Source organism: Drosophila tropicalis, unplaced genomic scaffold (genome assembly GCF_018151085.1).
Source record: "Drosophila tropicalis isolate 14030-0801.00 unplaced genomic scaffold, ASM1815108v1 contig_3, whole genome shotgun sequence".
Classification (NCBI taxonomy): Eukaryota; Metazoa; Arthropoda; class Insecta; order Diptera; family Drosophilidae; genus Drosophila; species Drosophila tropicalis.
The window spans coordinates 3,856-75,944 of record NW_027172753.1 but is presented as its reverse complement, the minus strand read 5'-3'; the positions used below and the strand labels follow the sequence as shown (position 1 = coordinate 75,944).

At 37.4% G+C, this 72,089-nt stretch overlaps 2 protein-coding genes and 1 pseudogene across 4 annotated transcripts; 1 reads left to right on the top strand and 2 right to left on the bottom strand.

Moving 5' to 3' along the window:
- Window positions 1-26,991: 26,991 nt before the first annotated feature.
- On the top strand, window positions 26,992-31,323 carry LOC137572339 (uncharacterized; annotated as a pseudogene).
- Window positions 31,324-55,183: 23,860 nt separating this feature from the next.
- Window positions 55,184-59,209, bottom strand: LOC137572324 (uncharacterized). Of its 3 annotated transcripts, XM_068284073.1 has the most exons (8): window positions 58,278-58,383; window positions 57,534-58,218; window positions 57,014-57,482; window positions 56,630-56,958; window positions 55,951-56,474; window positions 55,629-55,898; window positions 55,415-55,564; window positions 55,184-55,358 (listed from the first exon to the last, which is right to left on the bottom strand). In XM_068284073.1, exons 1-3 carry the CDS (start codon window positions 58,350-58,352, stop codon window positions 57,211-57,213), a joined length of 1,032 nt encoding a protein of 343 aa, XP_068140174.1. In that variant the 5' UTR covers window positions 58,353-58,383; the 3' UTR covers window positions 55,184-55,358; window positions 55,415-55,564; window positions 55,629-55,898; window positions 55,951-56,474; window positions 56,630-56,958; window positions 57,014-57,210. The 3 variants fall into 3 exon arrangements, with proteins under 3 accessions (XP_068140174.1, XP_068140172.1, XP_068140173.1); XM_068284071.1 differs by having other exon boundaries at window positions 57,534-59,209; XM_068284072.1 differs by having other exon boundaries at window positions 55,629-55,885; window positions 57,534-59,209.
- On the bottom strand, window positions 55,230-56,943 carry LOC137572338 (uncharacterized). The gene is made up of 6 exons (XM_068284085.1): window positions 56,630-56,943; window positions 56,391-56,474; window positions 55,951-56,311; window positions 55,629-55,898; window positions 55,415-55,564; window positions 55,230-55,358 (listed from the first exon to the last, which is right to left on the bottom strand). Exons 1-6 carry the CDS (start codon window positions 56,941-56,943, stop codon window positions 55,230-55,232), a joined length of 1,308 nt encoding a protein of 435 aa, XP_068140186.1.
- Window positions 59,210-72,089: the final 12,880 nt, after the last annotated feature.

Below are 72,089 nucleotides of genomic sequence, written 5' to 3'. Positions count from 1 at the left end.
GTTTTCTCCATTTTCCCCATTGATAGACATTGCCGAAAGAAGAGATTGGAGATTGAGCCAAAGCAAAAAAAAATATAAGGGAACTTGGCGCCATTTTGTATGCCAAGCACACATATGAGAATATATGTATGTACGTATGTATGTGTGTGTGTCTGTGTGTGTGTGTAGTAAAGTGACGATAAAACATTTGCCTCGATTGCTTAAGTATGCCGGGAGAATGGTGAGTGCGGAGCATAAGTAGGGAGTGACGAGTGAAAGAAGCCTGAAGTGGAAGGAGATGAAGCCAACGGGAGACAGCATTCCACTTATTCCTATACCCTAGCGAGTAGGGTAAAATGGTGTCATTATGTAATATTAGACTTTTTGTTGTAAAAGAAGAAAAAACACTATGAATTGAAAACGCTGAATATATAATTGAAACTACTGATAAATGACTAAACATAAGCTGTAACAAAAAATGCTTTAAAAAGATAAAAGTTTTGGAACTCAAAGAAAATTGAAAAGTTAGCTGAAGTCATATAGTCAGTTGGATAATTAAAAGAAAACCGAATCTAGAAATGAACTGGATTAAATGACAGCTGTGAAAAAACTGAAGCTTTAAAATGTTTATTGACCATAATAAAAAATATATTGTTTAGAAGTTGACCTGATTCAAATACATATGGTTTGTTGTGGTCTTTCTGTTTCAGACAGTTGTATTGTGGAATATAAAACAGAAAACACTTTCAATTTGCCAAGAGCATTTAAATGTCGTCCTTGGCTTGTTTGTATTTTATTTGCTTGTACGAGCATTTCATTGATTTTCTGTCTCATCTCTTTTAGCCAGGCGATTTGCGTTTTTCAATATGCAAGCGGCTTATGCTGCACACACACACATACCCGAACTCAGTCACACACACACACTGAAAGAGATTCGCATGAAAGTTAATGACTTGCCGTTAGTTTGGGTATACCAAAAAATCGAAGGCAAGCTGTTGTATGTCTCGATGTGTTGTGTTAATTTAAGTAAAAAGCATTTTAGCTGATGTGTTTATTTGCCAAGCTCTCTCTCTCACATACACACACACACACTCTGACAACCCCCACAGACTTATACATACACATTTACCCGTTGGTAGCCATCGCAAGCAATACATACTAGGCCTCTCCTGAACAGAGGCAGCGGCAGCTTCAATATTAGTGATAATTTAGTTGGTCCCTTGTGCTAAGGCAGCATACATTTATTGTTTGCTATATAGCAATGGTTCTATATACTACCAAAACACATATCTACTTATATATATGTGTACACACACATACATATGTATGTATTAGTTTGTATGTGTGGTTCTGTGTGTGAACATGTGCGCTCATTTTTGGCCTTTTGCCAGCCCGACACATTGGCGTCCTTTTATGCGAAAATGAGTTGAGGCAATGTGTTGGGTTTTTGCGATTTTTTCTCATCTCGGTTTTTTTTTTCGTTTTTTCTCCATTATGAAATGCTTGAATGGGTTTTTATGTACATATACATAAATACATAAATACATGTACTACATACATATATGGTATGACCCGCGCTTGGTGCTGGCTAATATATGCCGATTGGTTTACAGCTTCAATAAAATAAATATTTAATAGTTGCTGTCCAAAAACTTAAATGTTTTATTGAGCTTACAGTGATAAATCAAAGTTTATGAGGAAATTTCAATTATTCTCTAATACTGAAATGAAAAGTCAATGTACTCATTTGTCTTTGTATCTATGCGGCTGTTTCTGTGTGTGCAAATGTGTGTGTTCAACAATTATGCAAATAGATGCTGAAAGTAAATAAAACAAATTCTGCGAACGCTTTTAAGAAATGAAATATGTAAAAACAAATCAACAAGCAAATAACAAATTATTTGCAACATTGGTGACATAAATTATGCCAAAGCATGCGCCAGGCAGCCATGAGTAAACAATCAACACCAAATGGAAAGAGAAAGAGTAGCTACGGTGTTAGGTATAGATACGTACATACTTACACGTAGGAGAGCTGTGCCTTGGCTGACCTACAAACTTTCCATAGCATACTTTTTTGGCGCACGCCCACACACAAATTGCTGGCCATTAATTAGCTGCAACAAAGACGCGTCGACCGCTCGTTGTGTCCTTTTAATGTAATTTAAAATCCATTCGTCGCTTTAAGAATTTGTTCACATGGCTTAAATTGTCACACCAATTTCCCACCACAGATTTAACAGCAACAAATACAGCATCAGCCAACAACAAAGTGCTCTTAATAATAAATATACGAGTATTGTTCATATATAAACGAGTTTGTACGTATGTATATGTGTATATATATAATTGACCAAGTGTTTGGGCATTCATATTTCATAAAGGGAATGTCATTGTTGCTGCTGCTGCTTCTGCTGCTGCTGCTGCTGTTGCTGTGGTTTCTCGCCTTTTGTGAGGGGAATTCGAATTCAATTTGATTCTTTCATGTGGCCATTGTTAAGCCACCAGCAAATGATAAATGGGAGAGCTTGTTCGGGACTTTGCTCAGCTATAAATGAACATATACATTTTCAATTATGAAAATAAATTTGTTCGATTTTTGATTGCGACTGACCAAGGAGATATGCCCGAAGTAATAAATTTACATTTGGGTAATTCAATATTAAGTAATCAATTTATTTAATCTGCCATGCTCCAGTGAATGCCAATTAGAAGTTTAGTTATTATGTGGCTTCAGGGTCAAATCAATGGATTAACTCAACTTTTCTTTTGTTTTATAAACGAATTCAAAACCTGGCAACTGAAAATTCAATTTAAATGTGAAATATGATAACGCCGTATAATAACTATGTTTCAAATGTATGGAATCAAAACTGAAAGTTACTTTTAATGGGAACAGTAGAAAGAAGGAGATCAGAGGAGAAACGCAATGTCTGTCAAGGATCCCTCTAAGGCGTTTAGTGAATTTACTAAAAGTGTCTACTTTTACTTTTCCCTTTAATTCAAATCTGCAAACACAAAATTGATCTACATTTCGCAGAGTGGCACAGGTGCAAAAACCTAAACCCAAAATGTTGAAAATCGACGAACAAAAAAGTTCTACCTTTATTTAAGCTAGCCTGAACCAGACTGTTACTCCTACCATTTCACTTACATAACTCAACCAAATCCAAAACCCTACCAAGCCGCATTTGGCTTCCACTTTGGCTTCCCCCATCTAAATGGCCACCCAACCAACCAGCCAACCAACCTCATAACCTGACATTTAATCAAGGCACAGCGTAAAGGTAAACAAACGGAAATAAGCGAAACTTCCTGTTGCTGTCACCGCCTGTTGTTGCTGTTGTTTTGTGTGTTTGTTTGTTGCCTTTTGCCGCATACGAAACGGAAATACAATCAAAATTGTGTAATGTTTGCTTACAGAGTGCCAGCACCAGCTGAAGGACAGGGTTTTCGGTTCAAAGAAGGGAAGGTCGGTTGCACGTGGCACATGGCGGTTGAGGATTTTAGTTTTTGGAGGTTTTTGAGGTTTTGCATGTTGACAGATTGCGTTGAAAACAGGCATACCCACACCCACACCCACACACCCCACACCCCACAAAAACACACCGTACACATACGGTTCAGATACGCACACACGCATAAAGATTGCTTTGCTAATGAATTTTGCATTCAATAAATGATTAGAAGGCAACATTATTTTGTTGTTCCTTTTGAATATTTAACATGCCACATTTATTGCTTATAAATTCAATATGCATGAAGAAATTGAATAGAGGAGGAGTACGAAGAAAGGGGGGTGAGACCCGTCTTCAACAAGAAAGTTACATTTGGGCTTTATTGGCCATGTTATTGTAAATGCAAATGTGATTGGGGCGGGGAAACTTTGGCTGTCAGTCAGTTATAATTGATATCTTGACAAGTCAATTGTCAGCTAATTGAGAAGTGTGAAAATCAGAGAAAGAGGAAAAATGATGGGCGTGGGTCGGTACCAGAGGCGGAGGACAGTCACTGATATGTGAGGAAATAATATTAAATTAGTTTCAAATGAGGATTGACAGCATAAGCTCTGTCGCTAATTGGAAAAGATGCTTTCCATTTAAATCGTTTTTCTTTACGTTCAATTGACAAGCAATTTGATCTCACTATCTGATGAGAATTGAATTATATCTATTACATAATGATGATTTTTTGGAGCAACCCTATATTATAGTCGGCAAATAGATATTATTGAAAGTTCAGCTACTTTTAGAATAGTTTCAATTCCAACACTCTGGGCAAAGCCAAATGAACTATTGTTTCTTTCTTCTATTAGAAAATTAAATATATTTCGTTTAAATTGTTTAACCCACATAAAGATATTTTGGATTTAGTTAAACTTAAATACTATTTCTTCTCTCACAAGACTCGTAAAATCTATTTAAAGCTTGGATAATTTTTGTAAAAAGATAAAAATCACGACCAGCCCACACACATGCACTCCTTCACACACATACATGCACACACATACAGATACGCACATGGCAAATCAAATCTAATGCCAGACAAACGAAAGAAACAAACAACAAAACTCAAATTAATAGAAAACAATAACAATTCCCTTTATTATTATTACTGCAGTGAGACTTGGCTCAGACTCAGTTTTAGCCCCAGTCCATAGAGAGAACGAGAGAGGGAAACGAGAAACAGAGCTAGAGACAGAAAAAAGGAAGAGATTCGATTTGTTTGTGTGTTTTTATTTTATTCGGCTTTTTCTTCTTGACTAAGTGCCCACAAAAAAAAAAAGTTTTGTTTTGTTCTTCTGTATCTCTAGAGCGGGTGTGTGTGTGTGTGAGTGAGTTTTATTTTATTTGAATGTGTGATTTACAATAAGTGTAAGTAAAATACAAATCATGTTCGATATGGCCTTCAACGCTTACACAGGGGACTCTTTGGCCCTTCCTCTGCCTATCACCTCCAGCCTCGCTCCCACCTCATCTCGTTGCCATGCTCGGTTTGCAGGCAAAGAAATCAGGCCAAAAAATATCAAAACAACAAGAAGAAACTTTCCTGTCAGGTGTGTGTTTGCGTGTGTGGCATTACGTGCATTGCATGTCGAATGTTTTGTAAAAACAAAAAAGAAAACAACAAGAAAAATAAAACACAACTGTATAACATACCATAGGCAACTTTATCTAAAGTATAAACTTTTTGTTGCCTCTCCTTTCCCTGTGTTTTTTTTTTTTTTCAACTTTGTTACCTGCTTTAAAATTTCCCATACGTTAAAAAAGTTTCGAGTGCCGACATCTTAAATACCCACTACCAAAATGGTTATGAAAACATCGAAACTTTAGTATGATTAGTTCAATAAAAACCTTATGTACATATAATAATATCGTTCTTCTAATAAGTACATATCGGAACGGACGTTCTTCTAGGAATCAGCTGAAAACATTTCCCAACAACAAAATTTAAGCATCGTATCTCTATCAACGTTTTAATCCTTTGCAATTAGTTCTGATTCGTTTTAATTTTACTTTTAGCAAAACATTTGCTGATTTTTCATTACTTTTTTTAAATATGTTCTTATCTATTCTTATTATAATTTTTAAAAGGCTAAGGTTGTGTATTTTGTTTTGTGGCATATAGTTTAAGTTCTCAATTATTCTTGATCTTTCTTCTTCCAAGTCATTGAATAAATAAGGTAAATTCTCAACATCATTTGATTATTGATTTGAGCTGGAAATTTTCTGGTGATGGAACGACTTTAATATGTCTTTGTATCACTATTACAGGGGTTTAAATTGGCAAATGAAACAGTTGTTTTTTCTACTGCATGTTTGCTTCTCATGTTCAGCTCAGGCGCCAATGATTTTTAATGCGATTTACAGCGAAAACAGCAAAAACAACATCAAGAGCAGATTGAATGTATGTATTTATTTTTCTTAGATCCCTGTAATGTATATCGGATGGTTGTAGTATATATATTTGCCATTTGAGCGGCTTAAGATTCCAATACCAACACCAAACACGAACGCATGGCGAAACCTTTTTTAAGTGGCCAGGCCAATGAAAGGTTTTTTCTGTTGCCATTTTCCTTCTTCTTCTTTTTTTAGGCTTATGTCAGGGTATGTGCATTCATTCGTGTGTGGGTGCGTATGTGTTTGTGTGTGTGGGTGTGGGTGTGTATGGGTGACTTTATTTAATGCCATTAACGCAAATTGAAAGTTTTACGCTTCTCAGCCTTTTTCTGCCTTCTGTCCATTGCATGCGCAATTGACTTTGCCGTTGAGATTTTATGATATTTTTGTGCCCAGTGTGGAAATTAAATGAGAGCTTCAATGTGAATTGAGTTGTAAACTATTTCTTTTAATTTTCTCTTCAGAGAAACAAGAAAAGTCTAAAAAATAGTAACAAGTACACAAGTACGTGTGGTTGTAGCTTATTCCATTCACATGTTTCTGTTCTTGTGCTCTAGCTGACAACTAGAGCATTTGTCTTTAGCCACCAAGGACACCAAGGATGCGACGCCTTTATTACCAACACTTTGTCGTGCTCTTACACCAAATGAGAGACTATACAGCAGACAAAGAGAACGAGAGGGGTGTGGGAAGCCCATTACAACTACTTATGGTATGTAAATAATGCTATGTACGCGAGCGCTCAAAATAAGCCAAGGCAAATCATAAGAGCGTTGGCAGATAAGCTACCCCCACCGTGCTCACCTGCTGAGATGGTGGCACCTACCTTTCTTTTTTTACCAGTCACCTCCCCCTCCCATAGAGCATTAACATAATCGTTATGGTTATGCGGGACGTGTGCATAATGGTTAAGGTGGCAAACCCTGCCACTATGTAGAGCTAGAACATAAGGATAAACTATGTTAAGTGCGTTGACATTGTGATATATTATAGTCTTTTTCCGTTTACCCTTCTAAGCAGCGAAAAAAAAAACGTATACAACGAATATGCCATGCTTTATGCCATTATGACATGATCAATAAGTAACCTTATAATAATAATAACAATAAGTTAATCATACAAAGTGGCGAGTAATTTTAGTTAACAAATTAAATTTAAGTTTGTTTAATTGCAAACCAAAAGTTAATCGAAGGTGTCCCTTTTACGATTGTATCCACAGTTAGTGTATGCTGCTTACTTTTTTTATCTTAAGTACTTCTGTTTTATGCTTTTTATTTTCTCATTTTAGTTCGCTTCAAGTGCGTGTTGGGCTTTAAATTTTCTTTAGCACTCATTCGCTTTTGTTTTTGTTTGGCCAGGTGTGCATATTAAGTAGCCGCCGCGTATGCTTAGACTATGTAAAGAATGCTAAGAGAACAGAAAGTCAAAGTGTAGCCTGCTTTTTGGGTCATGTCCTGCACAAGGCAAAGTAGACCAGTCAGACTTAGCTATATAAATGCACGTACAAACATAATAAATTTAATACAAACACACACACACACACAGACGCACAACAACAGCAACAACAACAATAGCAGAAACAACAAACACTCAACCCGAACAACTCGAACTTGAATTCGACTTGCAGAAATCAAGTCAAAGCCAGACAGTCTGGGACAAGTTCCTTTTTCTTGCGTTGCTCCTGTGTTAGATCTTTGTTTTTCTTCTTCTAGGAGATGCTTAAAATTCCAACCGCATAACTTATAAAATAAAAATTAAAATTCCAATTGCAAACCTCAATAATAAAACACTTTTAAGTGCCGCACCGGTGCCACTTTTGATGCTGCCACTGAGAGACCTTTACATTCTTTTTCTTCTTTGGGTTGCAGGCAGAAGTTACAGTGGTTTAATATTGCAAAATATGTTCTCAAATGAAATTTCATACAAAAATGAGTTGGGTTTTAAGAAAAACAGGTGACAGATCACAGTTTATAGCTTACAAAATATTTGTCATAGATTTCTTTTTAATTTCCGACCACTGTGAATCTGAACCAAGGCCTGACAAGTCGATACCAATACTGTTCTCATTTCGGGTCGATCTACTATCCACAACATGCACACACACAAACATACCCTCACTTTGGCATACCTACATCCTCCACCCTTGCACCTATGTAAGATTATTAAAAATTTCGCCTCGGGGCATCCATCAGGTTATGGGCCACAACGACTCGCATCCGCCGTATGTGAGTGCGCGGGACTCATTTCAATGAGTCTCAGTTTCGGCCCGGTGACGCATTTTTATGCCAAAATACTGTTGGTGCCTCAAATTCAGCTCAGCTCGTTCTCTTTTTGTTTTCGGTCTCTTTCTCTGTCTCTGTTTCTGTTAGTCCCTCTGTGGCCGCCACATCATGTAATTGGCATTCCGCACACTGACCGAAATGAAAATGCTACGTGCTTTCATTTCAGGTTACGTCCGTAGTCATCAGACGTCGGGAGAGGCTGCCGGATAAGTCAGCTGAACGCTCCATTGACCAAACGCGAATGAGAAAAGAAGAAAACCAAAACCCAAGCATAAGATGTAACAAAAAAAAAAAAAAAAAAGAAAGGAAAATCTCTTGCTTATTTACCAAGCTCGAGAGCTTTTTAATTTTTTACGTTTCGGGCATATAACTCACACACACACACACACACACACACACCGACACACTCACATACAACTTAAAGTCAATCTCATCACATCACAACAGTACAACAAAGGATACTTATTCAAGATGTTGACACAAAAAACAGCACCAAAAGGGAAAAGGAAGAGGGTGCGGCTGGGTTTGAATGATTTTCCTTCTTCTTTTTTGGGGCACTCCGCGTAAATCGATAGCTACGCATATCGAACTCGTTTTTCCTATCCACTTTTCCACTTCCACAATTTTTGCATATTCAATGAAATATTTTTTCATTTTTTTTTTTGTCGTCTCTTTTTCCTTCTTTTTTATTTCATTTAATACTTTTGGTATGCCTTGGCATGTGCCTGACATTGACAGCCAGCCAAATTTCGTTGTCAGCCTTCTGCATCTTGCTTGGTATTGTTTGCCAAGCACTTTGCCGCCTTTCACATAGGTGAAAAACTGAAAATGGAAAATGGGAAATGAAGAAAATTGGCAAAAGAATCGTGAAATTTGTCTTTTTAATTGGCTTTAAATTTCTACCCATCGCGGTCCTCAATTTTGAAGTATACTTACACTTACATCAAAGTACCTACTTGGCAATTTTTACTACTACTCTTTCTGGTTTATTTGCCGAAGGACAAAACAGGAGGAAGAGCAGGACTTGATGCCTGCTTACTTTTGTTCTTGTCATCGCAATTTTTGGCACTAACTCATAAAAAATGAAATTCTGGCATACTATAAAGCAAAAATTTTAAAGGCAAGCCAACACGAGAGACAGACGAGACAAGACAACACACTTTGCATGCTAAGAAAGGGCCCACCAATGAGATTTATGTACTCTTAAAAAGCTTAACGGGTGCCATGGGCTTGGACTAGACAAAAGGTCTAAGTCGGTGCTGGTCGGGTTCGGGATCTGGATCTGGGTACGGCTTTGGTTCTGCTTCTAGATTCTGATGCTGGATTTTGTGGTAAATAAGCGAGTTGCCACCAAAAATCCAACCCCGCACTTAAGTGCTTCTGACTGCCTACACAAACATCTGCATACTTCTAGGAGGACAGAGAAGAGTGAGACTAGGACTATACGAGAGATATACTGGCTTTGTGCGAGATATGGTGGCAAGGGGTGGCTGGCTGATGCGGTAGAGTCGCGTCGTCGTAGCTATTTATTCTACTAAAAACGCAATAATATATCATCTACAGTTTATCATTGCTATGACGCCAGACTGAAATTATTATCCAACGAATTTATTGCCATACAATAAACAAACACACAAAAACTGCAATGGTATGTGGTGAGTGTGAGAGTGTGTGTGTTGTGTTTGTGTCTGTGTGTGAGTTTACGTCGTCTATGACAATACTTACTATACACTTTGGCAGAGTACCAACAACTCCTTCAGCAACAACAGTAACAGGGAACATTTCAACTGGCAAACAGCCTTCAAACGACATAAACAAAACATACAAATTCAAGATACTCGAATAAAATTTACTTCTTAACAGGAAACAACATCTATGATTCTTTTAAAGTCCTTGTAGTAGGTTCTAGTAGATATTGAACCAATGAAAACACGGATCGCTTACTAAACTTGTTAATAAACTGTTTTTGGAAAGTTTTTAAATTTCGTATATATCCTAGAGTCTAAGTACTCTTTAGTTTCTTTTTGTAAAAAGTTGACTATCCTATTTTTATTAACTTACCGATTTTTCCAAAACTTTTGCGGTTCTGTTTTCCAGATTAATAGATCATCACACTTTATAGATAATAACCTTGCAATTTCTTGTGTTTTATGTACATACTAATATTGTGCATTACCCTTTTTTCTTTCATATAAAAGTACAGATGTAATTTTACTATTCTCGATCACTTCTGTAGCCTTCCTTTATATCCTGAATGTCTTGTGACCTTAACGCATCCAATCTGTCAAACGCCTATACAGTTTACATTTGTATATTCAAATGCTTGACAAGCTTGGGTTTTTTTTTTTTTTTGTTAGTTATCTGTTAGCTTGTTTCTACCGAAACTCTACACATATTTGTATTCTCTGTACAGCATCTATCTATATAAGAGCTTATATGTATGTATATATTCATGGCAATCTCGAGAGCTGTCACAAACCAGAGCCAAAACAAAAAAAAAAAAAAAAAAAAGTTGAAGCTCGCATATTTTTTACTATTAGCCAGAAGCAGGAATTTGTCAGACAGTCAGTTGAGTCGAGTTGAGTTCAGTTTAGTTCAGTACAGTTCAGGCTGAAGGCTGAAAGGCAAAATCAAATTGCCCGTCCTGTCAACTTTCTTCCATTTCGTTTTTTTTTTTTTTTTTGCGTAACAAAATGTTCTTTTTATTTCATTTTAGCATAGCGAGATAAATAACACAAGTTTGCTAAATTGTCAGCTGCTGTTACTACATCTACCACTAGCAATTTTTCTGCTGGTGGTGGCCTCGTTTCTTGGCCCCAACAAAGCGAATATCCATGTATATCCTCCCCACTCCACATAATATATTTTTGTACCCTTTTTCTATATTTTTCCATCTTTTTACACATATTTATGACAAGCCTTCAGTCTCTGCTATATCAAGTGCTCGTCACATAGTTTCGGACGGAAGGACATGAGGGACGTGTAGGCTATTCTAGCCAAATTGCCACACATTTTGTGCATAAATGACAAATGCCTTTGATGGCATAAAATATGACTTTGTAAATTGTTTTGCAGGAAATAAAAAGAAAAAAATATGCGAAAAGGCGTTGGCATGAACGAAATAAATATTTGTGATTGCTGAATCGTTGGACCTAATACGAAATGATTTATTCAACCAAAAATTAAAGTCATTCAACTTATTTATATACAATAGGCTCGTGATTGTATCTATGTATATGCTGAGACCAAAAAATCTTTGGCTTAAGGCTCAACTTTTTCGGAATTAATTAATTGTTATTCTAAGTTGAAAGTTTTTGTTTGAAAGTTAACAAATGTTGCCTAAAGGGCGCCATATTGGGACAAAGTTGTTTGACTTTAATAGCCAAAAGCGAGATAAGGCGAAATTTAATTTCAACAGAACTTAAACAAAACAAAGTGATAATTAGATGATTTTAATAAAACAAAATTTCAAATTTAAGTTTTAAAACGTGTCATTATAACTAAGAATTAAATTGAGGCAAAGATATAATTTTGATTTTCATTTTAATTTATATTCCATTACATATCTCATTTGGATAAAATGTTTCAAATTGTGTTTCTGCTCTTGCAGCGCTTAAAGAATTTTTCAATTAATGTTCTCAGAAAAAAATAGTTGGAAAATTCTAATTGTTTTAGTCGTCAGTCCAGGAACTAAGCTAGCTTTTAATTGTAATATCCAAGGTCTTCTTAGTCACTGTTCTAACAAAGTAAATGTCACTGGACGTTAATTACCAATAAGCTAATGAAAGGTTTATCAAAATAAGTTAGTAAGGGTTTTCAATTGATATTTACTCTTTTTAAAACTTAAATGTATATGATTTAGAAACTATTTTCAATTTGAATCTTAGAAGTTGGTTGGACTGTAGCCAAATTTGTACCTGATTAGCGTCATTATCAACATTACATCTTTATCTTTACCACCTTCATCATCTGTTTCTTCCACATCATCATCATCATCAACATAGCCATTTCCATTATTGTTGAACCTTCACAACAAAACTGCCATAAGCAATCTCATAAATTCCATAGCAAATGGCCTGCTTAGGAGCTCAGCTGCTGAATGCCTGAACTCTCAGTTAGGAGAGAAAACAACTTTCAATGCCATTTCATTGCCAGAGTGCAGCAGTGCAGGAATAGGATCTAGATCTGGAGCATCTTTAGCAGCTGGATGAAAATGCTTAGCATAAACTCATTTTTGGCCTGGCCTATTTCAATAATAATAAAAGGAGAAATACTTGAAGAGAGCATCCAGCATGCAGGCCTTAGAAGCAATTGAAAAATATTTCTCATAAAATACCCGCGCTTACATAAATATTTAAACTAAAGGCAAAGGCATGAAAAGTATTTTCTCTCTTTCGTTTTGCACTTAAGACTCCTTCTTCTCCGTTGATGGAAACGAAACGAAAAATAAAAGCTCTATGCCACAGCAGCTAGCGGCGTGTATTTGCCACAGACCCATAAGAACAACGAAAAGAAAATACAAGAAGGAGAAGAAAGGAAAACGTTCATCGCTTTTTTCTTGGTCCTGGTGCATCTAGCTCAATCCATTTCTCTCTGTCTGTGCTTATTCCATGCATACATAGAGTGAGTGATGAATAAGTATGTTTGTTTGTGCGTATGTGTGAGAGAAGGATGTGGGCCAACTTAGGCTCTGGCTCTTGCTGTCCTTGCTCTAGTAAAACGCTTTTCAATAAGCAAAAAAACATGCAAAAAGCTTGTTGGCACTAGCCCAGTTTACAGCTCACTCATACTACAAATGCACACGGACATTTGTTCGAAATGCGTAAATTGTCACGAAGTGACACAAAGGAACTGATGAATTCGCAATGAATTATTTAAACATGAACTCGACCAAATTGTTACCGTTTACAGGTTTTTGGTTAAAGCAACAAAAGTATGAGAATGAAGAGAATGAAGAAAAGCAATGACAGATTAAAGAAATAAACTGTGGAAAATCCTAGCTGATGAACGTTGAGTTTCCATTGTCGCACAAGATACCTAGAGAAAAGCCTATTGTGGGTAAAAACCCTTTGGCTTAATTCTTGTTGTAGCCAACATCCTATGTCTTAATGATGAGAAACATAATCTTCCAATGCGTTTCTTGAATATCTCTTCTTTTTTTTTTTGTTCCTATATCCATGCATAAACTCATGGTACTGTCTATCATTCGGTATTTGTTTGTTTGTTCATTTTGTTGCACGCATTTTCAACGCCTTTCCAAATGAAGGAAAACAAGATGGAAAACAGAGAACGAGAGAGAGAGAGAGAGATCCATGCAACAAAAAAAAAAACATGAATTCAACCAGCTATGTAGCTATAAGCCAAGTGTCTATCTTGCATCTTGTTGCTGTCATTTCAGGCTAATGTCTTCGCTCCAGTTTCCTTTTTTGTGTTCAATGTCTATCGTCATTTCCATTTTCCTTCCTTTTTTTCTGTCTTCTCTCCCATCACTAGACATTATTGCATACATATAGAGAGTGGCTGATGTTTTTGGTGTTGGTTTACTTATTCCAACACAGTTGGCAACATTTTGTTTTGCTTTTTGTTGCTTTTTTTTTTACTTGATAGACATCATTCAAGCCTGCTTAACGTTTCCTTCTTTATTAACTTTCTTCACGATTCCTGTGAATGGTTTTTGTTTGTCCTTTTATGAAATTATCTACACAGAATTGTCATCGCAGATACAAAAAGGTGTGGGAATCAAGTTCACAGAATTCTATGTACATTTATCCTTGAATCTTTAAGCAACAAACATTTATTGATTTATGTATTTCTCATTTATTTTACAGATTTTTCCACGTAATGGATATACCAAATATTGACTTCAGCAGGTGTGTAATATAATTCCACGAATCGTTCTTCCATAAAAATACAAATTCTGGAGAAAATGAAAATGATGTGAATAAAATTTCCTTTATGCTCTTGAATTAAATTGTTTTTGCGCGGAGATTTAAAGTATTCAATAGAACAATATCTGTTCTGTGATTGCCACCTATGTATATTCCTATATTTGATAAATATTTTTATATTTCCTTTTATCATTCGCCTCTAGATGGGGTTTCGAGTTTAAAATTTCCTACAAGGCGGTAAAATTTATGTAGAAAACTGTTTTCAATTCCTCCCACAAGCCAAAGAAAGCCTTAGTCAATTTTAGGCTTGTCAGTTCAGAAAAGCCAACTTGATTAATAACCTCCCAATCAAATGGGATTCAAGAAACTGCTTAAATTACGGCCTAGTTATCCTCTATCCACTCATATGTAAGAGACAAACAGTAAGCAGCTTAGCAACGAAAAGTAGTTTATGATTTCTGAGAATTTTTTGCGTCAGAATGGAAATGCAATTAAGAGCGCTTAATTGTTTATTATTGCGCACTTCCCTCTCGAGCACAAGTCGGGCTGTTGTTGTTGGGTGTGAAAAAAGAAATTAATTAGTTGCTATTTTAAATTCGGCGCAGACAATTTAACATCACATCTGGGTAGGGGCGACGAATGGGAATAAAAATAAAACTTTAAAATTGATGGGAAAGTGCGTGAGAGTTTGCCTAATATCTGCCAGCCATAGTCTGTTCGAATCTCTTCCCCAACGGGCGATGGAATGGGCCGGGCCGCACGCCTTTGATTTATGCTGCCTGCACTTGTCCTCGGCGAAGCGACCAAAACCCAAGACCAGCCAATTTAATTGCTCGCTGGATTTTCATACTAAGTCCATGTTTCCTGCAAACAGCATAAAAATAACACACAAAACGACACAAGCAGCACAAAAAAGGGGGAGGAAAATTATGGTAAGGAGCAGCGAGAGAGTGGGGGGAAAACATGAACGGCATGTGGCGTGATGATTAATGAGACAATTTTTTATGACAAGGCACCGTGGTACACCACATTGTAGAAATATTAAGTTGAAAATTATCAAACTCTTAAATTATATAACCAATAAACAGATTGTTTTATGTCTTAAGAAAATGCATTCAAATTTTTCCTTTACTTTTTCTTTTTACTTTGTACAATAATTTTCATTATTCGCCGATAGCCACAAATATTCTTCATACAGTAACTTTTATAGTAAGTTTCCTACCAAATACTGAGGAACTAGTAAAAAGATTCACAAATACTCTTCAAGGGAAGTAAAACTATTTCAATATCCATCAAATGTTAAGCAGGCCTTGCCAGCTACTCCAAGATGAGTCTGATCGTAATAAGTCCTCAAGTGGTAGTAGACAGTTTTCCCACTATCTAGTGTCACTGTGCTTATCACATTTATATAATATGTTCATAAATATACATATATATATACTATACATGCACATATGTATGTATGTATTGTCGCCTGCATATGAATAACATGAATTGCTTTATGAAAAATGTATAGCAGACATGCTGCTTTTTGGGGGAGTTGAGGGATGGTAGTGTGAAGAAAATCTGAATCTTGGAAAAACGAAAGAAAGAATGAGTTGCAGTTGGGGTTTTGAGGGGATCTAGTGTTAGGGTTGGGACTGGGGTTGGGGTTTGGGGGCACTGCAATCATTATAGAGCTGAGCGATAAGCGACGTTGCATGCGGTGGCGGTGACAGTGACACAAACTGACGATTGCAATGATGATGAATATGAAAATTCTGTGACAGACAGAGTCAGGGGAAGACAGACAGTCGGACATGAATGCGAATTGATGTGTCACGTGCGTGCAATACGTGAATATTTACTGTTGTTGCTCTTGACTTTTGAAAGATTTATGTGTGTAGAGGATGTCATCACCAAACCAAAAATTAGCTGACACGAATGAAATCTAACATTTCATTTACTTAAAATTGCATTCAGATAGATGGAGCTATAGATATACATAGGATTCAAACTGAATTTATAAAAACCAAGTGAGCACTTCCTCTTCTAAAAGGCACTTTACCTGTCTTTTACTGACAGCAGACATGGAGTATTTTACATCTTGGCCAGGGTGGGCAATGTATTTTTCTCACCGTACATATCGGTACTGGACAAATTACTAGTCCAATTGTTAACCAAATCCACTGGCATATCATCAAGGACTTAGAAGTTCCTGGCGGACAAAGACAAAAAGTTGAATAATTCATTCACAGAAATGATCAAATTTATACAAAACTTGGATGATTTTTCGCTATTTCTCTTTCTATTCAAGTCTTCATCAGTATCTGGGTAGTCTTCAGCACTTGTCGTCCGTCTTCAAATGCTTTTTTGTGCCCTTACCAACGAGACGACAAGTTGTTCTATTGCCGTAACAAATCCATTTTACCTGTCAGCTTAAACGCGTAACCAAATGGCAAAAAATAAGAGGCGAATAGCGTGAAGGTGGAAAGACATACCAATATAAGTATCTACATTCACATTTAGCCATGTATGTATGTATTGCTGGTGTGTATGTGCGCCTATGTGTGTGTGTGTGTGTGGGCGTTTTCCCTGATATATTGCCAAGGCGCAATTAGAGCACAGACCGCAGAATGAAACTCTAGCTGCTGGGTAAACAAACCATGCGGCAAAGGCAATAGAATTGGCGGAACCTGAAAGCACACCGAACATGAGTTACTTTACTTAACAATATTATGACATCTTGATCCCAACATAATAATTGCAGAAGTTATTGACGTTTTTTGAAGTTACCGATGTTTTTTGTTAGTTTATCCATTTCCAATGTGTGTTTGAAACATGAAACTAATATCAGAAATCTTTTAAAAGTTATGCTAGTTATTAAATTAGTATTCCACAATTTAGATACATATTTAATCTAAATAATAATTTTATGAACATTTCTTTAAAAAGAAGATTCTAAGCTTTTGAATTTACTTCATCAAGTTGGGAAAAGAAATGTTTCTATTACGATTTGTTCAATTGGTTTATATGTTCTGAAAATTTTAGATGGATACTCAATTATTCTTTTGTTATTCTGATTCTAGCCAATTTTTGTGAATTTTTAATATTTTAATATGAAAACTCTTACAATATCCTGATAGTAAAGTTTTTTAGATCTATTCGAGATATTGGGAAATATGTTGTCATACCAAAAAAAGTTTTTTCGAGCATTTTTTATTAAGTTTTGGATAATCAAAACGTGTCAGAAATCAGTTAAACCCATAAAGAAGTAAAGTAGAGGAAATAAATTTTTGTGCAAACAAAATCAAGCGCACACATACACAGATGCAGAAATACATATTTATGTATGTATGGTACATAGATGTATGTATACACATTTCCGACATTCATTTTTCGGCAATCTGAATTGGCTGTCTCCCTCTTCCTTTGTCTCTCCTTCTACAATTGCAAATTACGATTTTGTATGTACAGAAAATGAAGGAACAGATAAAGTGGATGGAGAAACAAGAAGGTGGCATTAAATCAAATCAAAAGGAATGAAATGAAACATTTCTCCCGCTAAATCTCTTCAGTTCTCTCTTGTCTCTCTCTCTCTTTTTCTCGTTCTCCTTTTCTCTCATCCTCTGGGTGTGTGTACTTTGTTGTCGTTTCTCTGCAGTGTTTGCCTCTGTCTTGTTAGCGAGCAAATTCTATCAAAATCGCATAGTGTCTCTACAGTTTGACAGTTTAGCATATTGTTGACTAATTAAACGCATGTGCATTTGACCCGCATGACAAAAAGCAGGAGAACAAACGTGCTCCGGCACAGTGGAGACAGACCACTATTGGTAGTCAGTGAGAAGGAGGAGTGAAGGCTGTTTTTGCATTTTGTGCGATTTGCTTGACATAAGCACTAATTAGTCTCTGGGTCTGCCAATCCCTGGGCTCAGATCAAACGTTTGACTTTCGCGTACACTTTTTGAGTTTTCTCATATTTTGTTTTGTTTTTTTTTTTTTTTTTTATGGCTGCCTCCCTCTTTCTCTAAAGGGACGCATAATTTTTGATGACTTTGGCTGCGGCCCCTGCATACAAGTTTTCAAGTGAAATTTAAATGAAAAACACAACTTTTCATAGAGATCAAAGCGAAAAGCAGCGCCACATCTCCGAAGGGACGCGGAGTCTACACTTAAATTACAGCGAATCAAGGGAATTCTGTTGTTTTCTTGTTTGATTTAATCAATCATCATGTAGCTGCTGATCGCTCTCGAAAGACTCAAGTATTATTTTACACTAATTTAACGATATTTTATTCACTAAAAAAGCAAGACGAGATGTTTAACAACCCGTGGATAATTGGCATAACTGAGACAAATTAACTGAAACTTAAAGTCTTGAAAAGATTTTACAGCAATGTTTATGAAACGAACGTGTCCATCGACAATTTGATTTACTCACGTGCTCTCTACTTTCTCTCTGGAATAGATACTTAAGTTGGGCAAATATTGACGAAATCCTTGAAGCACTTTTCGGACACTTCAAAGGACTCAATTTGCCGCAACAAAATGTAATTTTAATCAAAAATTTCCCAAGCTTAAAAAAGAAAAAAAAAAAAAAAAGTTCAGGAAAAACGAAAGAAAGGAAAAGGTAAAAAATGGAAAAATCCCAATACATTGTGAAAATGTAAACAAGACAAGGAGCCTTGAGGAATAAATTTTTGGATTTAAAGTGGTTAGAATTCGGTGAACTGAATGAAATTGAAAGAGGGGATTAAACCTTAAAGGACAAATCAGTCTATGAGGAAAAGGCAATTAAAACTCCATACCAAAGCCCTAAATGAGGTCAAATGACATGTTTTAACACCCACACAATGCCCAAAACTCAAATATTTCCACTGGGAGAAAGATTATTTCCCCTTTCTTCTTAAGAGTTGGCAAGCATTTTCGGCATATAATCAACTTTTGTGCTTTTTGTGACAATCAAGAATAACAACAGCAGCAGGAACAAGAAGAATAATAATGCTAAATGTACGCAGACACAAGACAATTAATTTTTAATGTGCCTCTCACGGCCAGAGTAACATTGAGATCTAAAGTATAGTGGCGAGGAGGAAGGGGCAGACGGCAGCCTGGACAAGTGAACAAAACTGAACGGCATCGTTGAGAGAAAGTGGCATTGCTAATTGCACTCATTCACACGCCAAATGCGAACAACAAAGCTGGCTCCAAAGTGGATACCCAACAACAGCACCAACGCCAAGAACAGACTGATGTGGTGAGGGGGGGCAAACAAAGAGAGGAGGAAAGCAGAGCCAGTAGTAGAGGTAGACGTAAAGAGAAAAGGAAGTAACGTCTCCTTGACATACGGAAACGGAAGCGTTAGTTGCAAGGATATGTTGCAATTGCGCACAATGCAGTTGGCACATCCTTTGTACTATGGGACAAAACTGATGTAAACTACTCTAGCCATCTCTACATATCATGACGATCCTGTATCGTTCGCTGAGTCGAGTCTAAGGGTGATCCAAAATCACTGTCAATAATTTTTAAATAATTCAGTTACAATTCTCAACTGGTAATGGCATATTGGAGTTACAAGGAGTCTCTTTTCTTTTTTCTGTGACAATCATGACCGGACAACTTTGCATACATTTATTGTTCTTTTAGTCCACTGTGCATTAGAGATGCATCTCCCGCCAGTTGGTTGGAACTGCAATTACGAGCCATTGAAGTTTCATTGTCAGTGCAATACAACAACAAGATAGGAGAGAAGCAACTACAGAGTCAGAGTCCGTCTGAATGCTCTATCCACCTTTTGTCCTTACATCCGTACTTTTTGCCACCCGCAGACCACCTTCTGTTTCCGTCGTAATTGTTATGCCAATTTTTAAGGCAGTGTTCTGTTTGTATGCGAAATTAAATGAAAATCAAATAAAGAGCCAAAAACCAAGAGTAAAAAAAAGAAAGAAAAAACCGAGACCACATAAATGCGGTTAAATTTGCAGCGTTAAATGTTAACAGTCGATTTTGCAGCACACATAAAAATATCAACGCGTATTTGCGTGCTCCTTTCTTATCTACTTAAGTCCTCGTCGTTGTCGTTCTGCTTCTGCCCATTGTTCGGCTTGTCATTCTGCTTCTCGGCTTAGACTTACGGGCTTGAGGGCGCAAATTGACAATTTCTGTGAAATTGCACAAATACGACACAAGCCGCCTATCTGTGTGTGTGTGTGTGCTCCAATTTTTTATGGCAAATTACCCAGGCCACATGTGTGTGTGTGTGTGTGTGATGGCCTATAGGGGTTGGGGTAAAAATGTCATAAAAACATTTGCTAGACTGCGTTTTGGGCTGGTTTTTATTTTGGAGTATCTCCTTTTCATTTTTTATGATTGGTTTTTTGTTGTTGTTGTATTTTGAGTAGCCAAAAGGGGCAAACAGGGAAAAGGAAGAGCAAAATAAATAAAATATAAACTGCGTTATGTTTATGCGACACACAGATGAAGAGAACGTAGAAGATGGCAAAGGCCATCATACATATAATTAAACATTAGGCAAAAAGGGCAATAAAAAAGTCGGTCTATATAAATTTGAGAATTGATGTTGAGGGAAACAATTCTTTATGGTGAAAATTGGCAAATAATTTGATGATAAATGAAAATGCAGCAGCAACAAAAACCTTCATTTGTCACACACACACACACACAACACACATATGTATATGGAAATGTGTTAAAGGCAAACTCCTCGGTAATGCTCCGTTGAAAATCTCAACGCCTTCAAGGCTTCAAATCTCTGGCAAAAAACCAAACGAAACATAAGAAGGAAAATTAATGAAAGCTTCAACACGTGGCACAGCTTTTGCTTAATTTATTTTTTATTTTGTAAGCCTAAGGCTGTGGCACTTAATTTACACCCCTCCGCCCCCCCCATTATTTTCTCTTTCTTAACATCTTCGCGTATATAATGACACTTTCTTTGCGGCTGCACAATTTTATAGACTTTTGTGGTATACTTGGGTACTTGGCTCCGCAGCCAACTCTAACTAACTAAAGTGCCTTCTGCTAATACGCTTAAACTTAATTAAAAACTTATCAACAGCTGAGCCAAACAATTTGGCTGGCGTTTTATTTCTTCCCTCTCGCTCAATTCCTCTCTTATCAGTCTATGTATGTTTGTGTGTATAGTTCTCCTGTTGGCAAACAACAACCAGTAAATAACTCCAACTAGCTCTCGAAGTTAGACCACAGAAACAAGCAACAAGCCCCCACTGACTAGCTTAAACCAAGATCCGCAGACCAAAGACGAGACCACATTGCACACAGTGAACTACTTTTTCAAGCTTATTTTTTATGGCAACGAAGTGAGCTTTTTATAGCTAAAGAGAGAGTTTGATTATAGCAAGATTGTGATATATGTATGTGTAAACATAAATAGACTGCAAAGCAGCAGACAAATAACTAACGACTAGTATATTTGGTGCAAAATTGTAGGATTATTTCTTGATGTATGGGGAGTTTGAAAGTTAAGTTCTAGCAGTCCATGACACAATTCATTTGAAATCGATAAAACTGTTTTATTTAACATTACTTTTTGATAGTTTTTGCAATCGTTAAGTCATGCAAACTATTGCCAAGCTTGCCGAAGTCAGTCTATTGTCTGCTCTCTTAATATCTGTGGACATAATGTACTTTTGTTCTAATTAAGGATAGCAAAATCTTAAAGTTAAAGGATTAATTTACTTAGAACCTAAAGCTTGACCTTTAAATAAGTTAAAGAAACTAAATTGCAATGTCAAGCAGGAGTCATAGTTAACACAACATATAACTCTCGATTGGTTCTCTACTGTAGTACTAAGGTATCTACCTTTGTCGCATGATTCATGTATATAGATATGAAATAACTGGGGGAACAGGCAGGAGAGCAACAGACAAAACTTGCAAGTGGCGCTGCAAACATGTCATAACATGTGAAAATTAAAATTTACATGACAACTTAAGCGACGACTCGGCGCAGGCTTTCATTGGGTCCGGATGGGTGGTACAGTCCGCCCTATGCACCTTCTCTTTTGCTGCTCTTTTTGGCTGGCAAACCACTTAATTTGGCACATTGCCGTGGCTAAGGTACCGAGACGCCAGCCACAACAACAATTCGCTCAGGTGGAGTCACAGTGGCGACAGCAGGACTAGCAGGACCAGAAAAAAGGACAACCACGACAAGTGGCAGTCTCTTGTAGTATGCATAAATTTTTTACCGCCGAACACAGCAGAAAAAATAACCTCAGCAATGGCCATAAAACTTATACTTTCTACAACAACGAATTACGAGCCAGCAACTAGACAAAAAAAATTACACACACATACACAAAGAGAAAAACTGAAAATTAAGGGCGTGGCAGCAAATAACATTACGCATGCAATGGCAAAAAAAAAAAAAAATAAAATATGCATAAAATATAAGCTGCAGCAAAATCTGAACAAACAAACCGAGAGAGAGAGAAAAAAAAATGAAACAGCAACAGCAAAAACTATAGCATACAAAACGGCGCCATTAAAACGCAAATAAAAATGCCACGTCTTGTGTTCATTACGAGGTTATGCCTAGGCTGCATGGAATTCGCAAGATTGTAAGCTGAATATGTAAAAATTTCAACTAAAAATTGTATAAAAATTCCATAAATGGACATAAGAAATGTTTGTCAATGTATGTAGATCGATGAACAAATTATTTATTTTGACCTTGAAAAACTTGGACTCTTTTTTGTTATAAAAATATTTCACTAAACTAATACTTGCTGTCAAACCATAACATTTATTTTATTTAATAAAATAACTTTACTTAACTGAATGAAAAGTATGTATATATAAAGTCGCATGTAATACAGATCGCGAAACAAAAGATCTTACACCTTTCATCTCATTTGATTACAAACTCTCTAAAGATGGTGGCGCAGTGAAGTTTTCGAATCAAGTTGTCCTTTAAGGCCTTTTTTTCTATGTTTTTTAATTACATATTTTAGAAATTAAATTTTTCACTCGCTTTGGGAATTATTCATGGTTTCTGATTGAGCGACTTGTCCATCAGCTTATATTGGAATACGAATTGAATTTACTTGAATATGTGAATTTGCATTCACGAGAGAAATAATACTTCAAAATAAGTTTTTCTGATGAATTGCCATTAAAGCTAAAACTTGAAAAATCATATTTAACATCTTTAAGACGGTTTCATTGCAGTGTAAATTTGCCATGCAAGGTATTTATCTATGTTAATTTTGTACTCTTTTTTGATTCTTTGCCTCCACCTTAGGCTCGATCCATCTTTCTGTTGCAGTGCACCGAAACATAAATTTGAATAAGAAAATGAAAACGTATTTGAAAGCGTCAGCGGAGCAAACATTTCAGCACACATAGAGTAAACAAACGTACAAAGAAACAAAAGCAACGAATTTTTTTTCGCTGTCTTTTTACAACTTTGGCAGCTGCTGCTAAAAGCTTTAAAAAAATCAACTAATTTTCATTTTATGCAGGCTGAAAAACAAAAAATAAAAAGCAAAAATGAAATCTAAGTACAATTTTAATTCACACACACATACACACTAACAGACCCTAAAAAATTTTAATAGCTCACACATTATAAACGCAAATAAACGCCAACAGCAGCTTCTATAGCCTTATTTCCACCATCATTTTCCTTTCATTCCTTTGAGCACTTTGCTTGCTGCTTTTACTGAGCATTTATATCTATATGTGTTTGTGTATGTGTGTGTGTGTGTGATCTGCGTATGTGTGTGTTGATGTTATTATTTGCCTAGCAGCTTAAGTTGTTTGAGGCGTGTGTGCACTTAAAGGAAAGAGCAAAAAACTTTACCATAGTCCAGACCCAACATTCTGAGTCCTTTGCTCAGCTCAAACTCAACTTAAAGGCACTAAAGTTGCACAAAATTAAGCATACTTTTAGGCACTCAGCTTTATATTATGATTATCATTATGGAGTATATGGTTAGCCAGCCCATCCTTTAATGTTATTTTAGCTTCATAAGCAGCTGTTGCTTCTACTTCAAGTTTTACTTTGACTTCTTCTTTAAAACACAAAACAAGGGAAAGTTCATTTACTTTGCCACTAGCCGCAAGATGTTACACGGGGATTCTGTGAAAAAGTTTATCTGCTGCATACAAGAATCTTTATGCCAGGATTTTTCTAAAAAATATTTGCATGGTTATTGATTTTCTTTTCTATTTCGAACGTTCGAATTGAAATTGAAAACATTTTCAATGACACCCAGTTAAAGGAGACATGTCAATGTTAGCCATTGCCAGCTGGAATATGTATCTCACGGATACGAAAAAATAAGGTTTATTTATTAGAGAACATTTCTCTTGCTCTCTGTCTCTCGCTTGTCTAAAGTGACAATTTATGAAAACGTACAAATCTCTACAAGAGCCCCAGAGCTATTTTTTTTCTCTTTTTTTGGCCCTCCTCTCATCTCTTGCTGGGATCTTATTAAATCACCAAAAAATGAGGGGGAAAAAACAAAACAAAACGGAAACGAAAAACAAAAAAACACTAGAAAAACCAAGACAAGTAGAAAAATAAAGTTCTAGACATACATTTTAGAGGTTCAAATGCCTGTTGGTCTCGTCTGTCAAATCATTTTGTGATAAGGATAAGGACACAAAAGTGTCTAAGCACGCACACATCCTGAGCTCTATAAGCTCGTTTCTTCCTGCGTGTGTGTGTGTGCGAGAATTTGTGTGCATGTATGTGTGTGCTTCATAACTGACAAATGAAAATGTCAAAAAATTGTTCTCAAATGAGAATGTCTGCTGTCTCCTTTATTCTGCTGCTGTCATTGGGCAATGGGTGCAAAAGTATTTTTAGAATTTAATTAGAATTTTCGTTCTCAAACTCTACCACAATGAGAAATTGTTTTTAAATATCTTCCACAAAATAATTGAAACATTCAATTTATCAAAGACAAATCAACAATAGCATGGAAAAATGTGTATTTAAAAATGAAATAATTGTCTAAAGCAAACAAATTAAATCCATTTACCATTTGCTCGTATTTTACATTGTAATGGAAAATTTCTGTTATAAAAAAGAAAAGGCTCAAAACTCCAAGTAATTTATTTTACGATAATCAACTCGAACCAATTTACGTGTAATATTTATATTGCTTCTTTTTTTTTTTTTTTGCTGTGCATGAGCTCTTGATTTATTTTTAATAACTTTCCACTGGAAACAATCGAGCCATATCTCCACAGTAATTTATGCATAATGAATCAGCTGACTCGCTGATTCAACGGCTTTTTTCAACTTAAGAGTAAAATCAGAAGTAATGACGAGATATGCAAATAAGCCTTCGATATGGAGAATGCCAAATGGAATCCTCTTTCATTGTGTGCAATATGTAGGTACAATGTTTGTACATATATTCCGTATTTATATTTAGCCCCAATGCTGAAGTTTCTTCAGTAAGAAAGTTAAAGTAATTGAAGGCAATAATTTTCATTAACTCTCAAGCACAGCTGTTGTGTTGAGTCGAGTTCATTAAATTTTTGGAAAATAGAATTGCATTTATTTGCAAATTAATCAAAATAATTTTGGAGAAATGTAAATTGAATTTGTCAAAGAATAAATCATGCAACATATTGCCCATGACTGAAACTTGAGGTAAGTACGAAATAAATTACATGAAAATTAAGCTAAATGCAATGTCTGGTCGAAGGAAAAAACAAGGGCAATTGTGTAATAAAACAAACGAAGGCGAAAACAAAAGACGAGCTGTATTAGTCCTACCATCCACTTGGCCATTCTCATGCAAATTCTTATGTAATGGATACTTATTCTAGTCATGGGCAAACAAATTGACTTGATTTTGTTGCCATCATCCACCTGAACTCTGGGCTCCTTCTACTCTTGGTGCTCTATTCTCTGTTCGGCAGTGGGACATTATTAATAACCAAACATTAATCTTGGCCAAATGTTTTGTCTATGGGCATAATGTGAGGCGCAGCTGGCTTTTTTAGTCAAATGTTTAGTGCTTAGCTTGTAATTGTAGCTCAGATTTTGCAAGTGGTGGGAAAAGTTATGATCCTAGTTAGCTATTCTATATGTATGTATGTATTTGTATGTGTATTGGGATACCTACTAATCATTAAATTTTCTTTACTTTCTTTTATTTGCAGAATAAACTCTGAATATCACAACAAAATGTCCATCGGAAATAGCGACATCATCATCATCATCAGCATCGTTTGAGGCATCAAATGCATTATGTTATAATTTCATTAAGGACATAAGCCTTTTTTCTTTGCCATGTCTGCCAGAGAGGAGTAAGCCGCAAGAGGCGACATTAACAAAAGCATTGCCTACTTCTAGGCACTGTCAAGCAGCCGCAGCAAAAGAAAAAAAAACAAAAAAGAATCAAGCTCTTGGCATTTTTATGAAATTAATACAAAAGAACAAGAAGTGGGAGATGTGGCGCAGCCATGACAAAAACAACAACAGCAACAGCAACAATAGCACAATGATGATGAGTAACAGCAGCAGCAGCAGCAGGACTTTGATAATAATGGCTGGCCCACAACGGGCTTTATGGCCATGGGAACAGGCATTTTTATGGCCTGACACTTGACTAAAGGGAACGTGACAAGCAAGAAGAGTACCTCTCCTCTCGTCTGTGGCCGATCAACGTAAAAATAATAATAATAAGTAGCAGCGGAAGAACCCAAAACGAAGGAAAGGAAGTTGTTGTTGAAAAAGGAAAAAAATTCTATAATTTTGACATGCAAACGTGACCGAAGGCACCAGAAGAAGAGGGTCTAGGTTATCTCACAAAACAAAACAACAACAAAAAAAAAGGGGAACGATTCATTTAAAAGGCAAAAGAATATTCTTAACCATGCTGGGCTTAAAACAACTTGTTGTAGTGCTCTTACCTTTGGTATATTTGGTCTGGCCTGGCCTGGCCTGCCCCCCCAGAGGTGTGCGTTTGTAAGTGGAAGGGCGGCAAGCAGACAGTCGAGTGCGGTGGCCAGCAATTATCGACCATACCAGAGGGCATGGATCCTGGCACACAGGTTCTCAACTTTAGTGGCAATTCCTTGCAGGTTCTGCAATCGGAGAGATTTCTACGCATGGACTTACTCAATCTGCAAAAGATCCATTTGTCGCGCAATCAATTGATACGCATCCACGAGAAGGCCTTTCGAGGTCTTACAAATCTTGTGGAACTTGATCTCAGTGAAAATGCTCTGCAGCATGTGCCGAGCGAAACATTTCAGGACTACAGTTCCCTGATGCGTCTCTCGTTAAGTGGGAATCCCATCAGAGAGCTCAAAACTTCAGCATTTCGCCACTTGTCATTTCTGACTACCCTGGAGTTGTCCAATTGTCAGGTGGAGCGCATCGAGAACGAGGCATTTGTGGGAATGGATAACTTAGAGTGGTTGCGTTTGGATGGCAACCGCATTAGCTTTATCCAGGATCCAAGTCTCTGCATGGCATTAGCCTGCACAGCAATCGCTGGAATTGTGATTGTCGTTTGCTGGATGTCCATTCATGGCTAACTAATTATAATATTCCATTGGCCGAGGAGCCCAAGTGCATGGAGCCGGCGAGACTGAAGGGCCAAGTGATCAAGCAATTGCAGCGGCCCCAATTGGCCTGTCTGCCCGAGGTGAGTCCTCAGTCCAGCTACACCGAGGTGAGTGAGGGCAGAAATATGTCCATCACATGCCTGTTAGGGCCATACCAGAACCAAAGGTCCTTGGCTCTTCAATGGTCAGGTGATGAGCAATGACAGTCTGATGGATAATCTCCACATGTACTACTACATTGACGAGAGCATTGGAGGCAGTGGAGCGGAGGAGAAGCGCAGTGAGATCTTCATCTATAATGTGGGAGCCGAAGACAACGGCACCTTTTCGTGTGTGGGTCAAAACATAGCTGGAACCACATTTAGTAACTACACATTAAGGGTGATCATTAAGGAACCTCCAGTGGTCAATGAGGTGTCCTTTCCCAGAGACTACATGAATTATATTGTGGCCAGCAGTGCGGGTGGCGGCATCATCTTTGTGGTCCTCCTCTGTACTATTGTGGTCAAGTGTAAACGCACCTCAGAGCCGGCCAAGCAGGGCAAGAAATGTGATCAGGTCACAAGCATAGCTGGAGGTGGATCAGATTCCAATACAACTAGTTCACAAGACACCGGTCTGGGTATGATGAAGTGCGCTTCGATATTAAATGACAACTCCGAGAGTCTCAATGGCAATGCGGGTCTTCTGCTGGCCGACACTTTGACCCCAACCAAGGTCACTAATGGCGGTGCAGGTGGTGGAATTATACTCGGTGGACAGATGAAGCAGAATCTTCTGCTCTATGCCACACCCAATCCTGCCTCTAATCAACCACAACAACTACAATTGAATGTAAATCTCATGGGCAATGGAGGAGCTGGTTCCCCACCTTTACTAATTGGCAACGCTTCGGCATATTGCTCGCCCCCGGCCTCATTGCGAAATTACCAAGAAAAGAATCCAGATCTGGTCAATGATGCGGAAAGTGTCAAGCATAAACTAAAGACTGCTGTCTCTTTGGATGCAGCAGATGTCTATGAGACCTCGAGTGATTGCGGCCAATACGAAGGCTGCTATCAGCTGCATCCAGCTCAGCCGCATCATCCTCTCATGGGACGTTTCACTCAGGCCATGACCACATTGCCTAGGGGTATGCAGCTGAAATCGCTTGCTGCCGCCTCTGGTGCTGCCTCCCCTCATCAGGTGGATGTTCATTTGAATCCTGTGTGTTTCTTGGGTCAAGATGGCTTCGCCTATGACTATAGCAGTGCCCATTTGATACAGCAGACGCCTCAGCAGCAGCAGCAACAACAACAGCAGCAACAGCAGCACCAACAGCAGTTGCAGCAACAACAGCTGCCACCAAATACGAATTTTTATCGAACACTGCCCCACAATCGCTTGCAGAAGCATCAGCAATTCCAAGGAGCCATCCCGCCGAACTCCAGTCTACGTTATAGTCTTGAAGCGGAGTTCATCCAAAGGGCCGCACCCCCTGTGAGCTATGAGAAATATCAGTTGCCCAATGTCCGCTTCACCGCCGAGGGCTATCCCCAACAACAACAGCAACAACTTCAATTGCAACAGCAATTCCCCTCTCCACCAGAAGGTTACAAAACTAGCGATCTTCAAGCCTTGCCTGCTCCTTTCCAGCAGTGGCCCAGCTGTTTGCCAGGGTATCATGCTCAGCCCATGCGCTTTGTTCAATCACCCACCACCCAGGCAACGGCTGGCCAATCACCCACCCAGCTGACAGCTCCACCTCCACCTCCATCAACTGGCTCCAGCACCATACCCGAACTGGATGAAACAGAGGCGGCAGCAGCCAGCACTTCACCCAAGCCTAGAATCGACGAAGCGGAAGCAGCGGCAGCGACAGCTACAGCGGGATCCACCACATCTAATACCACGGACGAGCAGCATACAACTGCAAATGGTGACTCCTCCAAACTGAAGCAACTGAATGGCCCTTTGGCCGATAGTCCTGACGAGGGTTATGTGGGAGATGGCCAGGAGACTAGCGATATATGACAAGGACCTAACAACAATAGTCAGGACCAGGTTGATGCTGCCTTAGATGATTCAGTGGCTCTGTAAATTGGCTCAGCTGATGACATACTAGACTTAGATTCATTTATTGTTTGTGTGCGTACGTGTGCGTGTGTGTATGTGTGTGGGTATGTTAAAGTGAGTATTTCTTTGTTTCACTGCTCCAATAAACAAGCAAACAAACAGACTAACAAAAGGTAGACCAAAGTGAAACCCAATAATTGGTGGAAGTGGAAGATAACAAAAGAAAAAAGGGGCAACAAGATGGAACACACAACTTTATAAACAGGAAATTTTCATATATACGAATAGAAAATACTCTTGTTCAATTTAGTAACCTTTCTTCCTTCTCTAAGCACATTTCCCAGGCGGCAGTATGTCCGAATTGCCCACTAACTGATTAGAGAGTTCAATTTGCTTTAGACAAATTCTGAAATTAGTTTCACTTGGAACGCTACTTCATCAAAATAGTGATCTGGTTTCTAGTTTCCCAGTAAACATTTCAAGGCACAAATCTCAAGCTTCATTGGAAAACAATTGTACACTTTGTACGCTGTTTTGTGGGAAAGAGTAGAAGAGTGAAAAACAATAGTCGTAGCCGCCGTTGTTGTCGTCGTCGTCGTCGTCATCGGCCAGTCGTTGGGGGGGCCTAACCTAATAAAAGCCAAAAAACAAAGACGCGTCGCTAAACAAAAGGCTCTTTTCTCCTGTTTGTTGTTTCTGGTCTCTTCCCCACTGTGGGTTCTCGCACCCCCCATCTCTTCTTATGCCTTGCCCCTTTCATTTTCTAGCAGTGTTTCACATTTTTTTCCTTTCTCGAGCCTCCTAGAATGCGTGCCTCGAGTGGCAAGCTGGCAGCATTTTATTTCCGTTGATGTAATTGAAAAAGTTTTTCATTTAATATAAACTTTTCAGCGTCTTTGCTTGGGCGCAGACCATAAAAAAGGCAAGAAACAAAAAAGAAAACGAAAAAAAAAGTCTTTTTTTTCTAGAAGAAAGCTGTAAGGCAAAAAAGGAAATCTTGGGCCTATTTGTACTTGTGTGTATGCTGTGTGTGTGTGTGTGTGGGTTTTGCTAAGTATATTTTTTTTTTTGTTTGTTTGTTCGCCGATTGAGTTGCTCTCGGCGGCGTTGTTAGTTGACAATTGACTCGACCCGGCCCCAAACCTCATTCTCAGTGTCAACGCCCCCGCCTCTTCCCGCCACGCCTATGGGCCAGTGATGCTGCTCTTTAGGATTCAAGTGGCATGTGTTTTCGCCATTACGACACCTGCTCGCTGACACAAAGAACTCCTCCCAGATCTGGCCTAGTTCAAGTGGCCTTCTCCTACTAGGTTGACTCTCTCACTTGCCCAGGGCTAGTAAAGAGTTCCGCCCAAATATTGCGAGTGGCTGGGCATTCCCCCTCCTAGTTATGCGCTCCACTTTCGAACGGTTGGGGTTTTGTCTTTTGTTTCTTTACTATTTGCATTTAAATAATTTACAACAAAGACTTGAGTAAATTTTTGATTTTAATGTTATAAAAGTGAATGAAAGTAACAACGGACATTCGAGAACAAGAGTTTCCGGCTAACATACAACAACAAGTAGATATGGCAAATAACATAGATTTAGAGTATTAATTAAACTAGATACTAGCACTAATGTAAGAACAATATGTTTTAAGTTCATGTAAAATGTGTGGAGAGGAGGATCTCGTGCAGATGTAGAGAAAAACTGTTTTCATGTAAATATAAGCAATTGAAAAACTTGAAAGAAGGTGAAAAGCAAGCTAGAAGTATGTAAGAGAAATCAACAATTAGCAATAGATGGAAAAAAACTGAGTTACTGCATAGGCAGAAGCAATCATTTAAGCACTCTATGGTATATATGTAAATTGCATAAAGAAATCATTAGTTGTAAAAATCAAAAACCGAGAAAAACAAAAACCCAACACAAACAACTTAATTAAGAATTAAAATGTTTATGTTTTAATTTCACCAAGTGAGTTTGTTGGCAGAAAACAAAAAAAAAAAAAATAAAAAAAAAAAAAACAAAAACATAAAAAATAAAACAAACCAAAAACTAAAAAACATATGCACCCACACCAAAAGGCATTAAAAAATAGCAGAAATAATGAAAACAAAAACATTTTAGCATAGCAAAAGGAAAACTGTTTAACTAAAGTAATTTTAAATATTGTATCACAACAACAACAACAAAAAACAACAAATTACAACAAGAAAGAAAAACAAAACATATAAATACTTTTAGCTGTATAATATTAAAGAAAAGTTTTAGAATAAGTTAGTCCTTAGGTAAATGCAAGAAATATACCATTTATGAATACATTTAATATGAATATGAATATTAATATGAATACAAACAAAATGCTATTAAAACGGCAATAAACCATTTGAAAAAACGAAGAAACAAACACAGAGTATTACTAACAAAATGTGGGATAGAGATTGAAAGAAATGGAAGAATACGGCATCTAACTTAGTTGTAATTTATAAATTCTAAGTACAGAATAACAAAACAACAACAACAACAAAAAGAGAAAAACAAATGGAAAATGGAAATGCAGTATGATAATAAAATAATGAGAAAAACTAAAGAAGAATTGTAAAAAGAATAAGACGGAGAATGGAGAGAATTAAAACCAAATAAAACGCATTACACTGAAGAATTTAATAAAAATTAAATTATGCATTTTCATACAGATGGCTGGGAGACTTGGTGGCAAAGCACATCCCAAGGATAACAATTCAAGCGATTGAATGTTAAAGGAGAGCTAAAACATTTCTAACTTGCAGCTCCTCTCATCCTTCCAATAAACACATTTCAAATGCACTGCTCTGAGGAAAGAAAAGAAGAAATGTTAATGGTCCATGACGTCGCCGTCATCATTGTCTATGCCTTTGGGCGTGGGAGGTGCGGCGGAATCTAGAGAAATGCAAATTCTTTACTAAGTAGGCAAAGCAGTAGAACTAAGTGAGATGAGACGTAGCGATAGTTGAAATATAAGTAGGATGAGCATTGAAAAGTACTGCAATTTAGAGCGAAACTAAAGAAATGCTTAAGTAATTTAATTGGCAAACTAATGGAATGGGTTTTAAGCGGACTTGAATGTTGAACCAGTGATATATTATTTTGAGTATATCTAAAAAAAGTATCAAATAATTGGACTATAAATAAAATAAAGCATTTGTATCAATTAGCATTGGAAAAGGACAATTTTTACCAAAAGTTGTTATCTTCTTTCTAACGGATTTCGGGTTAGTTGCATGGCCTAAAAATGCTGACTGGTTTTCATTTTGTCAACGGTCCAGCGAGTAATATGGAATCTAAGAAAAAACAGTCTGTATATTATAGCTTGAGATCCGTAAGTATTACAAGCTAAGCATAAAGCTAAGCAGTTAATGTTAATGTTTTGGAATGTGTCCATTATATAATCAAATTTACTCTTAAAAGCATATCCTGACTTGCGTGATATAAGATTTCTCAATACAGGGAACAAGTTAATTATTATGCCTTTCATTTCATGATAGAGTCGGAATTTTTTTTCTTTTTAAACGAAATTTTCAATTTGGCTTTTGTTTTTGGCTTTTCTTCAATTTTATCCTCTCAGTTCATGTTCATTTCACAGGAATACAAGCTACTCCTTCGGAAGCTCACACACACACACACACAAGCTCGCCCACCTTTAGCAGATTGGAGATTACGCATACGCAGCGTGTGACGGCAAGAAAAAAGAAACGAAAGCAAGAACAGAATAATGTAGAAAGCAAAATGAAACCAAGTGCACATCAAGGCGCAAGGCCACAAATGACAGCAAACTACTTGCAGTCAACTCAAAGCAGCAGTGAGAACTTACACACAAAGACCCGGACCCGGACTGACGCATTATACGCTTCACTGCGCAATAATGTCATTAAAAGGCGCAAAGGGAAGACGAGCGCCCAATGTAGGCAAAAGCAGAGGATGCACAGCGCGGACCGACTAAGGAGGAGACGGTGACTGGTGGAAGATTGTGGCAGCCGAACTGGGTCAGTTAATGCAGCCAGTTGCTACCTCCCAGCTGACATTTATGAGCGAACAGCATCACGTAACACAAAAGAAGAGGGCAGAGAAAAAAACTTAAACGCCCAGCAATTAAAATCAAGGTTTAAATGGGAAGCCAACACCACATGAGTGTCAAAAATTTATGGAAGAGACAACAGAACGCCCTTAAACCCAAGAAAAATATGACCACGTAGCTCGAGAGTGTGTGTGTGTGTAAATGAAAGAAGAAGGAAGCCAGAGAAACCAAAGCCAACTCAGTCTATCTGGAATTGTGGTGGCAATGGCAACACCAACGCCAACGCCAACGCCACCGCACCGCCAACTTTGGCATCAAAATCAAAGACAAGCTCTAAGTTACCAGAAAAACCAACTCGCACAAGGGAAAGAGCGCGCATAATTAATGTAGGCATAAAAACAAGTGACTTGTAAATATTGCCAAGGCAATTCTCACTGCAAAGACGGAGGATATCGGAGTAAGAGTTGATACCCATGCGTGTGTGTGCGGTCCATGTGTGTATGCGCGTGTGTGCGATTGAGTGTGCCTACTTACAAAGTGGCAACTGACTGCAAGGATATCAACATTGAGGTTACTGAGCTAACTACAGTGGTAGAAGTTGGCTACATTCTGTATAATTTCTGTTCGTCTACATGCACATATTACATCCACTGAGCAATACGTAGATTTAAAGATGAAAATAAGCGCTCTCTAACAAAGAGATAGATAATCTTGAATAACGATAGAAATCATATAAAGAGACATTCTAGCAGTGACAATTGATATGAACGGACGTCTTTTACTCGCCCTTCCTAAATATATATACTTACATATACATATATACATTTCTAGCTTAAATCTATAAACAGTTTAAGTTTCTTTCCTAAAAGTTTAAAATAAAGCATCTATGTAGAAATTAGTTTTACAAAGAGAAAAAGTTTCATCGGCCTCAATCTGAACACTTTTGAAAAACAATACCAACAAAACATAGCGACTTAAGATTATGAGGTGCTAACTTCATATGCAAGTTGAAAACTTATCGAGTGTCCTTTTAATTTTGAATTCAAGTTCAATTTGAACAATTTGAAAAATGGATATGATTAGAACTTTAACAATCGATACTACAAACGAATAGGTAGAGATTCATTGAATTGAATTCTAGACTAAATACAATGTATTAAACGCTAATGCTACAGTGATATCATCCAAAATATATTCCCACTGTAATTTTGATATTTGCGGCCAATGTGGCCAAGTCTAAGTTTCACTTTGCTAATAAAGCGCGCCCAAGTGGGCCTGGCCAAGACACACACATAAGGCAAGAGACAACGAGACTGAGCCACTTAAAAGCGCACACAAAAGCCAACACCAGCCCAGCCAGGACACAATGTGTAAGTGTATGTGTGTGTATATGCATGTGAGTTGTTTATTGTATGTGGGTGCTGGAATTGAGCATGGGGTTCGTTCACTTGGACTGGGTTCGTCCAGCTGATGTTGTTTGCCTGCGTTTATATGGTCTAGTGATTGTGACATTGTAGCTACAATTACAAGCGGAAGTGACGCACATCAACGCACACACGCAGTGATGAAGGGCGTAGGGAAGGGCGGGGGATAGACAGAGGCGGCGTCGTTCAGTAGGCGTCGTTGTTGTCTATCTTTACTTTATGTATGGCTAATGCGCCACTAAAGCTGCGCACAAATTGAGCTTATCGTATGGTTATTTCAATTCTATTTGATGCGAAAACTCGGCCCAACTGTCTTTAGTCCTTCACCAACACACACACACACACACACACATACACTCTTCTCGTCATTTTCTCTCCTCCAACCCGTTGGCAGAAACATTGTGTGAAAAATGTTGAGCCAAAGTTTGTGGCATTAATGCCGCAGGATAAATCTGCGTACGTATGTATGTGTGTGTGTGTGGCTGTGTTTGCGCTGATATCTTCATATGAATGTGTGCATGTTAGGTCATGTCTTAGTCTCCCTTATAAAGTTATTAACCAAAATTAATGTTTGTTATAAAATTTGTCTATGTATTTAGGAAGTGTCTAAGCATAAGGACAAAAGAAACATTCTATGATGGAATTTATGCATAAATAAACTTTCATCTCTCGCATTAAATATTTAGTTATTGGACTGGCAAGATTTTAACTTAATTATCGAAATCTTTATAGCCACTTGACCTAAGGTCATATAAAATCATCCTGTTGTTTGTGGGTCATATTGAAAAATCAAATATGCATATACATATCTATGCATGGACGCACATTAATTTGCATAACTTATAAATGCCATCACCCTACCCCCTTTCCCTTACGAAACCCACTTCATTATCCCACAAACGAAAAAGTTTCTTCCCAAGAATATGTCAAACTAACTACAAAACTTTTGATGATGACAACAACAACAACAACAACCAACAAAAAAGAGAACTTGAACAGACAAAAAAATAGGGCCAAAAAAACGAACACACAAACAAAAAGAAAAAAAGAAGGAAATGAAACGAAATGTTTTCTCGAAATTAATTCAAACTCATAAAATATTGACTATAAAACAGACTTTTGCTTTTTATTTTGCCAGCTGCCAGCTATACAACAAAACAACCGAAAATATATATCAGACAAGTATCAACTATAAGATACCCTCTGGCAAATAAGTTTAAAACTTTCTTTGGAATTCTATTTTAGTTCTGTGACCATTAATTTCACATCATTTCGATATTTAATATATTTCGTGGTTTTATTAAGTATAGAATTGGGTAAGTCTTTCCTAACCTAGCCCCCAACATATACTAAATTAACCATAGAGATTAAAAATATATGTTTTGGGTAATAAAGTCAAAGTTGTATTCATTCTCCTGCCAAAGCATCAATCGAAATACTCAAATAAAACTATCCAAATGGTGTTCTCATGTATCACAAATTCAATATAAATACCTATACATAAATGTATATAGCGATTTAAACATTGTCTTACTAATTGATTCAATGTGCCCTTAATATCAAAGAATCTTTTGAATGTAAAGAAAGAAACCTTCTGATATCTCTTAGAAATAATTTCTAATATATACTACCAATTATGACGTCTTAGTTTTCAGATAAAATATATTTGAAAAGTAAATTCTTTTTTACAAAATTTATAGCTAAACATGTTGGAATTGTTAAATGTGTTGCCTCGAATCAAAAATATATGTTTAACTTTTTTCCCGTTCTTTTTTTTTCATAGCCTATCCAATAAGAAGCTGAAATTTGTACAAGTCATTAAACCGTTTTCTTTTAATAGGTTACATACGTTTGTTATGATCCCCTTTCTAAAGGGTATTAGGATAGTCCCAAAAAAAAAAAAAGACGTTATTGAACCAGGGGCTTGGCCTGAAGCCGGCCCAAACCTTTTGCCAACACGTGTTGTGCCAACTTCTATTTGTCTAGTTGTCAATTTTTAATGTGGCTGCTTGACAAATCAATTTGTGCTAGCCCGAACAAAGGAAAATGGAAAACTTTCCCTTCTTTGTCCCCCCCCTCTCCAAGCCACACCAAACAAGGCAACGTCTTAAGAATAATTTGATTCGAATGGCAATGTGAATGTGCCACTCCCATCATCTCCATCTCTCGCCACCTCACACACACACACACATTCACACTTAGCTACCTATTTCTACTATTTTACACAAATTAATGGAATTTTAAATTTGTTTTGCCAGTCGAAATTGTCCATTGACATGCAATTAAAATAAATTTTTAGCAGCTGCTGCTGTCAATTGGTTTAGGTCTTTGTTTTAAGTCTTCTTTGGGCACTAAAGAATAATATTTGACAGAAAGACAATTAAAAGTGATAAAGACACATTTACACATCGATTGAATGCTTTGATATTCATTACTCAAACAGGGTCGTAATTAAAAGTCTAAATCAAATGATAAAGGCTACGAAAGTAAAGAAATACATACATATACGATTTCCTTTCTAAATATAAGAACTTTTTAAACACTTTCTAACATTCCATCCTCATCAGGAGACCAATTTAATACAGTCTTCTTGCATCTATAATTTGTTATATACTTTAGAAATATCGTTGTTTCGTCGCCGTTGAATTTTGCCGGAAATGTAAAGGTATGCTCAAAGTTAAGATCAATTGTTAGAGTTTATAAAACCTCCTTTAAATTTAGGGTTAGACTTCTTTACATAGATTTAGCTTAAGTTGGTTTAACATCATTTGTACTTAAATTGTCAAATATCATTTTCTAAAACATAAAATGTGTTTCTCTAAATTTCTAAAAAGAAAATTAAATTCTTAAATTTGGCCAAACGGTCTTGTCTTTATGGTCAACCAAGGATGGGCAAAAATTTTTGTTAATTTTAACTTTCAAGGGGTTATTTCGGCTGCGGAAGGTTTCGAGCTTCTTATAATTCGGCTAACATAAGACTTCAATAGTTACTAATGGCAAATATTTGTTTTCCTCTATTTGTTTGTTTCGGGTTCTTCCTTTATGGTCATTCTAACCCATCTTTTGCCTTTGGTCATTATCTTTAAGACTATAAACAATTTACGCAGCATCTTATAGGACACAAATCACCAAACAGTTTTCTGGTCACACACTGACCATCCACACAGACAAACCACACACACACACACGACGAACTTCTCCATGCGTATTAAGTGTAATTAACTTGAAACTAAGCAGAAAGAGAATCTTGTCTTTCCTCTCTCTCTCTCTCTCTCTCTCTCTCTCTCCTTCGCTTATGTTGTATAATTTAAATGGATTTTATGGTTTATTTTAAAGATAACTATTGCACTCCTTGAGTCCTTAGTCTTCCTCACTTGAGTCCTAAACTAAGCCACTGCCTGGCTGCTTAATTTCATACAATTTCCGTTTGACCTAGTTGCAAGACAACTCCAGAAAACAAAAAAAAAAAAAATAGAATGAAATATACATATGTAAAATGAGAAGACAAGATTTACCGGCTAAACAATTTGCCACAAATATTTCTTGGCAAGTCGTAAGTTGCAAAATTATCTCTTCGAGCAAATTGATATTAATTTTTGTAAAAATGTTTCGAGTAGATAAATATTTTTGTGTTTAAAACTTTAAGTCTCAAAAATTCAAACACAAAAAAAGAGAAAAAAACAAAATAAACCATTGACAAAACTCAACACTTTTAGCTTTTTGTTGTCCCAGAAAAATCAATTTATATGTTAATTTGTAAGCAAAAATACGCAAACGCCGAGGGAAAAGTGTGTGAAAACTGCCTTGAAACAGACCAAAAACAAAACGTTCGAGGTGCCAAAACTGACAGTGTTCGAGTATGTGTATGTGTATGTGTATGTTTGTGTTGTGTTCTGTTCTGTTGTGTGTGTGCATTGTTGCGTGGGTGGCACAAGTTTTTAGCTGGCAGCTGTAAGCCATCAGTTGGCAAAACAACATGACAGCAATGAAAGGCCATCAACAGCTCCTACACACACCAAACATATCTAAACACACATGAATACCCAAACATATGCACACACACACACACACAGACACAAACTGAGGCGCACTCAATCAAGAGAAGGGCAGTAGGTCTTTGGCACTGGTTTCTAGGGCGCCTAAAATTTTATAATGGTAACTCTTGAAACTGAAATCAAAACCCTTCCATTACTTGAGAGTTGAAATATTTTTGAAGATCGTCTAAGATGGTTTTAGGAATATGATAAAGGACAACTACCAAGAAATATCTACCAACGAAACCCATTAGTTTCGCGGGCGGGGGGCTCATTCATCAGATGTTTGTAGAGTAGATATAACTTAGGCTTTTCTTTTCAAATTCTCAATTCATTTCTTGAACTGTGTTCAGGTTGACATAAATATTAGATTCTTCGTCCGGTCAAGGGAGAAAACACTTGAAGGATAATGACCTTGAATTGCATTACGAAGGTGATGTACCTTCAAAAAAAGATTTTGTCGCTGCCCTCTACAAACTCAACTAAGAACAATGAAAGAAAATTAAACAAAATACAAAAATTTAAGGTAAAACAAAGCCCAGAGAAAGCCCATATCGAGTCCGCCTAAATTGAGACGTTTGTGAGTCCAATGATAATTATCGATACTGGACAAGCTTTAAATTTTTCGTTTTATCTGTCATTAATAAAGACTTCCGCATTTGCATTTTCTTTGTTTTATTGTGAAACTAGACATGCAAACAGTCTGCATGAACAAACTTCAATTTACTTACCGACTCAAAAATTTGTTACTTAGGTTCCAACTTTAACGGTTTTTTTAATCGGTTAAGAAGAGTAAATTCAGAATTAAATAAAATGGAGTTTCAAAAGGTGATGCAATCAATATTCAATTATCAAAATGGTATAACAAATACTGAGATTTTTAGAATGGAAAAACGCTAGTCCAGTTGAAGGTTTACACAAGTTTCTTGTGCCACCTTATTGCCTCTGACATATTGTTCAGTATTATCTCTTTGTTTTTCCATCGACCGCCCCATTTGTGGCATAAGTTAAGCAGAATGGAGAAAGGAAAAAGTTTGTGAGGTAGAATATCATTTTTAAAGTATTTGTATAAAAAACAATTCACATTTGGAAAGGTCATTCAAGCGAAAAATAAAAAGGTTTCTGCTCATAAATCTAAAGCAAGGAAAAAGGAAACATCCACCTCGACACAACAGCAATTTTCGTGTATTGTTTTCTAACTTTTAACTTTTTGAAAACTGTCTGGCAGAGCGTTTAAGCCAATGTCGAGTTGGCTTTGGTCTACGGTTGGAACCAAACCAAACAACTCAAACCCGGGACCAAAGTCAAAGCCAAACCCATGCCCTTACCCAAAAATCTAAATCTAAAACCCAACCATCGGACAAGCGCACCAATTCGCACAAAGTTAAAGATTTAGATGCGTTAAGCGTTATTTATGGCCGCAAATAAATAAGGCTTAAACCATACGCAATGCCTCATTCCGGGCGTTGAAAGTACATACATATATTCCTCCATGTTCCTCTTTTGTTTCTCATTTGAACGAACGTTTATTGTATAGCCAAGGGTATGGATAGCCGCTGAGAAGATATGGAGATGGGGGTGAAGGATGTGCGGAAAGATCTACTGCTTACTAATTAGAATGTGTTTCGAATTGCCAATGTGACATGAGAGGATTATGCTCATTTGCTTATGCAAACCAAAATAAATGCCAAAATTGTGTGTGGCCTTCAATCATAAATATTACAAGTTAATGATCATTGATTAACAATGTCATTTAGAGAAGCTCTTTATATACTAAAACAAGTTAGCCTTTAAAAATCATCCCAAAGGAGTTAGAGTCATCGAAAAGAATGCATCTAGTAGAAAGTTTAATTGCTTTTATGATGCCAATACCGTACTTTCAGTTACATTCGTATTTGGAAATGCAATGTTTAAGAATTAAGTCAATATCTAAAGTACTTCAATACATCCAATTTCCAATTGTATGTGCTTCAAAGTATGATTCAAACTGATTCAAATTCAAACTAAAAAAACGTTACAAATTGTGTTTTATTAACTAAAGTTAATAGATTTTCAATGCTTTTTAAAGCAGTTTAACAACAATGCACAATTCACTTTTTTAGGTTCTTGTGGAAGTTTTCCAACTGGCCAATAGAAAGCGAATCGGCTAACACCCACATACACAGCCAACATACATAAACACAAGGAGGAAGTAAGAGAGAGAGAGAGAGAGTTCAAATCCTCTGTAGAAGTAGGTTCCAACAATTCCCTGGGGTGTATTTTGAAGTGGACTTAACCCAACCCCTTTTTTTTTTTTTTTGTTGTTGTTGCCATTCGCTTTTGTTGTTTGCTTTTGGCCCCCACTGAGTAAGCATTAAAAATTGATGAGTTCTTAATTTGTGTAGAGAACTCCGCTGCCGCTGCCATATTGAAAATAGATTAAGTTCTATTATTTGCAGTCATGATGTGGATTAACACGAACACTCTAAAGGAGATGGGCCAGGGCCCAAGTAGATATTGCCCGTTGGCAGTTCCCTTCGGTGTGCGTATATGTGTATGTGTGTGTGAGTTGCCTTTATAAACGTCATCATTAATCATGCTGACAAGGGCCGCTTTGGATTTTCATTTTACGCGCTGCCCTCGAATTTTCCATTTCCCTATTGCTACTCTTATCCTATCCTACACATATATATATGTATGTATATATATATATAATGTTAAATATATATATCCAATTCCAATAGCTGTTTGCCCTCGACCGTAACAATTTTGTTTGCCTTTTGCGTTCAGTTTGTTTGTATAATTTATGTGTCTAACTGATGCCCAGGACCAACTGTCCATAGTCTACACTCAATTTTTTTGTGTTTTTTGTTTTCGCATACCGTTTAGAATTCGGGGAAAAAAGTATTTTGGAATACATATACAGATTTGTTGTTTAAAGTTAGAAGTAAGGCAGCGCCTCCCATAACTAACAACATTCTCTGTTTTCATCATCAATGAGAGTCAATGAAATGCCAAGACAAACACTTGGTTATCAAAGTTGGGCTCCTAGATCAGCCTCAAGTCCTGGACTGATATTCCTCTCAAGTGCATCGAATCAATTATGACTCTTCGCCAAGTAGAGAGTTTAAATAGTATTTCAAGATATTTTACTAATGTTAAGCGGTGTCAACTGGTCGACTCTTCTATTTGTTGTTGCCATTTCGTTGTAAAAACCCATTTTTAAGTTATTTATGCTGAACGCAGACTCTAATTGCAATTTCCGCGAGCAGCAGTCGCAAAAATGTTATAAAATTTATGGATCCCCATATTCGCATCCTTTGGAACCAATGCCATAGAGTCGAAATTCGACAACTCAATAATATTTTCCTGTCCCAGTGTGAAGGACAGCAAACAGAAGCAGCAACAATAAGACCAACAACAACAACAACAGCAAGAACGACCAGATGAACATTTAACATGCAACATTCGACAAATTTGCGAATTGGGAACCCGAACACAAAAATTTATTTATGGTAATTTTCGTCAAAATTCGTCCAACAACGTTTTACGTTTGCCATTTTATCCATGACAAAAATGTGCACAAGGTAAATTTAACAGATTGCCTTGTGGTGCGACTATTTGGTATTCAGAATAGGATTTGGATTTAGATTTACTGGTCATAGTTAACAGCCAGCAGTTGCAGCAGTTGATTTGATTTGATTTTATGCGTTTCACGTGATAACCGAACGGAATCCCCCTCCATCGGCCTCACCCTGTATTCACTCATCGGTATTCAGTTTATACTTGACCGTATCCTGAAAATTTAATTAACAATTTTGTTTTCAATTTTTATTGACTGTCCACGTTTTGGCCCGTGGTAATTACGGAGAACTCGCGAAATTTTCGCAAGTTTATGTTTTCATTCAATAACATTTTTATAATTAGCTTGCCGCCGCATTTAATTTTCAAATTTAATTAGTTCAAACAACAATGCGGTTTATTTACGTTCTCACAATACCTAAAATGGGGAGGTCACCGAGTTTCCCTCGGCTATTATCCGACATTTTTTGTTCGTACCTCGCCAAATGCTAATTATGAGTAGCATAATGTGCCTGTCGTGACGCATATTATTGCTTTTTGTTAATGATTTATTGATTTAATGGTTGATTTTCAATTAAATAACATATTAGTTTTTATTGTCCACATGGAGGGTAAGAGGTTGCTTTGCATATTGCCGTAACCGTTTTTCGTTTCCTCCTGGCCCACAATGATTTAAATAACTAAGCAAGTGAATTAACTGACTTTGTTGTGTAAGAGAAGCAGGATTACAAATACTGTTTAAAAATTTTGAATAGAAGCAGAGAAACGAGGAACTTCTTTCTAATGGCATAAAACTACGGACTTTAGAAAACTATGCTTATGATAGAACTTGGTGGTTCTTAAAATAGCTATACAGACATAAATCATAAATTAGTAAGATTTATTGATCTCAAGCCGGTAAAAAACAAGTGTTTTTGTAAATAATAAGAGGTATTAAACATTGTTTTTATATATATTATATCTATTGCTTGTTAATGTTAATGCTTCGTCAATAGACACACAGAAATTTTCTTGGTAGAACTTACTGTGGCCTAAGTATAGAATCAAGCTATTCATTGTCCCTTAAGAATGCTTACAGCAAAATACAATTCAATGTGGTAAAATTTTCATTTCCGTGGCCACATTATCAAAGTCTCTGCCACAGATTTTTCCTAAAACTCTTTCTAATTAGCAGTTATCAACACCATTCGATTCCATTATCTGGCTTTCATGTGTATATACATACAAAGATGTCCAAATAGCATACCTTGCTCCAATTGTTTAGCTGTAATTAAAGCCCTGATGACAAGAAAAAAATGAAACCAAAGTAGAAAACTGTATCTTTCGTGATCGACCGTTGGCAGGAAAAACCCGCGAAAAGCTTCTATGTCAGGAACAAGCATAGTTGTGTCCCAAAACCAAAAGGCAAAATGACAGACACAGACTGTGCCGCACACACATTCATGCCGAAACACTCACACACACACATACAGCACACCGACTGCTGACAGAGATTGAGGCCCAACATGCTGCTAAACTAATTAACTAAGCGCAGCTGTGGCAACGATCTCATCCCCATCCCCATCCCCATTGCCATCTCATTCCTAATTCTTTCCATCGTTGTCGCAGTCCTTGTCGTCAGCAACATGGCATCGTGGCCGGCAACCGCATCCATGTCAGTTGCCAGGGGGTCCGAATTGGTTGAGTACGTTTTGGTTTTTTTTTTTTTTTTGTCGCGCTTAAGTGCGTGATGCAAGTGCCCGAGGGTAGATCAACCAAACAGTTGGGAAATGAATCTGTAGTCCGTCCGATAAGTCGGACATTTGGTTAAGCTTCAGTTTTCTGGAATAGATTTAAACTCCCAGTTTCAAATTTATAGTTTAGATGCAGGTATTTGGTATTACAGCCACAGACAGTATTAAAATTAATGCTCGTCAATTAGTTTGATGACTTTTAGTTAACATTAAACCCACACTAAAGGAGTACTACAAAGATCCTAGACGACTTGCGTTATGGATAAGAGAAAAGATTCATGTTATATGTGTTTAACCATGTTTCATATGAATAATAAATTGATAATTGAACATTTGATAAGATATAAGTTTCATTTAATCATGTAAGTTTCACATTTTGTTGTTACAAATTTAAAATGGCATTTCGACCCTCGTTGGGGCTTATATTTTTTGTCGGTTTTCCCTTTTTTTTCTCTGCTCCTGTTTTCTGTAAATGTATTTGCAGGAGATGGCATTAGGCCTCTGTCCTGTTGGGTTGATTCCATCAAAAGGGCGGCAGTTGGGGTCGACAGGGGCAATTTCCAGTTGCCAACTCTGCACTCACTTGTTTGGCAATTAATTTGCCGGCGTCTGTTATTTCTTTCCCTCGGCATGAGTGTTTGCAATCTAAATTAGCTAATTACTATTTCGCTAATTAGCAAAAAACAAGCACACAGATACACACCCGTACACACTCCGTCCGATGGGAGGAGGAAAAATGTTACATTTCCCTGTGGTTCTCTCTGTTTGTATTTCGGAGGTGCTTGGCCTCGTTGCCATTTATTGGCGCTCGTGCTACGAGATTTCCGTTCTTTTTTTTTTCGTTTTTTGTTGCTGCTTCTTCATTTTTTTTCGCACTTTGCCATAAAATTAGGTCGCCTTGTAATTAGCTGCTGTTGCTTTAATTTTAGCGCCTCGCCTTTTTTCATCGTTTTTGTTTGTTTTTCAAATTACATGCAAGAATAACAACAACAAGGGCAACAAACATTCCACATTCCACAAGAGATCACTTCGGAGCGACGAACTCTATATGCCCTTTTAGTTTTTTGACCTTTCACCCTTCACAGACTACACCAAACATTTAACTTGTCTTAAAACCAATGTGCTTGAAATTTTAAAATCTCCAATGAACTTCCAATAAGCTATACCTAACCACAATATTATTATACTCAAACAATACAGAAAGGTAGGAATGGAAAGGATTGTGAATTAATTAACAAAGCAAAGAAGTTAAGAAGTTTGATACTAATCATCGATCACTAAATCTTGACCACACTTACTTACATCTACGAATATTTAAGTAAGATCAATTTCAGTGACTTTTCGATAGTAAAAATACTAATTGGACTAAGTTTTTTATGATCTGCTTAAATTATATATACGAAATAGAAACAAATGTGACTGAAAAGCTAGTTTATATAATTAAGAAACAAATGTGGCTGAATAGCTAGCTTATATAATTAAGAAACATAAGCTTATTAGCTATTGCCTATATGTGATTAGATCAATCTGTTCTACCTAGGAAACATTCGTCTAGCAGCGATAAGATATAGATACATATGTACTTACCTACATAAATAATAGTTGTAGTTGCTTAAACAAACATTGAACGTACGATTAAAACGCTTATTTATGAAATGGTTTTCATTTCTTGATTCACCTATTTTACTTTTATTGGAATGAAGATATTTGTGCACTCCATTTGGTTGAATAAATATTCATTTTTATGTTACAAATATTATCTGCATTTGACAATGCTTTCGTCTGTGTACTACAAAACTAGTAATAAAATTAAAGTAAGGAATTTTTAAATGAAATCTACTCTTGCAGCAACAAAAAAAAAAAAAAAAACACAACCATGTACATAGATGCAAATCAAGCAAAAATGTATTCATTATGGAGTTAAAAGTATTTTTAGTAAACTACAGTTAAAATTTAATAAAATTTATCAGCAACAATTTGCAGTTTGCATCAATTCATATTATTACGTATACGCCGCATTGCGCACAAACAAGAAGGAGCTAGCAGGCAGAGCAAAAGAACTTGTCGTATGAGTACACACACTTGAAAATGTTTATAAAACTAAAACCTTTAGAAATATTTGTTGTTAAATATTTTTGTAGCTGCTTCTCTATGCCATGTATTTATATATTTCTAGTTGTTTATTAAAATGCCAGAAATAATTTCCATTCGAATTTTCCTATTGTTGTGTACTGTTGTTGTTGTTGTTGCTATTGCTGAGGTGTAGTGGCAGATCAGCTTGAGTTTTTGGCCTAAGTTTAGTTTTGGCTCTTGCACACATGGATAATAAATATTTGCTTTGGTATTTTTGATATGAACTTTTTATCCAACAGAGCAAGTTAGAGGCAGACAAACGAATGGGGGGATAGACACAGAGATTGGGGGCGAAAGAGCAATAGAAAAGTTGATGGAGGGTTATAGCAAAAAGTCATGAAAACATGATGAAATCCTCACAAAGCGCATAGTCTATAAGTTTTATGCTAAGCTATGCATCACGGAACTATTCATGTAGTTGTTGATATTTTTGTGTAAGACTAAAGGAAGAAAATGCTTGAAATGCTTCAACATTTTGGCTATCGCATGTTTCAATTTACCCTACACATGTACATAATTTATGCATATAGAATTTATGTTGCCATTTTCGCAACACATTTCAAATTGCCTTCTTTCAATTTACTGAAAAATTCACTTTATGCTCATAAATCTTATCATATGTATATGTATGTATATACACTCAACCGGATTCAACAGAAATCAATTTAATTATGTGAGAGGCACTATGAGCGGGAAGGATGGATTTCGAATAAAACGAGAGAAAGAGACAGAAAATGAGGTCGAGCTGAGTATTTTATATAGCTGCTTAAAGGAACTTAATGTATATTTTATAGCACTGAAAATCTATTGAACTGCATTTTGAATATATATTTACTTACTTACTTGATGGAAAGTTTCCCAAAGTCTGAGAAAATTCAAACACAGACACACGCACATACACATATATATGTTCATACACATACTAGCCCACACATACACTTATGGGACTCTCAATATCATGAATAACGATGTAATAAAATACGTGATATGAAAACCAACCAAAAAATTGTACATGATGAACTATGGGAGAAGGCGTTGCTCAAAGGCTGGCCCTGTGTGGCTTTGCCTTTTGCCAGAGATATAGAACATAATTCGCCAACATTTCTTGTGAATTAGCAGGCAGTTCACCCCAGTCATAAGCCAAGTCAGAGTGCGTTTATTTGCATGTTCCCATTTCGTTCCCCAGGGCCAGTTGCGGTAGTAGTTGGAAACGATGTAAGAGAGAGAACTGCAGCCAGTAAATGCCTCTGCTGGCTTCCAGAACACCAAAATTATGATGAGATAATGCTGGAAAATAATAGCTATGACTACTTGTGATGCTTCCACCTACAACTGCACCTACTGCCTGCTACCCTTGCGGCCGTTGCTGGCCAATGTCCAGGCCAACCAACGTATCCACATAGGCCGACAGCCAGTAGCCCCACTAGCAGTAGCTATGAAATAAGTTGCAAATGCTTGGGCAGATGCTAAAGTCGAACTGATGATACCTTGTAAGTGAAATAGATTTATGCATTATAAAGTGGTCAGATGTTGGAAAGTACAAGATATCAAGTCAATTAATTGTGTATTATTTACATCTATTGTGTTATTATTTTGGCTTTTTCTTGAAATCAGCTTCATCGTTGTTTATTTGAGTTTAATGGCTCAGCATTCCATCTTATTGAGGTTTTCTAATTATTAATACCATTTCCCTAATTTCCAAAGTACCTACCCAAAATTTCTAGCACACCAAAAACATTTGAAATACAGTAAGCCAAATAAAAAAAAAAAAAAAAAAAAAATTCTGCCTCTAGTTGCAAAAGTTGAGCTCAGTGCTCTGCCTGGTAAGTTTTGTGACAGGCAGCAGTTTGGAGCCCTAGACCCTAGCTTCAACGAGGGGAACCGTTTCCACCGGCATTGCCATTGCCATTTGTCCAGCTTCTGTCCTCCATATGCATATGCAAAATACTTTCCTTTCATTATGACTCTCTCGTTTGCCAAATATTGCTGGTTTACTTAAAAATGTTTTATATATTGAATACTTGAATATTGCTCTTTGCTATATTTCATAGTTTTAAAAATAAAATTTGAGTGGAAATGTGGGGGAAGTTGGTTTTTGGTGTGTTTAGGGCATTTAGTAGTCGCTTAGTTCTCTCCTTCTTAGTTAAATTTTGTTTTCTGTTTGCGTTTGCGTTTTCTATTTTCATTTTCGTTTTCATGCAACGTCGCATTAGGCAAAAACCACTTTTCATCTACGTAACACATAAGAAAATTGTGTGGAAAAACAATAAAGGAAAATACATTCTGCATATTTAAATTCAACTAGAGATTTCACTTTAAATGGTTATCAAGTAGTTAATTTAATGTCTGCTTTTGACAATTTGACATAATGGCTCGTTTGTACTGACTGACACACACACACACGCAGACAGTCACACACACGCACTTATACAATCGGACGCATCGATAAAGTTTAAATTGTAACATTAAATAGTCATTAGTGTCTATATCCATTTGACCGGAAATTAATCAAGCAATAACCGCAGCAGAAACCGTTTTATATTTGACCAAGTCACTCGACCGTCAACACCCACACACACACACACAAGCACGCACGCAAACAAAGAACATCAACTGAAAAGGGTTTATATTTGAGCAAGGTTTTGTACATATCATTAAACATACAAACTGATTTCGTTTTGTAGATATGTCAAACAAGTGACGGAAACTGTTTATTATTGCCTCATTGGCTGAAACTGAAAGCGGAAAAGGATAAAGGATGTGTCAGGCCAAGACACAAAAGTCTGAGTTGTGCGTGTGTGCATGTTTAAATGTATGTATGTGTATGGGTGTGGTTGTGGCCCGTTTAAATTCGTTGATATATTTCAGCTTATTTTTCATAGCATACTTTTCAGGATATGCTAGATGAATTAGAACCTTTAACAAATATCGTTTAGGTAAATAAATACGTTCTCAATTAAACAAGTCCAGCAGAAGCTATTGTCTTACGCTTAAAGCACTTATCTTTCACTCCCGAGAGAATGAGTATTTGAGAATAAATACCCAAGAAATGTCTAGCTGATGGCCTCAAAAACCGGAACTGAAAAACAGCACCAAAGAAATCTACTAACATCAAGACAATTATGTGTTTTTTGGTGTGTGTGTGTGTGTGTATAAGAGAAGGGTGGAAACTTGACCATACAAACAAGAGCAATTGTGCTCAAGTACCAACAAAAAAACATCCTCTCACACACGCATACTTACATACGTAACATCTATACATATATCTGTGTATATACATCCACATCCGGTGGCTAACTTCCGTGTGTCAAGAAGCGCTCAAGCATTCATTTATGAATTTTTATTATTTTATTTATTTTTACCACCATTTTCTTTGCTCTTCCTTTTCCTTTGCAGTTTCATCTCATGTGGCAATTTTTATTGTTTTTATTATTTCTGTTCTGTTTTGTTTTGTTTTCCTTCTAGATGGCCTTTCTCGAGTGTTAAACAACTGACAACTAGTGCTTAAAGTGTGGCAAAGATATGACCTCAAGATCAAAGTGAGATACTCGTATGTCTCCTACATAATAGGGCGAGAGAGTGAGAGAGTAAACAGAGAGGGATAGGTAGCAAATGTAAGCAAAACTTTCATACCACACGCAATTTAATTTCAGGAAATCGTCTATGCCGAATCCGATTTTAATTAAAAACGTTTTTGTATTGCTGCTGCATTGTTGTGTGTCTGTGGCAGGAAGGAAACGAAAGCAAGTTGGGACACCGACACCCACGCACACTAGAACAGCCAGGTAATCAGATCGCACAGGTTGTGACCGTATTCCCTTGCTCCTTGTTTGGATAGACTTTCTCGAGGTCCCTTAACTTGTAATGCCAGAGCTATTTAGTTTGTAAACTCATAAATAGTGTTACTGCATATTTGACAAATACGAAGAAAAGAACACAGTTATGGGAATTTAATAGATATAAAGTGAAGCAAGTTCTTTAAGTCAGTAATTAAATAATCCAAACTAAAAGAGCGAGAAGGTGAGGCTGAACCAAAAAAAGGAAAAACAAAGGTTTTCATATGACTTGGCCTCTAATTAGATCAATGCTTGAGTTTCGATTCAAAAACCAAATGTTTACAAATTATATTCATATGTATAAACATAAGCAGCAGACAGCTGAGTGGCGCTAAGTAAACACTAACACAGTCACACGCACACGCACACGCACACACATACACATTCACCTACACCCTCGCGTTGATTGCTCAAAACCAAAATCAACCAACCATGAGACCAACAACTAGCAGTAGCAGCAGCAGCAGCACAAGCCTCAAAAGTTGGAATGGGAAGACAACCGTAGGAGAAGCCGAGGAGTGGCTACAATTTGTGGCAGGCAACGCATGGCCATGTCAACAGAGTACCACAGAGATAGACGACCATAAATATGAATGCATGCCTTAAACGGTGGCTGACGGAGGAAGGGAGGAGGCGATACTGAAACTGAAGCTAAAGCTGATGCTGGTTTTGCCATCATCCGGTCCAGCTTGTTATTTACAGCACAGCTCTGAGATCTTGTGGCATAATTTAAGCACCTTGTTTAGCCACTGTTTATGGTTTTGTCGTGTCACCATATGTGTGTCTGTGTATATGTGCGGTCGTGTGTGTGTGTGTGTTTGAATCTTTTGAGGTCATGGGGTCAATGATGTCTTTGCCCCTCGAAACATTCCATTCAATGCTACAGGCATGGTGACACTTTAAATAATTTATAAATGGGGCAAATGAAAATACAATTTTTCACTCGTTTCGTTTTGTTTAAGTTGGCCACGCCCCCTTCCCCACATATATACATACATACATACCAACCAACAAACAAATCAACGCGACAAAAGTTGAAGTCCTTAAAACGATTTGACTGCTGTCAGCATTAAGTTTGTTTTCTCCTTCATTTTCCTTCGTTTTTCTTTTACAGGGGGCCCTCTGAGTAAGTACAAGGTATGAAATTGTAAAATAAAAACCACTGGAGGTGGTTGCGTGGTTAAGTTGAGTATGTTGACTGCCTGGCATTATGCAAACAGTCAGAGACCTTCTTTTCGATCCCCTTTTTCCTCTACCTCTCTATCACTTTTTTCGGTTATCCTTTTTGGTCCTGTTGTCTTTTCTTCTTCGTGGCGCACTCAACGCGCGTGTTCGTCGCACTTTTTGATGTTGAGACTTTGCAAACATTGTCGAATATGTGGTGTGTGACGGGGTGCGTACGTGAAGAAAGGTTGACGCCTGCCAGGTTAAAGATTTTGCCATTGCCCCAACATTTATGATTTTTATATTCATATATAATAATGGAAAGTTTTATTTCTATTAAACAAGTGATAAGAGAAAAATTTAAAACAAAAACTTTGCTTATTTTATGTAACTTAATTTTTGAAAATTATCGTTTCTCTGCTATATCTTAGTACCTTTATATATTATATATAACCAATTTTAAATGCTTAACTTGAAAAGGTGTTGGGTAACGCAAATCGCTGGAATTGAAATCAGACAAAAGGCAAGCGTATCATATTGCTCATACGCCGCGTAAGCCATTAAATATGCATTAAATACTGATATCGCCAAAGCCGTAACGAAAACAGCTTATGCGGCATTTGTCGCCCTTCATATGTGTCTGTGTGTTTGTATTAGTGTGTGCGTGTGTGTAAGTTGGGTTGGGTTGACAGTCGTAAAGTAAGGAAAAAGAGAATAAACAGAAAAAACACAATGCAAATGCGAAACCAAAAAGAAAAACAATAGAATTTAAATGATTTTAATGCGACCATTGAATTTTATTGAAGCTGCCTTCGCCCTGGACGCGTATGCGTGAATAAAGGGAAATAGAAGAAGAGAGAGAGAGAGAGAGAGAGAGCATGCGAGGGGAATTCAGCACATCATATGAATACCAAAAACCAGTCACTGGATCGGCATCAGGCACCAGTTTACTGCTGCCTTTTCATTCGCACTGACAATAATAATAATTGTCAATTGCAGCAGCTGCCTTCACCGAAAGCCTGGTTATTTTTGTTTTTTTTTTCTTTTTGCTTTTTCATATTCAATTTCAAATGAAATTTTCATGTCTAACATGCTGAACACATACCCCCTCCATACCCTCGCCCATATTACCCTTGCCCAAAGCCGTACTAACCCCATGCCATTCCGGTGTAAATTTCACGTTAGCTACCAACTTAATTCCATGCAAAAATCTTTTGCATACTTCCAGGCAGCTGTTCAGTTTTTTTTTGCTTCTCTCAAATATTATTTAACAATTTTTGTTGTTGTTTTTCTTGTCGGAAGGAGGCTTTGCTGTGTGCGTGAGAATGTGTGTGTGTGTGTGCGCCTGGTATAGATGAAGATATGTGCGGTTTTTGTGGCTTACTAGCTGCTGGCCCTGATATTGGCGTTTTTATCGAGCTCAGCTATTTTGGTATTAAGTTGAGCTGCTTTGCCAGTTTTTTTGGCTGCTGCTTTGCCAATGGCATTTGCATATATGAGCTCTCGTTACCCCTCTCTCCCACTATCACTCTCCCTCTCTCTCTTGTCGTCCTTCCTCATCACAGTCTCTTCTAGTCTCTACATACTGCTTAGCTCACGTTTTAGTCGCATATTTTGATTAGAAATAGCTCGAGGTTAGTTTCCTGTAGTTTGTTAGTTCTCTATCTACTCTTTTTTCCTGTTTTGTTTTTTCAGTTGAAAAATTGGGTCAGTTTATTGCGTATGGCATTTGGAAATTGATTTTGTTTAATATTCGACTAACTTGTTGTGAAAGTAGTTCGAGAGCTGAGATAAAAACAAGTTCAAGTATTTCCAATTTAAAATTTTATGTGATCTCTCTTCTCTTTTCAATCAAATCTTCACTTAAACTTGTCGACTAGCCAAAGTGTCTGATAATACAAATGCTAATGATATGTGAAAACCTCGAGGGCTCTTCCTACTTCCCCTGTCCACCATTAAAGACACCACAGTCGCCGCTGAAACAACAACCATAATAGGCACACACAAACAACATTATCATTAGCAAAAGCAGAAGCAGAACATTAAATTGCAATTCCAATTGTTGTTGTTCCTATGTAAATGCAAGTGTCTAATTGATTTTGCTGCGTCAGGCAGCAGGCAACATGCAACAGCAGCAGCAGCAACATCAGTAAGTTGCCATAATGGAACGACTGAGTGAAATGAGTAGGTATGGGATGAAATGGGAGGGTTTGAATTGTTAAAGAACTACAGCCAGGGTCGGCCCTCTTTTCGATTTGCATAAACAAGTTTTTTTTTTTTTGGTTTGTTTGCTTCAAACTAAAAACCATTTTTAAAGTTTTTACAAACAGAGCCAGTTTTATAGACTTACCTACTTACCCAATATGGACAACATCAGTAAGTTGCCATAAGGAACGACTGAGGAAATGAGTAGTTGGGATGAAATGGGAGGGTTGAATTGTTAAAGAACTACAGCCAGGGTCCCCTTTTCGATTTGCATAAACAAGTTTTTTTTTTTTTTTTTGGTTTGTTTGCTTCAAACTAAAAACGCATTTTTAAAGCAGTTTTTACAAACAGATGCCCCACCCAGTTTTATAGACTTTACCTGTACTTTGGACCCGAATATGGGCTGAGTATGGGCTATGTGTGTGTGTACCTCTATATGTATGTGTTTACTCACACAAATTTCATTTTGATGATGCAGCCAATGTGTGCCAAGAGTTTGGCCTTAAACTAGCTAAAAGCTGGCAGAGTAGCTGAGTGGCTCTGGTCCTGCCTGCCTCGTCATTAGCATATGTAGTTCTTGTTGTAGTTATAGCTGGAGTTTGTCCCACCAAGACCAACACAAACACCCAGCACAGTGGCACACCCCCAACTGGACCCTCTCCGCCCGTTCCGCCATAAGTTTTCAATGAGGATGGATGCATGAATTGGGTGCGGAGGGCAAATGGAAGGCAACCGAGCTGTCAAAGCGGATTTTACAGCACTCGCTGGTTGGCTAAACAAACACATAGAATGAGAGAAGAGACAGTCTGCGACATAGGCGACTCTCAATGTACACTTTTTTTGTGGAAATATATATTTGTGAGAACTGACATTTGACAATTTAGTTTAATATCCATAAGGACGCTATGCTTAACTATGTAGTTCTTGGCTAATACTTTTGCATAGACTCGGATGATTGACAAATTGCATATACCCTTTTGTTTGTGTGTGAGGGGAGGACATCCTTAAAAACAACAAACACCTGTCCTGAGTTGAGTGTTAGGCGAAAGGGTTTAACTACGTGTCTCACTAGCTGCTTTGGTTGTTGTTTTTGGTGGCCTAACCTCGGCCAAAAATGCATTGTTTTTTGTTGTTGTTGGCTGTACGTGATGCTGCTTTGCGGTTACATTTTTGATAAGTGCGTGCTCAACAGAGACAAAGTAGGAGCGGGCAGTGCACGGAGACAGAGACAGAGGCCGAAAAACCTTGTAAACATATCATATATACTATAAATATAGTGTGTATTATATATGCATGTATATGTTTGAAGGGTGTAGTCACACAAATAGTTAATCTTCATTAAGGTAAAACCACTTCGCCTAACTGAGATTTCAGCTTAAAGCGGCAGTTTGCAAAATTAAATAAAATTTTGGTTTATTGCCTGGGATGGAATCTTATAGAAAGTTTTTAAAGGTTACTGTCTCGGCAGGATTCCCATCATCATCCACCATCAAATGTAAGTCGTTGAAGTTGATTTTCTCCAATTCCTCATAGATGTGATTATTTAATTCAATTTCAGGATACTATCAACGGACTTAGTTTTAATCAAAGTAAGGGGAAATACACTTGCCCTACTCACCATCTTGGCCATTTTCCAGCAGTCCAAAGCTCGTTTATTGCGATTCATGCGCAAATTAATTATGGCCAGATAGCCCCAAATGTCGGGCATGAACACCACCACTTCAGTACATTTAGCCAAATATATGGTGGCTTCTTCTAACTGATTCATCTGAAACGTAAGAAGTGTTTTGAGATGAACTCTTAAGGTATGGACATTGATAATATATAAATACATAATAGAGTGCTAAAGCCTTGCCATAGTTGGCCATAAAATGTTTCTTCGACTTCTTGTTACTGGGCAAACACATCTCAAAAGCTTGACTAGCCAATTCATAGTCTTCGCGTTGAAAAGCCAAGTGAGCCAGCCGCATGAGACTCAATTCAAATATGGAGCCAACATTGGGTTCAGTGATGTTCAGAAGATCCTTGAATTGTACAATGGCCTCATCGAAACTTCCACGTGAATAGAGAGCATTTCCATTGGTATGAGCTTGATAATAGTGCTATGCAGATAGATAAGGATCCGACAGCACCGAAAATGTCCAAATAACTCACCATTAGTTCGCCGTTGTTATCAGTGTCCAATTGACGTATTTGAAATTCATCATCAATTTGCCCTTGCAGTGTCTTCAATGTGGTTGTCACCAAGTAAGCCTCGACTGGCGTGAAATCTGTAGAGATTTGCGCAAACACAATCTCCGCAAAACCATAAGCTCCCAGGCGGGCAAACAGTTTGAAAGTTTGATAAAACTTTAAATTCGTTTTTCCCGCCGTATTGCTAATTTCAAAATCATTTGGCAAAAACAATTCGTACAGAGAACGGGGAGCGTTGGAGAAAGTCTTGGCTGGCACGTCACAAAGATTTTCGTATTTCCATCGGGCATATTCCATGCCGGGTAAGTAGGTATTCATGGCTCTTGTAAAAGCAATACAATAAAATCCATGTATCAATTTCCAAATTATATTTGCCGGCAAATATGCGCAGGTTTTGCAACATATTCGAATATGCAGCATTTACTATTTCTTCATCTTTGGATTGTAAGTCCATCATGTAGTTGACATAGAGCTTAGCAAGGGAACTGTAAGAGAAGAATAAAAATATCATAATCGGTCTTAAAATCCGTTATATAATCGGTAATTCAATAATCATTTGGGCTACAAATATATATAAAGGTTGGCTTTTTGTCACAGTTACTTGTACTTGCACAAGACCCATTACAAATCGATAACTTACGGAAAATATTCATCCTCAGATCCATCCTTTGCTTTGACGAAAAACTGGGCGGCGGAATGGAAATTTAAGTTCTCCACATTGTTTAAAAATGTGTAGAAGTTGAAGAACTTCTGGTTGTTGCTGCCCGCCTTGAGTTCTTCGTATATCTGTTTGGCCATCTCTGGTTCCCCAATAATACACATCATTCTCAGCTCATCCATCATACCAATCAAACGGTGCTGTTCCTTATCAAAAGCAGTAACACAATGACAGATATTCTCCCAACTGCACTTTTCGAATTGATTTTCAATTCGATCTATTAGCTCCTTGTACATGTGAGTGATCATTTGCTGTAAATAGTCAAAGGATAGTATAAAACTATTTTCTCAGCAGATTAAGACCTACACGAAATTCAATATTATTCTTCGTTGGCATTCGTATATTGAAATCAGCTCCGCAAAGTTTCAAAAGTAAATTATTCAGATTACCCAATTGGCAGCAGAAATAGTCTCGTTTTTGTACAACAGATTTAATCTCACGATTCACTATAAAAGATATGACATCCGAAATGAGATTATCAAATGCTCTATAAAGTTCCTCGACTACATTCTTATCTTCCTCGCAATCATATCGTGTGTCTTGGAAGTCATACAACGTCTCAATTTGGACGTCTTGAGGACAGACTCATTGTAGGTGTCCAGGGGTTCATTGCGTTGGGTAATGGGTTGATAGAAGCATATCTTAATGGAGGCAAACATGGGACCAATTGAAGGATTAGTGGGGAAACTGGAAGTAGAATTATGAATAGAAGTCCGACGAGTGACTGAAGGCCTGAAAATTGGTGTCAACAAAGTGGCAAAGCGACAGTTGTTCACTGCAAAATAGAATCAACTTAATGTTTATCAAATTAAACTTTCCACTTTACCTGATGGATATACGAATATGCTGGGGTTAATGAGACCCTCATAGAAAGCATTCTCAGGCGTGTCCTTAAACAATTGCACTACCAAATCATAGTCATTGCGAGCTATAACAGATTCGAGGATAAGACGCATCTCCTCGGTGAGAACAAAACGATGCAGAGAGTTGTTAATCAAGGCCACATCCACCAGTGGATCAATCTGATCTATTTTAAGATCCACTCCGGGTGTAGCCAGTAGTTGGCGAAAGATGCGAGGCAACTTGATGCGCATATTGGTTTCCATTTGAAGGGAACTGAAATTCTTACTAGAATTATAATCCCTCTTGATATTCTCCCAGACAATACCTGTGCTCTGGGTGCTAATGATCTGAGAGCTAAAACTATAGTAATTGCATATCGGAAGCACATGATAGTCCCCATTTTCTTTGGGTAGTTTCGAGCGAAAGGCAATGGTTACACCCAAGTCTGCAGCTCGTTCGTGCAGCTCGTCGGGAACATTGTAAATCGATTCCAAGGTAATAAATACTAGATTGTTGAAGTTAAAGTTCTTCAGCATTGGCAGAATTGAGTACATATGCCATTGAGTGGTCGTCGTAATCTTTTCGCTAGTGGGAGTTCGTAGCAAACGTTTATATTGCGGATATAGATAGATTTTTACATTACTGATGAAACGTCGTCGCTGAAAGAGCTGAAGCAGATCACAATTACCTCGGGAAATGAATTGCAGACGCTCGCCGACTAGATTACCCTGTTCGCTTTCACCCTCTGCCTCGCCTTTTTCCCAATTGTCAGTTTTTGAAAAACTTTGAACTGGAATACCATCTACTTGCGAGGTACTTGATGGGGTTTCCGTGTAGTCGGCCCCAGTTCCATCGCCCTTTGCATTGAAAGACTTGTTTATGGTCTTCAAGTGACCCTTGCGATGACGCGGTATTCTTTGATAGAGCGTAATGACCAATGGATTATCACTGAAAGTGTTCATATCATTGATATCGTCTTGCATTATACCCATGGCGAAGACGGGCTTATTCATGGAGAACTCATTCTGATAGATTATAGTATCCTTGGTATATTTTTCCTGCATCTTCTGCAATGTGTTCTTCACATGAAACAAATGCAATTCCATGGGGTAAGCTGTCTCTGGCAATTTATCAATCACATTCAACTGAATGTAGAGGAAAACACGTTGTTGGGATATTCTTTTTTCAGGACCTAGCAAATCGCTGCTCTGCTCACTATCAAAGGTTGAACGTTTGCTTTGACGGTTAGATGAACGTTTCTTTCGGAGGGGCCTGGAAGTTCGAAGCACTGTGGTTGTGGTGCCATTGTTGTTAGTATCCATTTGGAGAAAATATAACTTAAACTAGTTTTAACAAAAACGGGGGAAAATATGAGTTTTGCCACACTGTTTGCTTGGCAATGTTTGTGTGTGTTCCTCCAAAGTGTTTATTCTGCGTTCATCTTCCATGCTTGTGTGTTGGATATGTTTGGCTTTGCCTCGGTCTTGGTGTTGGTTTATGTTTGCCAAATGCCAACGCGGCGGGATTCAAAACAATAAGCACTCCAAGTTTGCATTTTCCTTGCCTCTCGTTTTTAACCCATCCATTCCTTTCCACTGGCTCGTGTCAATGTTATTTTTATGGCTCCCAGACACATAAGTTTTATTAGACAACGTTGGCTCATAAAAAATGTTTGGCCAAAGTGTTGAAAGATCTTAAATTATTCGTGCCTTGCCTGTGCCTGGCTAAATGTTTACACACAGATATGGCCCGAAAGAGAAAAACGAGTATAACTAAAAATTTTCCACAATTAACTGTTAAATGGAAATTCAGACAAGAAATTCAATTTATTTGATTTCATTTTACTCCTACTCCTCCACGCTGGTTGTTCGTTTGCTTGGTCAAAGTCATTTGCACAAACTTTGCCCATAACTGAAAAAAAAAAAAATTAACACTTGACCTGTAACTTTTGCAAAAACAAAAAAAAATAATAAAGAGCAAGTGCAGGATTTGACTGGACAAGAAGGGGCTCAGTGGGGTCGGTAGCAGCTACAAATGCATCTGCAACTCCATATAAAATATATTGCAAATTTATACGCGATGCTCGGACGGTTCTCTCTCTCTTTCTCTGTGCTCAGTGCGTAAAAGTTATGCCATATATTGCGTTTATAACATGCCCAACCTTACTCATCTCCTTACTCTCTTTCCTCCTTCCTTACTGTCTTTCAAAATTATTATTTTAATGTGGGTCACATGGGGAGGAGGGTCGTAGGTTGGCAAAAATGAAATTTGCATGGCATAAGGATTCCGCTTCAACCGAACATTTTCTTGCTCCAAAAACTGCACCTAACAAACTTTAATATGTCTTAATCCTTGTTGCAGTTGCCTGTAACTAACGAATTATGGCATTAATACCACTGTGGTATGTCTGTGAGTGTGTGTGTGTGTGTGTGTGGGAGAGAGCTTGGATATGTTTTACTTGAGCAAAGTTGACTTTTGGGATCATCATTAGAGCAGAATTCCCTATATGAATAGAATTGTGTCGGGTGGTTGCTTGGGTTGGATTTTCTTACGAGTTTCCTATGCCTAGACTTATTATCCTTTAAGGCTGTTGGGCGAATGCGCAAGTTATGTAGGCTAAAGGATTTATTTACAAAATCACTACACTAATTAATAGACAATTTTCAATTTAGAAACCATTGGCAACCAATGCAGAAATTCCATAATTATCCTTTGTTGTGCGTTTATGGCATAGGCAATAAAAAAAATTGCATGCGTTTTAGATATAAATTCTCGTAGGTGCTCCTGCACCTAAATCATTCTGTCATAATTGGACTTTAAGGCTTTAAATTATTAAAAAATAATGTCTAGTACACGTTTTTAGCTGATGAAGTGAATTTTGATATCTATTAATGATTTTGTGCGCCATCTTTACAATCATTTTGTTGCCGTCTTGGTCGAGGGTGTTTTTGTCCGTGTGGATGTGTGTGTGTGTGTGTAGGGAAGTAATTAGAAGAATCAACACTTTGGGTTAGCCGCAGTGAACTGAGATTCCATCGAATACAAAACCAGTGGAGCGAAATTGAAAAAGCACCACATAAACGAAAAAAAACACACACACTCATATGTCGGGCTTTCACTGTGTACACATGCACAGTCACACACACACATACATACATGCATGTTGGAAAACAGAATTTAAAAAATATTAAGTTTTTTTTTTTTTTTGTAAATAAAAGGGAAATTTACCTTAAAAAGTTGCCCAGGGGGGAAGCTACCCCCCCTCCATGCATTACCACCTTCATGTGTTTGGCACAAGTACGAGTCTTAGGACTCACAGGACTCGATGATGTGTAAAACGGAAGGTAGACAAGTTACGGCAAATTATGGCAAAGTTTCCCTACTCCCATGGGGAACTGTAAAAGAAAAGCAGAAATATGCTTGCAATATGGGTACAAAGAAAAAAAAAAAAACCTAAGTGCAAATGAGTGCATGAAAAATGCAAGAGAATCCAAAGTAAGATGTAAAAAGGAAGAGAGACACAAACACAGAGAGATAGAGAGAGAGAGAAAGCGAGATGGAGAAAAATGTGACTTTGAGAGAAAGTTGCATATCTCTAAGGACCTGTGTGTGGCTTGGTGTGGGCAGAGATCATGGCTAGCAATATTTTTTATGGCTAACTTGTGGTAAACTTTTGACATGAAGCGACAACAACAAAAGAAAAACGTCAACGAAGAGACAGAGAGCGAAAGAGACAGAAAGTAGTTTTCTAATTTGTCCACAGGGAAATTCAGATGATTGAGATTAAAGTTGGCAAAGTAAAAATCTTTTCATAATATTTCAAATTCATTTCACTTGACATTAAGATTCAAGGTGGAACTTGCGTACTTAACGCATGCCACAATTATGTCGAACACCGTCCCTCTACACACACACACACAGACACCAAACTCTATGGCTGTTGTGGCAGCAAATGGCCAGAGGAAAACGCTTTACGCATATATTAATAAATCGCCAATGGATGGCTTGAGTATCTATCTAGAGCAGCCGAACTGAATTCCCAGACACGCGCATGCCAGAACGTATGTGGGGCGTATGAGTAATATTTTGCTGTAGCACAGGATGCGTGACAATGGAATCGAATTTATTCATTAAAATGTGACAGTTGCCGCTTGCCAGGTCCATGTGTTGCCTCCTGCTTAAGCAAAAGACTTAAAAATACAAGTGAATGAAAAAGAAAAAGCTGAACAGAAGCTGAAGCAACCAAAATGAGAAAAAAGTTTTATATGTTTCTACATATTTATCATTAGCCAGCCAAGCCTTAGTCCTTTTGTATATATATGTACATATTTATGGGCATAAACATTTTGCCCATCCTCTACTGTCTCTCTCTCTCTCTCTCTCTCTTTCTTTCACACACACACTGCGGGCACGTTTTCTTTTATGTGTTGCATGTTTGCCTGTGTGTGTGTGTGGTTGTATGTTGATATTTCTTTGGATTTTCCTTTCCCTTTGCCTTGTTGCCGTTGTTGGTTGTTTTTGTGTTGTTGTCGTCTCCTTTATGACTTTGTTTTCTGGCTCTTAATTAACAAGCAAGCTTCTGCCCTCTACACCACCTGCATCTCCGTATCCTGCAGTGTCTCTTCACTCATATGTTTGATTATCCTGCTCATGTTTTCGCCTTAAGCATGTTTGAGCTCAACTCCTTTTACAAAAGTTTTGCCTCTCAACAAACGGAATATGATGGAATTTAAAATTTGCTAAAATTTTATAAAATTATCTTATACAGCCAAAACGAAAACCAAGTTAACTGAGACTCAAACTCTCAATTAGGCTATGTCATTTAATGTTTGCTCAAAGACGACTGCCAGTCAATATTCATCGGCCAACAACCATTTAGCTGGATCTTTCTGCCTATACAGTCAGCCGGCAGCTGTCAGCATTGGCTATTGGAATTTTTGTGTAATTTTACTTTGACCCAGACTCAGGCTTACGTTTAGGTGCAGGTTTTGATTCGAGCTGGCTGGGTCCAAGCCGATACACCTTAATTACAGGCAATTATGAGCTCAAAGGCATAAATGATGGCCATGGCCTGGTAGCCGAAGCCGTTATGACTTTGAGCTGACAAAATTGCCAATGCCCATGCTGCTGCATACCATGGGAGAAAAAATCCAAAAAGCGGAATTTACTAGAACCTTTGCCAACAAAATAAACTTTGTGTTTGCAGTGACATTTTTGTAATCCTTTTTTGATTTTCTGGTTGGGGTGCATTTTATTTGAACATCGTTGACATAATGAAGTTAGGCAAGTGCAGATAATTGTGAATGCAGCCAAAGGACTACGATCATCATAGCTAATATGAAGGCGAAATTTCCGACATACGCTCGAGTGGGCCGTAATTTGTGTAAGCTGATTTACGCCAAGTGGGTCGAGAGGAAGGCAGAGAGGGAAACATTTTGTCGGGCAAAGCGGATCAAATAATGTCTGAGTAAAAGTTTTGTCTCGTGCAGGAAAATAAATAAAGCAAAATATGCAAAACAGAGCTAGACCGATTGCGTTTCGTCGTCTAAGCTGCAATCAATATTCAAATCCACTTAACATTCGAATTTGATGTGATAAAATTTGACATTTCTTGTGACTTGGTTTTGACTTTGGTTCTCCAACAAATCGTACAGGGACTTTTCATTTTCATTCCCTTCTCTCGTTTTCTTATTTTTTTTTTTTTTTTAATTTGCAGCATCAGTCAGGCGCATCGACTCGATTCAAATTCATTCATCCACTCGAAATGAAATGCAAATCCTTTTACAAAATCCAAACGGCCGCCGCTTTGCTATTTCAAGAGGCATTCAGCGGAGAGAAGGTGGAGTAGAGCGGAGTGGGGTACCTGGTTAGGTCAAAACCCCTTGGATCTAAGTTCATTATTATGCTGAGGAAATAACCTTTGTCTCGAATTAATTAAAATGGATTTACATGAGCTCAAAGTGTCCCACACACAAAGGCACCTTTACACCGCACCGGTACCCCACCACTAATCCCATGACCATATCCTGGGCCCACTATTTTGCATCAGCCTAACCTGGATCTGGACCAGGACACTGATTGTGAGTGACTCTTCGGCTGACTGACTCGCTCCTCACTGTCAACTGTGTGAAGCTGAGGACCGCAGATAAATATTTATATTTCGCTTTTTAATCTTTTGTAATTTTAAGTCGCGTCATACTCTGTACCCCTTTCACACCCGACCCCTAAATACCCCCCATCCAACCGAAACAGCACCCTACCACCACCTCTGCCCTGCCGCTCAGTTGTTTTGTGGGTTCAACTTTTGCTATTTGCTGCCTTTGCTATTTGGCTATGCTTTCTGTTGACTTTTCAATTTGAAAGTTGAAAGCACTTAGAGTTATTAGAATGAGAAGCATGGAGCTAACATCAAGTGGCTGACGATGACGGGACTATGAATGAGATTGAGAGCAAGGAAGAATCGGGATTATTTAAATTTCAGTTTGACTTTTGCTAATTTAAGCAACAGGAACAAGTTGCTATTTAAACCATTTACCATCTACTGATATTATTTGATCTACTTTCCTTAAATAAGTGCAAACAGCATATTTCCGGTACTTCAAACTCCATAAAGCAATTTGCAAATTTAACACTTTTAAGTTTGAAAAGTCAATAACTTCTGTTTCTTTTTTGTGCTCTTCCCAGAAACGTACACATGTTCTTTATATAATCTGAAGAAAATGTTGTGTTCCTTTAGTGAAAAATGTATAAGAATTAGTATTTTTAAACAAAAAATACACTAAAAAATGACAACTTTAAATTTATTTGTATGCAGATTTACTTACCTAAGAACTAATCTTAGGACTATCAGTGAATCGTTGTTACTTTTGGGATTAATAGACATAGAATGGATCTCAAATACATCCAACAGTAAGTTTTAATGATTTTTGTTATGTTTCTTGTTGTTTAGGTTTAGGTAAAAAGAAGTTGTTTCCCCTGAAAACGGTTGCTGGATTGGACATATGAAACACAATTAAAGTTTTTCCTTTAAAACTGACTGTTTTTTGTTTAATTCATCACAACTGCCTCGCCTTCCCATAGTTTTCTATTCCTAAAAAGTTATTTAATTTTCTAAAAACTCCAAGGAAATACAAATTTTTGACCTATTTAAAGGCATTTTCCATAATTTCTGATATACATATAAATAGATAAAACATCTCGTGGTCTATATCCACCTCCACAAAGACATTTAGCTGATGCATATTAAATTGCCTGCCAAATGTCAAATTCATCAATTTCATGGCTTTTCTTTTATTGAAGAAATGGCAATAGGGAAGGGACAAGGTGGGACCACTTCAAAAGACTTGGGTAACAATAACAACGAACCGTAACCTACATCAAATAGAACGAAGAAAAGTGTCTTGAAATCTTGGCACCGACTTGGATTACATCCTCTACTAGCAATTTGGACCCCTTGCGATTAACTAATGTTGGCTGTCACAATAGCTCCAACAAACTCTTGAAAATGCACAGATAGAAGGTAGCAACAACCAACTCTGGATCATGGCGAAAGGTGGCCATGACGCTGCTGTTGGTTTTCCTTTTGCTCAAGTCAAAATTAATTTCAATTTACATTTAAATGCAGTCGCCTGTCGACCGGCGACAGGCGGCAAGTGGCAAGTGGCAGGCGGTGGTGACCAGCAAGCGGCAACATTTGCTGACCTGACCTTGCCGTTGCTCTTCCCATTCCACATTCTGGTCATGCTCTTACAGGAATGAGATGAAAAAGTTGTTTAATACCATAATTGGCTTACTGATGAAGGTTAGCCGAGAGTGAGAGTGAGAGTAAGAGCGGCGAGCGAGTGAGAGCAAAGAAAATAGGTAAAGTATGAAAAATTCTTTACGAATCGCACACAAATTATTCAAGAATGAAAATTTTTGACAGCACTCGCGCCTTTTCCTCCTTGCCACTTGAATGGGGCAACCTTGAAAGTGGAAAATTTTCTGGTCGCGAATGCGAAGGAAAGAAAGAAATGTTGGCAGTATTAAAGATTTATTAGCTAAGTGCACTTGCCGTTTGTTTGTTATGTTGGTTGGTTGGCTGGCTGGTTGAGATGGGTCACCACCAAATTTCAAATTTGCTAGCCATCTTTCGAATTATAAAGCGTTTATAAGTATAACAAGTGGAAGCGAACGAAACAATTCGAAAGTTTTCGTCTTTATCGACAGGAAGCACAGCGTACTTAATATTTGCTTAATTCTTTCTTGAGTGATTTTCGAATTGCTGTGCTGTGCCCATTGAAGAAGTTTTGGCTTAGTGAGCATTTGCATTTGCTGAATTCCCATCAACAATTTCCATTTTGTCATCAAGTTCATTTGGCAGTTGGCAAGCAAATGCCACGCCCTAACTTGCCTCCATTTAGTTGGGCTGGGCCTGCATCAATTTTATTGACTTTTCCCATCGTTCCACTCGATTGAATGCACAATTTCATTAGCAAGAGCAGGGACTTGTCTCTCTCCTTCTCTGTTTCTCTGTCTCTATTACAATCTATTTCATTCTTGTCGCTTTCCCTCTGGCTTTGTCTCTCCATTGGTTTCTATGTTTTTCATCCGAACTGCATTTGAACTAGTTTTAACAAATGCAACTTGAAATTCAATCAATAATTCCTGTGGCACAAATTGTTGCCATAAGTCTCGGCAGTCGCCAAGCGATTTCTTCTAGTACTTGGTCCTTGTCTTGTTGTTTTCCATAATCATGTTAACAACTCATGGCCTGACACCAGCAATGGCAATACCAACAGCAACAACAACAACACCAATGGCAAAAACTTTTAATTTAATAAAACCCAAAGTCATGAACATCAAGTACACAAAAGACTCTTAACTTCAATTCCCACTAGAGTCCTGATTATGACTACCAAAAATAAATTGTAAAAAAACTTTTAATTAGTAGGCTGGCCAAAAGTTTTTCAATTATTGCCACCTGCACTAACACTTCCAGGCAAAACCCGAACCAAACCCCGTTCAACCCAAACTGATTTCAAATTCAACTACCAATAACCCCTTCTAGTTCACAATCCCTAGGCTAACCACTAATGAGTCTGCCCCAAAAGGGTGGCCAAAATCATTGGGGTTAATTATCCCCTGGCAGCGTGTGCAAATAATGTTTTGGCCCAAAAGGAGCCGTGAGACCTAAGACCAAAGTTGATCAGGGATCGAGTATAATGGACTATAGTATTTGATTCTCTGAATAATTATGGCCGCATATCAAACGAATGTATCTCTTCACTGCATGATAAATGCCGTCTAGACGCCACTTGCTAACGGAGAAGGACTTAACGTGCCGCAATCGACAATTTTTTTTCCGTCAAAGCAATGCAATTTGGTTCGGTTTGCTGCTATTGGTGCTGCTGGTGACATTCGATTTTCCCATTTGGCAACTTAATCCGTTTTCAGTTCTTGCATGCCAAACAATGGTGGATGTGACATCCAGGAGAGTATCTCGCGTATATTTTACCCTGCCTACATACCCCCCACTTTCTAGGTAACCCCTATTGTCTGTGGACACCTTCGTCAGGGACACTTTAATTTTTAACTGCAAAGAAAGAAAACAGCAGGAAAATAACAGCACGTATTCATGTTTATTAAACTTTATTCTCTTTTAAAACGTCTTAGCTTAAGACATCAAAAAAATAAAGATTTTGTAGATGGTAACAAGTTTTTATGAAACTACTTGCTTTTATTAATTTAAGGAGAAGAAATTAAAACCTAATCTTCATTTAGTAAATTTAATTGTTGAAAATTGTTCTTAGGCGAACTAATTCTAGTGTGACTCAAACCCAAGTAGTGGGGAGTTGAACACCAATACTACTTTGACATTGTGAATATTTTGGGTTGGCTTAAAATTTCAAGTGTTTTTCTACAACATGTGTGCCTGACTGTAATTTTAGTTATATGCTATATTAGTATTTCTAACGGAAGTACAAATCTTAAGTGGTTCTGGTTTGGCACAGCCAAGTCAGTTGAACGCGATGTTTAGTCTTTAATAGTCGGCAACTTGTATTAGACCCATGTGAGTTTTAAAATCGATTTTACAGCTTTTGCCCAACACCCCATGCCAAAGAGCTACAAATGGGCTGTAAAAACTAATCATAACTTAAACTCCGCACGATTTATTAGAAAATCTTTTTAGGTACATTTTATATTTTATATGTTTCATGTGTAAGTTATTTATTCAGAATTTTATGTTGTATCAACTTGAGCTTAGACACTTGCCAATCATCGTTCCTTTTGAAATTTTTGCATTATGCTTTATGGGCAAGCTTTGTGACTCCATTTTCTTGTTCAACCTAACTTCACATTCATGTACTTTTCAAAGATGACACAAAATCTAGCCACATAATGAGCTACCAGCAAAAGAAAAAACATGGCACAGAGCAACAACAACATAAACAACAACAGGGAACTGCTTAACCAACAAACACAACTTTTCACATGCAACTGTATTTGGTGCTTATGCTTCTATTTCTACTTTGCAAATTACTTTCACGCTCCGAACTCCGCCTATTCTCCCTGGCGAAACCTCAGTTTACACAACGTTCAATGTTGCCAGCACTCACGGGCAGACGAGGACGGAAAAAGAAACTGTCATGAGTCTGCTAAGTACTTGTGACATGGCCCCATGCCACATGCCACATGCATATGCATATGCATATGCAACATTTGCTTTCGCCGTTGCCGTCGACATAATTTGCAACAAAGTGCTCTAGAAAAGATGCAACGAAGATGAAGCAAAAGCACAAGGCTGAGAGGAGGTAGGGAAAAAAGGCAAAATAATAACGGAATTCCTTTAATTTTCACACCACTACAACAACAAGGCGCAGGCTAGGCACAAGCTGAGCTACACCAGCCCCAGACCCACACTAGACCAGACCAGCCCAGACCAGGCCAGGCCAGACCAAACCTGATCCAGCAGACATTGACGGCAGTGGCCCAGCGGCAACTTGAACGGTTAAGTACTCCTCCACCTAGCCCCGTCTACTTCACCATCTATTCCACTCCACTCACTACACAAGCCAGTCAAGTCAACTGAAAACGTGACAGGATATCCTGCCGCCTACCTCCTCCTCCTTCTGTTCCTTTTGGCTGCTTTATGCTGCTTGGCCCCGCCCACTACTTGGTGATTACGCCGCCAGCATGCAAATGATAAAGCTGAGGAGTACGTGGCACTTAATGTGCGTCACATTATAATTTGGCAGCTGAGTGACTGACTGGCCTAGCTCGGCCCTACCGTTCCCTGCCAGCCCCACTCACCCTTCTGACTGTCTGACTGCCATAAATATTTCATTCCATTTGAAATCATACAGAATTGTAATAATTTCAATGCCGTCAATTAATTTGATCAAAACTCATTAAAACGGTTTGCCAGAGACAACCAAACAAAACCACATAAATGCTATTAAAAACTACTAGATAAATCTATATTTAAAATATTTCCAAATATCTAAATTAGACAAGCGTAGCCAAAAGCCTATTAAGCGTGGAACTGCTACTAATTTAGGAAACATTAATTATTTTCCTCTGTCCATTAATAGAAGTCGATCATATTTCAAGGAACATTTGATATTTTTAATATCGAGATTTCAATTTTTTTGTTTTTTTTTAGAAGCTCAATTGTAATTGTATTCAATGGAAAGCAACCAAAATAATTACATACCACATGTGGGTACATGTCGGGAAAGATGATGGACCAAACAATTTTAACCAAAGTTTAAAATATCCCTCTTGCATCGGTGGCATGGGAATACATAAAACAGCAACTGAACCACTTTGAATGGAAACACTTGCAATTCGATGGTAATAATAATGAAGCAAGTAAGTCGACTCGTCGACTTGGGTATACCATACACCAGGTGAAACAAATATTTCAAATTTCGAAAACCAAATGTTTGTCTATTAAATTGTTTTTACATGTCTTATACTATGTGCTATCTCGCTCACTCTACGAACACACGAGCACTCTAGAGCCGCCACTAGCCAACGGCCAATTCTGGCCATGTGGACCGCTTAGTAAAATACGTTCATACTCATATTTTGCATGTTTCTAGTCCGATTTTAATAAAATTTGGTAGTTTGATAGAAATAGATAAGAGTAATTAGTCTGCCGAATTTGAATGCTATAGTCAAAAAAATACAGGAGGAAATCGGTTTTTTCTAAATTATGGAGGCGGAAGTGGGCGTGGCAAAATGTGAAAATATATAAATTCTCCGCGCATACTATGCCAGTATACATACTAAATTTGGTGACTTTAGCTTTGTTAGTTTTTGATAAAATCAGTTCTGTTTAATTTGCGGGGGCGAAAGTGGGCGTGGCAAAATGTTTAAATAGCCAATATCTGCGCGTCTATTAAGCTAGTCTACATACCAAATTTAATGTCGGTAGCTATCATAGTTTTTAAGGAAATCAGTTTTATGTGAATTCCGGGGGCGGAAGGGGGCGTGGCAAAAAGTTTAAACAATTAGTGTCTGCGCGCTAACTAAACGAGCATATTAACCAAATTTGATGTCTCTAGCTATTATACTTTTTAAGAAAAACAGTTTTGTGTGATTCCAGGGGGCGTAAGGGGGCGTGGCAAAAATTTTGAAGAATCAATTTCTGCGCGCTAACTAATCGGGTATACAAACTAAATTTGATGTCTCTAGCTGTCATACTTTTTAAGAAAAACAGTTTTATGTGATTCCTGGGGGCGTAGGGGGCGTGGCCGAAATTCCAATTAACTCTGGAAATGTGCATAATACACGAGTATACATACCAAATTTGGTGGGTCTAGCTCATATAGTCTCCGAGATCTGCGTGTTCATACAGACGGACGGACGGACAGACGGACATGGCTAGATCGACTCGGCTGTTGATCCTGATCAAGAATATATATACTTTATAGGGTCGGAGAAGCTTCCTTCTGCCTGTTACATACATTTTGGCGACTTTAATATACCATTTCACCCTATGGGTGTATGGTATAATAACTCAAGAATGTTGATTTCGTTGTTTGTTGTGGTTTGGCGGTGTCTGCCCCTCTGAATTGGACCATGTCATACAAAATTTTGGAATTTATGTTCGAATGCGGTTCGAGCCAAGTATTGTGGTTGTCGGTTGGTCCGATGGACCAAATCTTTTACCAAAAATGAAAATGGCATTGATTTCAATTGTTTGATAATTTAAATATTTATGCGTGTGGCATAGAAAAGTTGGCAAACTGCTAATTCTATTTAAATCTGCATATCGATTGATTGTGGCCAAATTATATTTATTTTAATGATAAAGCATTTTATTGAAACGCATTTTATAATTGAAAATGTAAATTTATATTGTTCCACCATAAATAGATCAAATGGAATTTGATAAATTTAACTTAATGAGTTTGCCGTGGAGTGGGGAGTAAACAGGTGCAAAAAAAGGGAGAATAAATTGAAAAATAATCTTTATTTGGCATTTTTGGAATTACACATTGAAAAGATATTAGCCACAATTATGTGCGAATTGTAATATTTATATAGAGTATACATATTTGCGAAGTATGTACATTCCTATATAGACTATATGATAGGGCCGAATGCATTCGGACCATTCTTTAGCTGGCCTAATAATATTCATTTAATTTGTGTTCATTTCAGCATAAATTATCCAAAAACAAGCATTAAAATTTATGTAAAAATTTTACTCACTCATGGCCAGCATATCAATTAAAATGCATTTTTGGCTACCAACGCAATTGAATATGTATAAGGTTTTCCCTATGCGTATGCGTGTGTGTGTGTGTGTGTGTGTGTGTGCGTATTTGTGTTTGGTTGATTTTCGATATTTATCGCATTTTGCGCTAGGCTAAGGGCAAAATTTATTAGAGGAATTTGTAGCCAAAAAAAAGAGCCCAAAACTGTTGTTGTCCTTGGCACTGTAATATTTATTACACACGGCGTATACGTAATATCGAGTTTTTCCATTGTTTGTATGCCTCTTCTACCAACTGTCTACCCCAACCATACTTCTCTTTCTCTCGCATTCTCTGTGTGTTTTGTGTGTTGTGTATTTTGTGCGACATTTGTTTTCATTTACAAGTATTTCACTTAAAATTTATTTGCCATACACATTTTTATGGCTTGCCTTGACTCGACTTTCCCTTTCACTCAGAGAAAAAACCTGAACGAAACTTTCTGCTTCAAATTAAAAACTCTTTGATGCCAAAAGTATTTTTGCCGCTTAAAAGAATTCCATGATTTCAAAACTTTGTCTACAAAAAGGTAAACAATATTCCAGCTGGAATATGGCCACTTCTTAAATTAATGTCTTAGCTTAGGCACATGATTGTATCAATAAAATTGTGAGAGCCACTTGTTTGTGGGTAACAATAAGTATATATAACAGTGTCTATTTCTTTTTCATTTCCCTTAAAAGTCATAAACGTATTATTGTACATTAACATTTAGCCAACAGTTTTCTATGAGCCTTTAAAAAACTTGTGAACTTTAATGTTGATTCTAATATTGTCACTAGTTAGCTAGA

Bases quoted from the DNA above. Each gene is read 5' to 3' on its own strand.
- LOC137572338 (XM_068284085.1), bottom strand. From the start codon at position 56,943: ATGTACAAGGAGCTAATAGATCGAATTGAAAATCAATTCGAAAAGTGC. The intron at 56,475-56,629 runs GTAAGTTATCGA...CTTCTCTTACAG, and splicing joins TCTGAGGATGAATATTTTCC to TTCCCTTGCTAAGCTCTATG. The intron at 55,565-55,628 runs GTATTTATATAT...CTTACGTTTCAG, and splicing joins AGGCTTTAGCACTCTATTAT to ATGAATCAGTTAGAAGAAGC.
- LOC137572324 (XM_068284071.1), bottom strand. From the start codon at position 58,872: ATGGATACTAACAACAATGGCACCACAACCACAGTGCTTCGAACTTCC. The intron at 57,483-57,533 runs GTAAAGTGGAAA...TCTATTTTGCAG, and splicing joins CATATTCGTATATCCATCAG to TGAACAACTGTCGCTTTGCC.